Source organism: Chenopodium album, chromosome 12, assembly GCF_948465745.1.
Source record: "Chenopodium album chromosome 12, dcCheAlbu1.1, whole genome shotgun sequence".
Classification (NCBI taxonomy): domain Eukaryota; kingdom Viridiplantae; phylum Streptophyta; class Magnoliopsida; order Caryophyllales; family Amaranthaceae; genus Chenopodium; species Chenopodium album.
In genome coordinates, this window is record NC_137845.1 from 10439105 (window position 1) to 10509356 (window position 70252).

General features: G+C 35.7%; 7 protein-coding genes, 1 long non-coding RNA gene and 2 pseudogenes across 10 annotated transcripts in view; 5 read left to right on the plus strand and 5 right to left on the minus strand.

Moving 5' to 3' along the window:
• The window catches only part of LOC145570299 (putative xyloglucan glycosyltransferase 6), a 7424-nt gene extending 6380 nt beyond the window's left edge, over positions 1–1044 (plus strand). Inside the window, exon 5 of the mRNA XM_081629336.1 lies at positions 1–1044. This exon is cut by the window's left edge and continues 298 nt beyond it. Within this exon, the coding sequence (XP_081485462.1) occupies positions 1–341 (341 nt within the window). The 3' untranslated portion in view covers positions 342–1044.
• Positions 1045–3258: 2214 nt separating this feature from the next.
• Positions 3259–7522, minus strand: LOC145570300 (peptidyl-prolyl cis-trans isomerase FKBP62-like). The gene is made up of 13 exons (XM_081629337.1): positions 7197–7522; positions 7007–7093; positions 5832–6092; positions 5667–5741; positions 5502–5582; positions 5205–5399; positions 5029–5121; positions 4765–4940; positions 4556–4678; positions 4320–4466; positions 4107–4234; positions 3564–3670; positions 3259–3476 (listed from the first exon to the last, which is right to left on the minus strand). Exons 1-12 carry the CDS (start codon positions 7378–7380, stop codon positions 3571–3573), a joined length of 1650 nt encoding a protein of 549 aa, XP_081485463.1. The 5' UTR covers positions 7381–7522; the 3' UTR covers positions 3259–3476; positions 3564–3570.
• A 1423-nt stretch (positions 7523–8945) lies between these two features.
• Positions 8946–12273, minus strand: LOC145571934 (peptidyl-prolyl cis-trans isomerase FKBP15-1-like). Its single transcript, XM_081630952.1, has 6 exons — positions 12110–12273; positions 11953–12008; positions 11132–11194; positions 10870–10960; positions 9574–9678; positions 8946–9232 (listed from the first exon to the last, which is right to left on the minus strand). The coding sequence occupies exons 1-6, from the start codon at positions 12156–12158 to the stop codon at positions 9123–9125; spliced, it is 474 nt and encodes a 157-aa protein (XP_081487078.1). The 5' UTR covers positions 12159–12273; the 3' UTR covers positions 8946–9122.
• Positions 12274–13571: 1298 nt separating this feature from the next.
• On the plus strand, positions 13572–16927 carry LOC145570828 (receptor-like kinase TMK4 pseudogene; annotated as a pseudogene).
• A 1793-nt stretch (positions 16928–18720) lies between these two features.
• Positions 18721–20708, minus strand: LOC145571935 (pentatricopeptide repeat-containing protein At3g25210, mitochondrial-like). Its single transcript, XM_081630953.1, has one exon. It carries the CDS (start codon positions 20609–20611, stop codon positions 19508–19510), a length of 1104 nt encoding a protein of 367 aa, XP_081487079.1. The 5' UTR covers positions 20612–20708; the 3' UTR covers positions 18721–19507.
• A 3891-nt stretch (positions 20709–24599) lies between these two features.
• Positions 24600–27453, plus strand: LOC145570301 (putative glucan endo-1,3-beta-glucosidase A6). Its single transcript, XM_081629338.1, has 3 exons — positions 24600–24827; positions 25604–26908; positions 27007–27453. Exons 1-3 carry the CDS (start codon positions 24779–24781, stop codon positions 27045–27047), a joined length of 1395 nt encoding a protein of 464 aa, XP_081485464.1. The 5' UTR covers positions 24600–24778; the 3' UTR covers positions 27048–27453.
• Positions 27454–31303: 3850 nt separating this feature from the next.
• LOC145571936 (uncharacterized) lies at positions 31304–34837 on the minus strand. Its single transcript, XR_014096654.1, has 4 exons — positions 34616–34837; positions 34393–34499; positions 32641–32706; positions 31304–31736 (listed from the first exon to the last, which is right to left on the minus strand). It is a non-coding gene; the product is annotated as an uncharacterized LOC145571936 (long non-coding RNA).
• An 11128-nt stretch (positions 34838–45965) lies between these two features.
• On the minus strand, positions 45966–47841 carry LOC145570830 (uncharacterized). The gene is made up of 4 exons (XM_081629959.1): positions 47692–47841; positions 47355–47359; positions 47024–47241; positions 45966–46945 (listed from the first exon to the last, which is right to left on the minus strand). Exons 1-4 carry the CDS (start codon positions 47839–47841, stop codon positions 45966–45968), a joined length of 1353 nt encoding a protein of 450 aa, XP_081486085.1.
• Positions 47842–48786: 945 nt separating this feature from the next.
• LOC145571937 (uncharacterized) lies at positions 48787–59462 on the plus strand. 2 transcript variants are annotated; one of them, XM_081630955.1, is made up of 20 exons: positions 48787–49106; positions 50553–50723; positions 51139–51161; positions 51706–51881; positions 53226–53288; positions 53393–53512; positions 53596–53638; positions 53871–53941; positions 54404–54499; positions 54791–54845; positions 55567–55666; positions 55836–56004; positions 56546–56705; positions 56787–56824; positions 56929–56965; positions 57066–57158; positions 57263–57288; positions 57764–58620; positions 58738–58781; positions 58862–59462. In XM_081630955.1, exons 2-20 carry the CDS (start codon positions 50682–50684, stop codon positions 58872–58874), a joined length of 2226 nt encoding a protein of 741 aa, XP_081487081.1. In that variant the 5' UTR covers positions 48787–49106; positions 50553–50681; the 3' UTR covers positions 58875–59462. The 2 variants fall into 2 exon arrangements, with proteins under 2 accessions (XP_081487081.1, XP_081487080.1); XM_081630954.1 differs by having other exon boundaries at positions 57764–58616; positions 58862–59461.
• Positions 59463–68822: 9360 nt separating this feature from the next.
• LOC145571938 (DEAD-box ATP-dependent RNA helicase 41-like) overlaps positions 68823–70252 on the plus strand; it is a 3364-nt pseudogene continuing 1934 nt past the window's right edge. Inside the window, exons 1-2 of the transcript XR_014096655.1 lie at positions 68823–69215; positions 69615–70252. The exon at positions 69615–70252 is cut by the window's right edge and continues 1934 nt beyond it. The product of XR_014096655.1 is annotated as a DEAD-box ATP-dependent RNA helicase 41-like (transcript). The remainder of the gene's footprint in view (positions 69216–69614) is intronic.

Here is a 70252-nt window from a genome sequence, read left to right on the forward strand (position 1 = left end):
ATGAGTGGGTAGTAACCAAGAAATCAGGAAGATCATCTGAAACTGATCTCCTCGGTTTATCTGAAAAGGAATCTGAAGTTTCGGTAAACACATCCATGTTACCAAGGTCCGCATCAGACTCGGGCCTTGAAGAGTTGAACAAGCTGAACATGAGCAAGAAAAATGGGAAAAGCAAAAGAAATCGGTTGTACAGGAAAGAACTTACCCTAGCATTCATTTTGTTGACTGCCTCAGTTAGAAGCTTGTTATCAGCACAAGGAATTCACTTTTATTTCCTTTTATTCCAAGGAATAACTTTCCTGATTGTCGGTCTCGATTTGATCGGAGAGCAGGTGAGTTGAAGCCTTCTGTTACAATGCCTGGGCAGTAACAACCTGTTAAGGAATTCTTAGCCAAAGAATCTGATCCATGCAAAAACAATGCCAAGATCTCCTTTACTAGGAGTGCGAATAATGAATGCTTCTGTGACCGCAAGTAATTTGGCAAACAGTTCAGCTATTTATTCAATTGGCATTGCGTTACAGCCTATATCTGTATCTATTCACTCGTGGAGACGTTCATATTTACAGTTGCCAGATTACACAAATTTTAGTATCACATAGACTGGGTCTTCGGCGCAGACCCTTGTAGTGGGGGAAGCTCGGTGTGCTTTGGATTGTTTGTGGTGAACTTATACTTTTACTGTGAATTACCGGAAGGTGACTCCGGTGAATATGTTGATTTGTCAAACCATTCTTTTATAGTAGTCATATATTGTCCTAGATCAGTTATAATTTGCTCTTTATGTCTGTTTAGGCTGTCAGGACCTGTTGTATTCTTGCTCTTATTTAGATACAAAATAGGAAGCCCGGATAAAAATATTTATCAATAGCATTTTTGTTGTATTCTACCTCATAGAAGGTTTATTACTAAAATTATCTCTTGTATCCTGTCTCGTCTCGAGACATTATGGGATTTTATTGTACGAGACAAGACATAACATGAGTGTACTCCCCACAATCGAGACATTTTGTTTGTTTTAATTTATACAAGTATTTAGCTGTGTATTGTGGTGTCTGTTTTCTTTGTTTTTTAATTCTCTATGATTCAATCTGATATTTTAATGAAAATAAACTACCATATCTTTAGGCCAAATGACACATTGATATTTTTCACGATTGAAGTACAAAATATTACAGATCTGTATATTGAGAGCTTGTTCTGTACACCCGGGGTTTCGCGATTGAATTACAAAATATTACAAATTGGTGTACATTGAGAGCTTGTTCTGTACACCCGGGGGTACTATATACCCGGGGTTATTGTTATTTGCTCATCAATTTTTGCTGTTTTAATAAATGAGCAAATGACTCCGGGTGTACGGTACACCGGAGTGTATATAACAAATTCGAGTGTACATCAAAATCCCAAAAATATGTCTTAGGGTGGATTAAGTATTCTTAATTTTGTTAGCTTATTGTGCTTTATATGTTATTAGATTCAAGTAATTTTAAAAAACAATATTTAACATTTAAAAAAAAATTTAGTATGTTCAATTAACTATGATCTAAACCCTGTCAATTCGATCCAATTTAAAAATTTCAATCCTATTCGATCTAATATTTTTTTAAATAAAAATAATCCTTCTTGATAATTTGGTTTAGATCAGATAAGATTTTAGTTTCTTTAACGAATAATAGACTCCCTACTTCCAAGTTCCAACAGTTATAACATTTGCTTCTTTCGCCATTATTAGCAATTTTAGTCTGGCCTGCTACGAGGGACTTTCTTACGTATTTTTACAAACTCATAAGTAAAAATGTACACAATGCATGGGCCTTGCCCCTCGTGCCCACCGAAAAAAATGTACACTATGCAGCATATTGCATATACAACACCGTTAATACAGGAGCACAGTAAGTAAGCAAAAATCGCAGCACCTGCTGATAAATATTTTACCAGAAATCCTTTCAAATCTAATTTACAGGTTTACAAGTGCACAATAAGCAAATCGCAGCACCTGCTGGAGGAAGCCCCTGTTTATCAAATTGATAAACTTCAAACGTTTATCAAAGGCAAATTAGTAAATAAGTTGCCTAGGTTTTCGCAAAATTTTGTTTTTATATTATTTCTTTTCTCACTGATTAGTTGGCACAAAACGGAGCAACGTTACTATCTTCTCACTCCAAACAGAAGAGAGAGAAAAAAGACCCAGCTTCTCCCTTCAACAATGGAGGAAGGTCGGAAGACGATGGTGAAGTTAATTGCCCACAAAGATGAGTGAGAATGGACAACCAATTTTATCACCATATTTTCCTCCACACACACATATACCCTCCAACCCTCCATTAAAGTTACTTAGGAACTACCATTTCTACCACCATATTTACGTCGGCTTCGCCGCGAATTAAAAGAAAAGCCTAAGATAAAAGGGAGAATTAAAGGGAATGGTAAATCCTTAAGGGTAGAATTTTCCGTCCTCTTTCATCTTCCATTGAAGCTGCTCACATGTGTTTGAAATTATTTTAGTTTTGGGGAAGAAGATGAAGATGCAGAATAGGAAGGGTTAAAAATTTTTTAATTTTTGGGGAAGGAGATGAAGATGCAGAATAGGAAGGGTTAAATTTTTTAAAATTTTTTGCTGGTGAAGAAGATGAGCTATGCTCAGCAATTGTAAAATATGACTAACGACAAGGCTAACGTCGTTAGCTGAGTTTGTCTAACTAAAAGTATAATATGGCAAAATTGTCCCTACTATTCATGAGCAAATAGTCCAATATACCATTTGATAAACATCGCATGTTTCTCATAATGATATACTTGAATTAGCTCGCACCTGCTGTTGTACATTTTACCAGAAATCCTCTCAAATCTAATTTACAGGTTTACAAATTAACTTCTTAGGTTACGAACTTACGATGGAAACATCATGGGGCATCATATACCCTATTTCAAGTTCTCAACATATACTTCATATGTTTATAGAGTAATAAATATTAGGTTTATTTTTTATCCCCGCCTGCTGATTAGATTTTAACCGTGAACATATCCTAAAAATACCTAAACAAACCATTGACTGGATTGCTCTTTCTCCAGAAGCATTGTAATAACCCAGAGATTCAGAAGGTTACCTTAAACTAACTACCAACTAGTCTGCTACTTTCAGAGCATCTATAAACTTGCACGAAGATGGAAAGCATACAGAACATCTACAAGTACATGTAATGTTCTAGTTTATTTTTTTTTTTCCCCATTGTCAAGCAAGTTCTTTTCCACACATTAAAGCATAAAAGAGGCCAAATGAATCAGTTCTTACGAGGCAAATGCCCCCAAAATTATCTCAATTCAAAAGTTCTATAGTGTTTTACAACTAAAAAAAAAGTATTTGATAAACCACAAGTCCCTCAAATGTTATTTGAATAATCGCCACATTAGCTGTGCTCCTTATGCCTTGCAGTTCCCTCCTATCATCAATCCAGCCTCTTTTAAGCACCTTCCTGCAGTTATTTAATAAATCAGGACTAATTCGCTAGAAAACATAACCGAGTTACAAAGTAAAGTCATTTGGCTTCAAATAAACTTACATTGGAATCAAACAAACTTTGAGAACATTTTTCCATAAAGTTGGGCATCCTTCTTGTTGTATTCTCTAATCTTTTCCTTCAACTTCTTGTATTCTAGTTTCACCTCCCTGCGTTGGTACAAAAGCAAAAAAATAGATTGGTATATTGCTGCACGACAAAAGCAACAGCCAAAAACAAATCCAGCTCCCTCGTCATGAACACTGACCATAAGTTGCAGAACTACATTCAATACATACCCTAAAATATAGGACCACCCAAGAGTATTGACCTTAATAATACAAAATGACAATACTGGAACTTACTAATGTAGTTAGAGTAATCAATAGGAGTAAATACATGCATTAATCCTTATTATAATTAAAACAGAGCAGCCACCAGAAATTAGCAAATTTTATGTACTTCCTTGAAAAAAGGGACTACTATAATTTAGATAGCTCATTGACTGGCCACTAATAACATCTATGAATCTGTTTTTCAATAGCCATACTTGTAAATACTTTTCATAAAGTAAAATCATCACCCAAATTTGATATTTCAAAATACCTGTTGTCAGGGTCAATTTCCAGCGCCTTCTTAACATCCAACTCAGCTAACTCAAGATCTGCTAATTGTATATATGCCTGTGCTCTTCTGTAGAGCGCTTTGACATTCATGCTGTCTATATCCAACACCTATAGTTTACACACAAAGACAGTTGAAGGTAAAGAGCGAAATCTCAAACTAGGTCAGAGTTAAACAATTGTATGGCAGGCATACCTTGGTGCAAAGTTTCTCTGCTTGCTTATAGTCTTTCAACTTCAGCTTACAGGCTGCATTGTTCAAATTGCAAGACACCTTCAAGACCTTGGTCAGCTTCTTCTCATCATCACTGAAGGCATTGTCATACTCGATAAATTTGACAGCCTGGATAACACAAAACATATAATTTTAAGTTTCTAGCACACAAAAAATGATTTATAGTATATTAGCGTTCTTTGCTTCCGGGAGCTTACCTTTTCATATCTCTTTGATGCCCTAACATATTTGCCAGCCTTGAATAATGCATTTCCTTCTTCCTTCTTCTTGCCTGCTGCCTCAATTTTTTCTTCAGAATTCATGTCCCATGACTCTTTGTCCTGAAGTGCCAATTTCATATGGTTGGATAAATAGTTCAAAATAGTCATGTTTACATTAAAATTTGAGGATAATAGAGCCAACCAACCTTTTCAAATGAAACTAATTCTACTTCATAAAACACCGTAGAGTTGGGAGGAACCACAGCCAAGTCCTGCTTTGATTCCACGGAGCCAAAGGCATATTCTGGGGCAATTGTTAATAAAGCCACTTCTTCTTTCTTCATTGTCAATACTGCTTTATCAAGCCCCTCTATAACTTGTTCTGCTCAGACATCAATCAGTCAAGAGTCAGCATCTATAGATGTAAAATGTAAAGAACCAGAATATGAAAACTAAACAGCGAGATTTACCTTCATCTGTCTTAAATTCAAAAAGCTCATCTCCATCTTCATGACCCTTTTTAACAAAAAGAGTGCCATCTTGTAGTTTTCCAAGTAGTTTCACTACAGAAAAATAATTTCAGGGTCAAACAATAGTATTCCAAGTAACTACCTCCATTAGAAGAATAGAGTATCCCCAAACTTACATTTTACAACAGCTCCTTCATTAGGGCGGTCGTATCCTTCTCCTTCCTTCAGTATCTTTTTTACAACCTTCTTGTCATCAGTAACATTAGACACAGTCTTCCATGACACAAGCTCAAGGGCAATCTGAAGAGTGGAATTTGGAGGAACAGCAGCTTCATCACCAGAAGCTGGCTTGCCTTTCTCTCCAAATCCATCTGCAATAAAAGAAGACAATCAGAACAAAAGAAAATAAAATAAAATAAAATAAAAAAAATAAAAAGTCTGAGAAATAACCTTCTCATTGAGAAAAAGCTTACATTGCGGCATTACTGTTAGAAGCACCTTCTCCCCTTTCTTCATAGTCTTCACAGCTTTTGACAATGCAGGACAGAAATGACCTATTCGGACAATAAAACACCATCAATATCCACATATTGAGGAAAGTTCTAATTAATGCGGTACAAATTGAGAAATAGACACACCTTCACTGACAGTGAACTCCACAACATCAGACTTCCCAACCAATGTTCCATCTTCAAGGCGAGCTTCGAATTTCACTGTGTAAGTAGGAACAGAGAGCTAAATTAGTAATCTAAGAGGCAACTCCAACAAAAATAATAAAACATCAGCTAAAATGAGTAGCATACCAAACACCTCATCAGCATCCTTTGGATTTTCCCACTTATCTCCTTGAGCCAGGACCTTCTTAAAGATACCACCATCCTTACATATATCCTTCACACTAACCCATGACAACAACTCAACATCAAATTGCAGGGTAGCGTTTGGCGGGATAGTAGGAGGTGAACCACTTTCACCATAAGCCAGCGCAGGAGGAATAGTCCAAAGAGCATTTTCACCCTTCTTCATAGTTGAAATACCAACATCCCACCCTTTAATGACTTGACCTGTCGCAATCATATACATTAATGTCAAAAATAGAGCCTACTTACGAGAAAACTGCCAACTTTACAGGGCATACTATTGACAGCAATTCCTATAAACAGCTTTATGCCCTGTTGGTTTAGACTAGAAGATGTTTTTCCATGGAAAACAATTAGGAGAAAGGTGGAAGGAGATGAAAGGGATGTCAAGAGTGAGAAGGAAAAAACGGCATTTCTTCCTCTCAAAAGTAACATGTTTTCCACTATTACGATAACTATTTTAAGCATTTACAAACCAAACAAAAAAAATTTAAAAATTATACTTTCAATACATTTTCCGCCAAAAACATACAAAGCTTTAACTCTTTAAGAGTTCAATCTTCACAGTTTTTTAAGCTAAACTATCCTAAACTTATCTAAAATAATTCGAACCCATTCTCTATGAATAAATCCAATAGAACTAACCATGCGCAGGTAAATTAAACGAAGTACAAATTTATGAGTATAGTTTCTTTTGTATGTTCTTCCTTCTACTACTAACAAGTTAACAACCAGTCATAAATTTGGCACTTAAAGCAAAAATGTAATGCATCTCCAATTTTAGTCAGCTATAAATTCAACCACTAACAAGGTCACTACTGCTAACACAATAAAATCTCAACAAAATTCAATTTCTGCTACAATTACAAAACTCAAATAACCATAGCATTGTCAATACACATAACATGATAACAACATACAATTCCATTAAAACTAAAAACATAAGTTCAAGAATTTCATAATACAGTGATAAATGAAAATTGCAAAACAAGATTATCATTACATAAACCTCAACTTGATGATTTTAAACACTACATTCAATTCATATTTCCAGATTTTCAAACTAATAACATCAATTCAATTTTCACATCAATAATCATACAAAGATAAAATCAAACCTTGGCCAAGAGTGAATTTGAAAGGAGTCCCTCGGTCACGACTCGAATCGAATTTCGTTCCATCCAACAATGTTCCAGTATAATGCACTGCAATTTATCAAAAATCAATCAAGAAATCTGGAAAAAACACAGAAAAATCAAAAACATCAAATCAATGGAAAAATCGAAGAAAATTGAGAATCAAAAATACCTTCGACTTCATCGCCAGGTTCAGGAGTATCCCAACCGTCACCTTCCTTAAGAAGCTTCTTCTTCAATCCTTCATTTCCGATCTTAATTTCTTCACCAACTTTCAAATTGGGAGATTCATCTTCGAAGTCCATTGGAGCGCCGTCCATCATCTCTTCCGTTCCAGGCATGTCGAAATCATCCATTGTTGCAGAAGAGAGAGAAAGATTGGTTTAGAGCTGAAGAATGTAGAGAGAGAAAATCTGGAGGTTTCAAAAATGGTGGATACTAGAGATAGGTGAGAGAAGAAGGAGAAAGGGTTTATAAGTGAGAGTAGCTATTGAGGTTCTTCTAGATAGTTCTAAATCACAAGAGAAACGGAAAAAGCGGAAATTAAAAAATGTGAAAATGAGGGCAAAAAAAGAGAGAAAGAGGTTGAGTGGTTTTCGACTTTCGAAGGATGGGCTAGGGAGCTGTAGGGAGTCCAAGATTGTTCTAGATAGGTTGAACATTTCTTAGAGGTGAGTAAAAAAAAACTGTTATATACACAAGTATAGTACATCCACGAGTGTTTTATACTCATTTGATAAATTTTTTCAATTTTTTTTTTTTGAGAGGAAGATAAATTTTTTCATTTAATCATCAAATAAAGAGTAAAAAATAATCTTAGGTTAGTTGGATGTACGGTACACCCGCGAGTGTATAACAATTCTAAAAATACCAAACCCAACCCAATCCAAAATCAATTCGAAAATATTTGACTCAAATTTTGACTGACACATAATAGCTTGACTCAAGTTTAAAAATAGATCTAACTCGACTTCACCGAATCCGATCTAGACACCCGAATTAACACCTCTAAATTTACAAGTATTTCCTCTCCTTTTATCTTTTTTTTTTAATAGACTTTTTATCTAAGGGTTTGTTAACATTTACTGAACTGGGCTAAACTGAATTGATTGGAGCTAAACTGAACTGAGCTGAAATGAATATCTTATGAGAGAAGGAAATTAGGAGCTGAACTTAACTTAACTGATTGGAGCTGAACTGAACGAAACTGGAAAGCTAAAGTGAACAGGCCCTAAGTGTTGCATGTTGATCAATTATTAAAGTTGTGCATCGACATGTATACCAGTCAAAATATTGCAATATTATGAAACGACGTCTCCTCTAATGCATTGGTCAACTAAACTAGCTCGACGTGCTCACAAGTCACACCTTTTCATTGGGGATGGTTCTAAACTTCCAATATGATGTCAAATGGTTTGGGGCTATGGGCAATCAATTTGTTAGTCTAATTGCTCTAAGCCTCTAGCATAAATTCAATTTATCTGTGTCTTGCAATCCTCGTAATGATGGTTTGCCTTACTCTTAAGCAATCCCAATTGACTTTAGGATGATGAAACATGTTGGATTTGTAATTTTGTGGTTGGTTTACTCCATCATGAACTTATGCTTAGTCCAATGAAAATTTCGGGATACGGAGTAGAATTCAGTATTTTGATATCAGTTTCCAATTCAATAATGATATTGATGAGTGTAATTGTGTGTCCATTTCGGGCATTTATCCAACCAATGCACATCCCTATCTCAAAGGGTATACTCACCCAAACCACCTTTTACTCCTTAAAGTAAGGGTGTAATTGTGCAATTCAACAATGGAGAAATGATTAAAGAGTATAATTGAGCTTATCTTAAGTGCATTAACTTGAATATATAACTAAGCAAAATAGATGGAAGACAAGGTTATTTTCCCATTTCTAATACGACGTACTCAGTAAAAGTGAAATTTTTATGATCTCTCAATTCAACAAGGTTTAACAAGATGGACCTCCTGCTCAAATGATAAGAAAAGGACGTCAACAAAAAGCTACAAACTATTCTGCGCAACTCAATACCGTTGTATGTCTACTTTGCGCACAAAATTTAAGCTACTGCTCTTCCCAGTCTATAGTTCCTCATCATCAAAGTCTTCAATATCATCAATGTCTTCAGCTCCATTAGATGGTGCCCCATTCACGGAAACAAGCTCAGTGTCGAAGATAAGAGTTGCTCCACCTGCAAAACATAAAGGGAATTTAGGAATTGCAAAACAGAACATCACACAATAATTAAGAATCTTAAAAGAAATGATATTTACAAGTAATATTTGGAAGTAATTTTCCAATACAACAGCTAAGTGTAAAAACTGAGGATTTTACATTGACAAAAGAACTTTTTTAACATTCATAATGCAACCTAATTCTAATGAGTACATATTCAGATGTAATACAGTATAGTGAATTAAGATGCAGAATTAAAGCAGTATTTATTGGTTATCTGACGAAACTACAAAGAAACTAGAGAAAAAGTAGAAAACAAAAGTTCCGCCATGATTGAAATAAGTCAAATAAGTGTACCTGGAATAGTTGGGGGAGATCCTTGCTCCCCATAACCGAGCTTTGCAGGTATTTTCAATTTCCTTTTCTCGCCCACACACATCCCCAACAGTCCCTGGTCCCAACCTGCATTAACATAATTGTTAATACCAGCTTAATCTTTGGTTCATAAAGAGTCAATATAAAGGACGATGATTGAGTCCATATTTGATCCCAAATCTTAGGTCACCTTCAAAGAGTAAGAATTTACATCTTAGTTTGACTGCAATCAAAATAAAATTTAGCAACAAGTTTTACATTTTACTTTAGATGTCCTCAACAAACCCAACTAGTCATGAAACATAATAGTTGAAATTCGAAAAGATATTAATGAAATACATATTTGTTCCAACGTCCGAGTGAATACAATAATTGAAGTTTAGCAACATTAACGACAAAGACATAGCACATGCACAGAGAAATAGGCAACAAATTGACAAAAATAAGGTGATAATATTTGAGTTCAAAATTTCTACAGTGACTGACCTATTTTACTTCTTATGAATGAGATTCAATCAATAAGAGGTTAGAATGGAATTGAAAGAGATGATTAGGTGAATAAGCATTCATTGACCAAGAAGAAACAATAGTATGGATACATAATATACGGAGGACAACCAACATGATACGACAAGAGTATCATGGTGTGTGGTACCATAAGGAATTAATTCCTTAGTCCTTGCCCATCCCTTTTTTCAAAAAATTGGTACAGAGAATAAAGAAACAATGAGGTACAAAATGTTTTGACTTGATGATATTAGCTTCTAGTAGCATCATACTGATACTGATAAGTGCAACTATGCAAGCACGTTAAAAGCACACTTCCTTTCAAGTTTTACCTTGAATTCCTCATTTCAAATAAAGGTTACCTGGACACATGGATGTTTCAATTTAGGTCACATGAATACTTTTGAAAATTGGAATAAGTTAACATCTAAACAATCACCCAAGTTAATGCCTTGATGGTGTATTGACTGTATCGGTTACATACAAAGATTATCAATAATTGTATATTTGCTCAAACCCAAACAAGTAAGAAGTGAATCTTTCATAGAAGATGTCAGGGATATGAACAAAAACTCAGGCTATGTAAATTGTAGAGGGAAAGGCAGGTAGGTGAGCAGGAGCAACATCTTACATATAAACATAATTTAAAACTGTAAATTGCTTCTATCAGTAAAAATCACATTTTTTGGAATACTACAAATCTAAAATCACGTTTGTTGTACTAAACAGTTAGAAACAAAACTGACATAAAATTAGCAAGTTTCAGGGTACCTTTGATCACTTGGCCACTACCAAGTTGAAACTCAATAGGGTCACCCCTTTCAAAGCTGGAATCAAAAACAGTTCCATCTGTTAGTTGTCCCTGCCAAATGAGGTAACAAATAATAGATAGTGTCAGTACACCATTCTTGAAGTTGTTTGTAGCTATCTCTATAAAGATTGTTGTAGTAATCTTCACAAGCTACATTGGGCAGCAAATGTGATGAACTAATCAAAACTTTACAAATTTAAAATAAGCAAGAAGAAGACTAACCCGATAGTGGACCTTGACTTTATCACCTTTGTGAGCCTTGGTCTCACAAGATACTGGCTTATACTGTAATAATCAAAGAAGACGGTAAGTTCCTACCAATCTACCATATATACGAAATAACTATATAAGAGCACATATGCAAGAATAAGAGTATTAGACCATATGGGGCACCTGAACACCAACGGATGGTGTTTCCGATGCATATGTTGTTCGAGCCTATGAGCTAAACTGCTAAAGTTAATGACAACTAATTCAAATAAAACAAAACAAATACGTACTACGTAGTAAAATCCAGAATCTCAAAATATAAATGCTCTAAATATATACAAAAGTTGAAAAGTAACAGATTTGTAAACCAACAAAACACATTGAACATAGCTTACCAGTCATACAACTACACAGTAAAACTGAATTTTTTCACTGAAAACCTTGTGATTAAAACCTTATTGAAGAAAATGGTACTAAAATTTTAATTAAGCATAGGATATTAATTTTAATCCATAAATGCAGGAATAACTTGGCTAAGGCTCTTCTCTTCTCAACTCTGAAATAAATTATTCAGACACTATCAGTTTTAATTATTAAATTCAATAAAAATCAGTCATATAGTTAAAATCAATACTGTATAAATCAGTTCATCTTAGCAATAATCAATACATATCATTTCATTTCAATCAATTCAAAAGAAGTAACGAAATCAGCATCATATTCCCAATTAAAAATAACAAACCCATCAACAAAATAATTACATAGCTTCAATTAAAGATCAGAAAATACATAGTTGAATGCATCATATCAGAAATAAGAAAGAAAGGTTATACCTTGACACCGATCTGTAATTCTTTGACATCATCTGACTTTTTAGCATAAGCTGTACCTGTACATTAATGGGTTTGTTTAGAATGTCAGATCCAAAAAAAATGGAAGTTGAAATTAGAGTAGAAGACAGGGGAAAAACGAAAATACGAAAATAGTTACCTAATGCGATCAGCGCAAGAAAAAGTAAGATCCAAAATGCTCTCGCCATTGTTTCTTGATTTACTGTAACTCTTTCCCACCTCACTTCCTTTATCGATTTATACCCGTTTGTCGATGTGTCAAGATGTGAATTTTAAAAGGTTGTATGGGTCAATAGTCATTAATTTGATTCGGGTTGGGTCAATAACTTATTGGTTAACTTTCAAATTTATTCATATTATATATGGAACAATAATTAGTCATAAATCATAATTAATTTTCTGTTGGGTTGCTTCTGTTCAAGTCATAGTTAGTTTTGTCAACTTTTGTTCAAGTCATAGTTAGTTTTCCCAAATCTACTTTTCATGTTTATTTTTCTGGTTTTAAGGAAAATGAACCCTTATCAAACCTCAATTCTTATGAATTTTTTTTTTTTTTTTTTTTATCTGGTATTTATAGGCCAGACACTTAGAAGTGAAGGAGAAAGGTAAGGGATCCTTAGCTTTAAGTACCGCAATTGAGAGAATTTGACCTTGTGACCTTAAGGTTACAAGGTGAATTTCTCACCAACTACACCAAGCCTTGCTTGATATACCTTTGAAAATTTGGTTATACTAGTAATGCAGGTATAACCTTTGTCAATTACTAGTACTCCTTATTATATAGACTGTACTAATATTTATATAAGAAGTTTCAACGATAGAACAAATAACCCATATATATAGCAACACAAGGTAACAATGTTGTGATAACATTGGCTTTACAAGTTTTTTTCTTTTACTATAACTCATATGTTGAAAATAGTTATGGTGAATGAAGTTCATATTATTGGTTGCTAGAGGAATAATTAGATTTATCGATTTAGGGGTTTACTTAAAATCTTAGGGGAGAGGAGGAAAGGAAATAATCCATAAAATATAACCAAATAGGAGTAGAAAATTAAATAATCAATGAATTGACAATCAATTAATAGAAAACAATATCAACCAAATTAGTTTAGTATTACCAAAAGTAAAAAATTTGTTGAATATGCGGTGTATTAATTCTATATTTTGATTAATCACAATTGTCATGATAAGAACATTTCTCTCAATTAGCTAGGATTGTTATTATTACATAGGGAAGATTTAATCTTCTTAAGCTCCTTACATTTTTTTGTCCTGCCAAATTCCAAAGTTTTTGGATCAAACAGATCAAGTCAAAAACTAACATAATTTAAATTTGTTACGTGGGTTATAATCTAGTAGTTGTAGTAATATAACAAAAAAAATTCCTCTATATGCATGTAAAATTGCAAATTAATAAGCTACATTAAAACAACTACACATAGATATAAAACATATTATTACCTTTCTTCTAACAACCATAAACCATTCATTATTACCCCTCAAATTAAGCTCCTATCACAAAAATTCCCTTCTCTCTCCTCTCTTTCTCTCTTCACCTCCTTCATTCATTCATCCTATCCTCTGGAGAGAGAGCCATGGAAGAAGATGACAACAAACACCACACCACCACCACCATGGCGGTTATCGCTGTCGTCTTCTTCCTCTTTCTCTCCACCCTTTCCCTTGCCACCGCTGACGACGCAGCCATAATGAAGAAACTATCAAGCACCTTAGACCCAACCCCTCCTAACTGGTCAAGCGATAACCCATGCAAATGGCAAGGCGTAAGTTGTGATTCCTCCAATCGTGTCACCTCCATTAGCCTCGCCTCTAGGTCCATATCCGGTACCATACCCTCAGAAATCAACCAACTCTCTAGCCTACAATCTCTTTCTCTCCAAAACAACCACCTTACAGGCACCATCCCGCCCCTCGCCAACATGACACAGCTTCAAGAGGTTTTCCTTGATGGTAACTCATTCTCTATCCTACCTTCCAACTTCCTTGTCGGCCTACCAAACCTCCAAACATTAAGCATCAATGACAACCCTTTACCTACCTGGAGCATCCCCAAGGGGCTATCTGAGTCGTCCTCTTTGCAAGAGTTCCGCGCCTCTAATACAAACTTGGTTGGATCCATTCCTGACATGTTTGCGGCCTTGCCTAGCTTAAAAGACCTAAGACTCTCCTACAACAACCTCACCGGTTCCTTGCCTGACTCCTTCGCGGGGTCAGGCATTCAATATGTATGGATAAACAACCAAAAACAAGGACTCTCCGGAGTCCTTGACGTGTTAGGAAAAATGCCAAGTTTAGCACAACTATGGGTTCAACAAAATGCCTTCTTTGGTCCTATACCCGACCTTTCGAATTGCACCTCATTGTTCGATCTTCAACTAAGGGATAACCAATTAACCGGAGTTGTTCCACCTTCTTTGAGCAAACTACCTCATTTGGTGAACGTTTCTATGCAAAACAACAAGCTTCAAGGTCCAATGACGGCTTTCGGAAGAGGTGTTCAAGTCTCCCTAGGGTTCACTAACAGCTTTTGTAAGGATACACCAGGCCCTTGTGACCCTCAAGTCACTGCATTGCTTGATATTGTGGGCTCCTTGGGTTACCCTAGCGATTTATCCGATTCGTGGAAAGGAAATGATGCTTGTAAGAACTGGGCTCATATAACTTGTGACTCTAAAGGGAATGTTGTTGTTGTGAACTTTGCTAAGCAGAATTGGGGTGGGTTAATCTCGCCGTCGTTTGCTAATCTAACTTCACTAACCTCCATCATTTTGAATGGTAATGACCTTGTTGGAACAATACCAAGTGTTTTAACAAACCTTAAAATGTTGCAAAGGTTTGATGTTTCTAACAACAACTTAACAGGAAAGGTACCTAACTTTTCTCAAACAGTTGAGGTTTTAACTAATGGGAATCCTTTCTTAGGGACTAATGTTGATACTACTAAATCATTGAAGTCACCTCCTGATATGACTAACTCTCCTTCTGGAACAAATGGTAGTCCTTCACATTCGTTGAAATCGCGTCTTTCTTCCTATGAGATCGCGGGGATTGTTGTTGCTGCTATGGTTTTGGTACTAGCTACAGGAGTTCTCTTGTACCCGCGTTTTAAGAGGTGGGTGTTTATGAAGGTGTATGGCTCAAATAAGTACAATTTTTACAAGGGGAGGAAGAGTAAGGTGGAAGCTTTGAAGACGAGTCCAAATGGAAAATATTCTAAAGGAAGTCCAATTGATAAAAGTGGTATGCTAAGTAACGGGCAAATTTTGTTTGATCATGGTGATAACATCCCAATTGAAGTCCTTCGTGAGGTGACCGATAATTTCAGTGATAGTAACATTCTAGGCCGAGGAGGGTTTGGGATAGTTTACAAGGGAGTTCTTCAAGATGGGACTGGGATTGCGGTCAAGAGGATGGAATCTAACCTCCAAGGGTCTAAAGGGAAGAGCGAGTTTGAGGCAGAAATTACGGTTCTAACTAAGGTGAGACATAGGCATTTGGTGGCACTCTTAGGATATTGTGTCAATGGGAATGAGAGGATTGTGGTTTATGAGTATATGCCTCAAGGAACATTGGGACAACATCTTTTCGAGTATGATCAAGCAGGGCGATCCCCTCTCACGTGGAAACAAAGACTTGTGATCGCTTTGGATGTTGCTAGAGGTGTTGAATACCTTCATAGCTTGGCTCAACAAAGCTTTATTCATAGGGATTTAAAACCGTCGAATGTACTCCTTGGGGATAACATGAGAGCCAAGGTTTCGGACTTTGGATTGGTGAAATCTGCTTCCGATCAAGGAAAATACTCTTTGGAAACGCGTTTAGCAGGAACCTTTGGCTACCTTGCACCTGAATATGCAGGTAAGTAAGCTTATAAATCATATCCCCTCCCTCCCATTTAATTTCTTAGTTTGAGATTATCTATTTTCGGCTTAGGATGCATGTACCATTTTTTAATTTGTATACTTGATTAGTGTTGTGTAATTAGTTTCTCTCGTATGGTCTTTCACATTGTTTTAAAAAAAATCTATCTTTTAACTAATGTCTGTCAAAATCATTAGGATTGGAGTTTTAATTTGACTCTTAACATGAATGAAAGGGAAAAAAAAAAAAAAAAAAAAAAAAAAAAAAAAAAAAAACATAAAGTTTATTATGAATCTATCTTCCATTTGGCCTTCAAATTTTATTTCCAAAATATATATTTTTTTTCCTGTCATGGCTTCCTATGTATTCTGCCATATATATAACTTCTCCATTTTGTAATTATATAATAGTTATGCATGATTCTCATAGCATAACTATTTTATTAACAAATTTATTTGGCTTCTTTTTGTGATATTTTATAAATGATACTTTTTAGTTTTTACTTGGTTTTTCAACGATGTGTTCCCTTTGTTTAATTGTACAACATTTCAATGCAGCAACCGGAAGAGTAACAACCAAAGTCGATGTGTTTGCATTCGGAGTAGTCTTGATGGAGCTAATAACCGGTAGAAAAGCCTTAGACGAAAGCCTACCAGAAGAACAAGCACAATTATCAACCTGGTTCAGAAGAGTCCTCATTACCAAAGAAGGCATCAGAAAAGCCATAGACCCTAAACTAGAAACAGATGATGAAGAAATTTTCGAAAGCATTTGCAAGGTGGCTGAGCTATCGGGGCACTGCACGACTAGGGAGCCACAACAACGGCCTGACATGAGTCACGCAGTTAGTGTCCTATCGCCTCTGGTGGAGCAATGGAGGCCTGCAGAGTCGGAAGGTGACAATGATTATGTTGGCATAAATATCGATATGAGTCTTCCTCAAGCTCTTCAGAGATGGCAAGCTGGCGAGACAACGACTATGAATGGTTATAGTAGTGTAAATTGTCATTCTAGTGCTCCTACTACACCGCCAATGGGGGAAAGCTTTACCTACTTTGAAGGTCGATGATGAAAGATTCTACTGATTTATGTGATATTGTTATGTATATATTAGTGGCAAGCCCTTGGAAATGGTAGAGGTTGGTGAAGAGTGATGTCCTCATCTCATTGATGAGCCACAATTGTCGAATTTCAGCCTCTCGAGGGCTTTTTTATGCTTCAGATGTACATAGAGGTGTTATGAAAACATCGAATTGAAGATAATGAGTAATGTGTTTCAAACAAAAACATTTGAGATTGGCTCTTTTGTCCGTCTAACCCATCTTTAATATGGGTTTGGGTATCACTATTTGAGGTTATCGCTTAGGATAGTTAGGAATCATGTGGTGAGAAATAACTCTTTTATTCTTGGTTTACAAGGGGTCTTCCTCTATAAGTACTCAATTAAATTTAGTACTTTATATCATATCAGCAGGGGAAAAAAAAAGGCGATTGTTTTCTTAGGACATGTTTGTAACTTCATATGATTTGGAGTCTTCTTGATTCCAATAGGCAATTTATGTATTACAGTGTGTGTTTTTAGTTCAAGATTATTGTCACTAGTAATTTTTTTTTTTTTTTTCCTTTTCTTTTTTGAGGGTTCTCTTTAATTTAAAAACTAGCAATTCCTAAGTAATACTACTACATATCAAGTAAGGAGTATTGATTTTCAAAGGACTAAGAAAACTGAAAGGCCAAAACAGATTAAATCTGGCTCAATAATTTTGGGGTAAGAAAGCTAATGTAGTAAACTAGTAAATTTACCTGTGTAAAAAACATATTCAATAAATTTAGGTCTGAGATATCACAATAAAGTTCGGATTCAAATTGTACAGATAGGATATCTTATTCCTCAAATAAGATTGGATTGTTTTTCTTTGATCAGATCTAGTTCAGATAAAATTTGAACTGCATCATATAAGTAAAACTAACCCAAACTAAATAAATAACTAACTCAGTACAATGCTGTAGCAATTAAGTGGTGATATGGTCTACATTCTATCTCATTCCTGAATAGACGATGAAAAGTCTAATGAGTCAATAATCCTTTGAGTCTGTGACTACCCAACTCTTGGAGTACCTACCTATTCAGTTCTCAAACTCTTCAAATCTTCGTTTTTCCAGGAATTAGTTTCTTCTTCAATGACAAGATTTGCCTATAAAATACATTTACGAAATATGAACCAGTAATATTCTACTTTGAGACGCCAGATCCTCCAAAGCAGAAGGTATAATCCTAATCTATCTCTTTCATTAATCAATAGTTCAATACTCTATAGTCTGTAGTTGTATTCTTGAGACTAATGTTTCTATATATTTCCCCCCTCTGTTACTTGTAGTACCTTACGAAGTATGAACCAGTAATGTGCCGGTAAGCTTAATTAGCAGCCTCCTACAATTCTGGAATAGCACAAGGAGCATGGAAGAATTTTAAAACATGCAGGCCTTGCGGGAAAAAGGGGACATACCTCTTGATGAAGTTCACCTTGTCAGCAGTGTTGCTGGGGATGAGATTATCATCGCACCTGCCTTCTACACTGGTTGGCAAGAACAATGAGACAACTTTGGATTTCAATTATCTTGCAGTCCCTGTTTATGCTACCCTTCAGATTGGAGATGTGATTGCTCACTTAAGAATAGTAACATTTCAAACAACCAAACATTGTAGTATTGCACTGTTTACACATTTCTGCATGAATTTTTACAAGTAGTCCTGTTCAAATTTCCATGCTTCTGGTTATAGATGCTTCTATAATTTAGGTCGCATCACAAATGAAGTACTTGCCAATTGTTAATTACAAATTAAAACAATAAAGGGTACAGATAAAAATCACTTGGATATCAATACATGCTTTATTAACATCAAACCAGAACAATGATAATGTGTTCAATACTAATTAAAGAAAATACATTTGGTGATATAATCCAGATAATAAAATTAAGGTTCATAACAGTAAAGAAAACTTACAGAAGATGATATTTACAATATACGAAAACTTTGAAGCTCGAAGCATAGCTAGAAGTAACTATCTTTTCTATACATTGAGAGCTTACAAGAAGCTGTAATTGAGGGCTTGCTCTAGAGTGCCATGTCCGTATAACATTTGTAAGATTCGAATCCCATGGACATTGCACTGAAGACTGTGATGAGTAGGTCACTTAGACGGCTACAAACTAATCCAAGAAACCAACATAGAAACGATAATATATCCATCTATGGCTCACTGAACCAAGAGAGACTTCCATTTGCACTTACAAAGCTAGCAGACAATATCTGTGACTTGTGATTTCTCATATTCTGTAACCATAAAGAATGTTCCAAAAGCTTCCTGTATGAGTCTAATTTCTCAGCTAAAAGAAGGCAGGAAGCCGGAAACAGGTCGCTCACGCAATTGGATTAAGACTCAACAATCCAGAGTTCCAGACCATCATAGCACCTTCAACTCAACTCCAAACTTTGCATATGGCCAATCTTTGAATTGTTTCCATCGTCCTGACATGACACTCAACTGATCCGAAATTATGTGAAAATTTCAATCAATACCATGCTAATTCTGTATTGATGAGCACAATACAGAACACAAGAAGCAAGCACAAACACCAGCCCCTACTACCGATCCACAAAATGCAAGGAATCCACCAACTCATTATAAGTCCTCTCCCCCATTGCAACATCCTTCTTCCTAAACTCCTCAAGAAGCTCTAAAGCCTCAATACCCTTTCCATCCCTACACATCTCCTCCAACAATGTCCTATACGTCAACAAATCCGGTTTCAAAGAATTCCCCAACATATCACGCAAAACCTCAACCGCATCCTCAAATTTCCTCTCCAATGCCAAACTACACACTAACACCATATACGCCCCACTCGAGGGCACCAACCCTTTGTCCCTCATCTCCTTAAAAAACCCAAACCCTTGCCACACCCTCCCCTTCTCACAACACCCCTTAAACAAATAACCATAACTAAACGCATTGGGCTGACACCCATACAACCCCATCTCACGAAACACTCGTACCGCCTCATCAACCTGCAAACACTTAGCATACGCCTTGATAATCATATTCAACACATACGTATCCGGCACCACACCAAGCGCCTTCATCTGCTTACTCAAAGACCTCACAGCATTCAAATAAACATAACTAACATTCAACTTATTAAACTTCTTAAGCAAAACATTAAACAACATAGCATAAGTCTCCAAATTAGGCTTACAATCAATACTATCAGCCTTCATCATCTTCTTATAAACATCAAAAGCACGATTAAACAAACAACGATGAGAACAACAGAAACGAATCAAGGAATTGTAAAGGGGTAAACTAACAGGGCAAGCACCGGCGAGAACTTCCTCGAGGAGGGCTTCGGCGTGGCGGTGGCGGCGGCCGGCGACGGCGAGGTGGATCATGGTGAGGTACGTGGAGGAGTCGTGGGTGTAGCCGCGTTGGTGAGAGGTCCAACGGAAGATGTCGAAGGCTAAATCGGGGTCGGATTGGGAGTTTAAGGCTTGGTTAACGTCGGAAGGGGTGAACCCGGGTTTGAGGAAGTTGACCCATGTTTGGAATTGTTTTTCTGAGGGGGTTTGGGATTTGGGGAAGTGGGGTTTGGGTTGGGGTGGTGGTGGGGTTGTGGAGAGATGGCGGAGGGGAGGAGAGAGAAAATGGCGGAGGTTGGTGGTGATGGTGCGGCGGAGGATGGTGGTTGTCATGGTGGTTGGAGGAGAGAGAAAGTGTAGGAAATGATGGATGAGTCAGAGTGTGATATGGAGGAGAGAGAGATGTAGGAATGGGCCGAGTAGATTTGGAATGGAGTTTGGGCTTGGACACATTTGGACGAGCCATGTTGGTTCATTGTTTTACATTACGTCACGTGGTGACAATTTTATTTTCCCGATATTTCAGTATAATAAGTTTATGTAGGGATGGTGATCTAGTCCGAATTTGACCATAATCCGATTCAATCCGAAGAAAAAATTCGAGCTGAATCCAACTTAGGTTAAAAAAATCCGACTCCGAATCATACTTTTATATGTACTTGTATTTTTTTTTTATTAAACTATCTATGGATATATTAGGGCAGACAATCAGGTCGGGTCGGGTTCAGGTCGACCTATTTAGATAAACGGGTCAACACTCCCAAATTCGAATCTGACCTGTTTACATAAACAGGTCAGAAATTCTAACCCGACCCAACCTGTTTATAAACGGGTTGACCTAAATCCGACATGCTTAACCTGAATTTTTTTAAAGCTTATTTATGAGTCTTAAAAGTAAAAATCAAACAAAATCTTTACAATCAAATACTTAGGCCCTGTTCTCTTCACCTTACAAAAATAATATTAAGTAAAAATAATTTCAGTTCATTAAAAATAAGTTCAGTTCAGTAAAATTAATTTCAGTTCAATAAAAATAATTTCAGTTCAGTAAAAATAAGTTCAGTTCAGTAAAATTCAGTTTTCTTAAAGAAGAATTATAATAAAAAATCAGTAAAAATAATTTCTGTTCAGCAAAAATAATTTCAGTTCAGTAAAATTAAGGTGAAGAAAATGGGGCCTTATACTACTTCATATAAACTTTTAGTATTACAATTTTCAACAAAAGTTAACATTTGCAAAAATCAGTAATCAATATTCTCTGGCTTTTCTTAGTTCCATTGATTCTTCTTTTCATGGGTATTTAACGAATTGAAGAAGAGAAGTTAAAAATAAACCCTCACCTCATCTACTACCTGACTACCTCAATTAGTGTATTTTGAACCCTCCCTAAAGAGTGGAAAAAAAAAAAAAAGTTAGGGGAAAGTGACATTGAGTGAGCCGCCATAGAGGAGATCAGTAGAGAGAGTGAGCCTAGTGGTTGTAGAAATGTAGTATCAATTTGGTTTAGGGTTTAGATTATACTTATATGACTATGTATTGCATTGGGCTTTGTCCAAAAAATTGAACTTGCTAATGGGCTAAACGAGTCATGATTAGGTTGACCCAACCTGTATCCGACCCAAATTAGTTCAACGGGTTAGACAGGTTATTTTCGGGTTGGAATTTTCAACCTGAACCCGACCCGTTTATTTTCAGGTCGGGTTCAGGTTAAACCCAATTACATGAGTAACTTTTCTATGTCTGTGAGTTTGTATTGATGCATGTGTGTTTAGTGCAATTTACATTGAATGTTGTAACATTATTTTTGGTAATTTTTTTCTCTCTATATTTTCTTTCGAGGTAGAGCACTTGCCCTATTTTATCTCTACGGAGTACTTCGTATTTACCTTGAAAATTTGTGAGAAAATAGTTTGTAATTCATACTCCCTCCTTCCTTTTATGACATGTCTATTTTTCATTTTGCACGAAAATTAAGAAATTTAAAGATTTCTTAAAACTAATAATTAAATATGCATGTGGGGTTAGAGAGACATAAAGAGAAAGAAAAAGTAGTTGGGAATTAGGAGAGAGAAGGTATTGGGAATTGATTAAAACTAATTATTAGAAGAGAGAAAGTATTGAGAATTGATGTTAAAGTTTAAAAAAAAAAATGACAAATCATCAAAAAGAGAATAATATTGTAAAAAAGTACAACCTATAAATAAAAACATGCACTTAATTTTAATGAACCAAAAAAAAAAATACAGACATGTAATAAAAGGACGGAAAGAGTAACAATTAAAATAAAACATAGCCTGGAGAAATCAAGATCTCTAAGATAAAAGAATCAGTTATCTCATTATGCTTTGGTGCAACCTACCAAGAAAACAAAAAAAAAAAAAGTGCTACTGAATAGTTCAACTGCCGGGTATTATAGCCGTTGAGACCCGGCGGCCGGCACCCCATTAGTCCATTACAACATAATTAATAAGCCATTAAATATTAGATAAGCAAAAAAGAATATTAGATGTTTGCACCCGTTGTAGATTTTTAGCTTAGATTACATTAATCTCTTATTTTATGCTAAGACAAGTTTTAGGAAAAAGATGGTAAAGTGTTAACATCTAGCTTTTATGCTTTTTCCTTTCAACTTTTTTGGTTTTATTTTTTTTTAATTTTTTCTTATGTAAACATCAAGTTTTAGCCTTTTAGGCTTTCTTCTTTGCAATTGCAAAGTAACGTTCTTTTAATTTAATTTGGACCCACCAATAGTATACCCTCTTTGTTTTACTCCTATGGTTTTATAGCAGAAATTTCCCTTGATATAATAGCATCAAAGAAGCAACTTCATCTAAAGATAGTAGGGTGTAATGTTTAAGGTGTGTTTCCCACCAATGATGTCGTTTTCTAAACCAAGTCGTTGAGGAGAGCTAAGTCGTTGTACTAGTCATTAATGACTTGACTCTCTTCCCCAATGCACAAGTCTCCCATCCCTAGTGTTTAGGACATCGATACCCTCAACCGGCCAAATCGGTTAATTCAATAGTACGAGTGCCCTGTTTATATACATATATGGAGTAATAAATTAATTGATATTAGCGACTAATTTTTTTTTTTTTTTTTTTTTTTTTGACAAATGATAAAGTACTCCGTATTTGTTTTAGCTGAAGTGGATATGAGAATGACTTTGGTGGTTAATGGACTGATATATACAACAAATGTCATGTCTATCAAGAATAAATGGACAGAAAATTAGGTAGTACTCCGTAGATTCAAAATCATAAATGTCTCATATAATGTATATGTTCACCCTACATGTCTTGATGTCTACATGATCTAATTTTGTATCCTCTAATTGGATGATGGATTTACGAATCGGAGTATGTTCTATTAGATGGTATGAATGTTGGATTTGAGTGTGGCAACACAGGGGGATGTCTGCACCCACCTCGCTCGTTTCCTGTATTTGATTTAGTGATTTGCACTCCTTTTTATCCTTAAAATTTGAAGAATATGGGTTTTTATCTTTTTATTTATTTATTTATTTATTTTTACTATGTAACAATATTCAAGTTGTATCAAGTGCATTGCATTTCTCTCATTGTGTTGAATTAGAATGTATTACAAAGTTTCTGATTGAGTTGTAGGTGGATGATAATTTTTGATATCTTGAGGTGTCATTTCTACTATTTCTTGGCAATTAACCCATCATTTGGATTAGACTAATTAAAGAATACATTGTTCTACAAGATATAAAGTGAAAAATGTCATGAGTAAAGATAGAATATGATGTTTTGTGTTTTGCTCACTTTGTTGCAAACATGACATGTAATTCATCAACATACAAGTTGTATCGTTGACATTTTCTCCGAGCTTACTATTTTGGCTAAGGATCAATTTATCAAAACCTTATTTACACACCCAAATTATCTTTATCAATCCTTTTTTTTTTTTTTTTTTTTTTTTTTTTTTTTTTGATTCAAATGAGGCAGAGCCAAAGATAATTTATCAATCCTTTGTTACACTTTATTTCATTTATCTTCACTAATCTTAGAAAATAATGTGTCAACATATCAAAAACATTATCATACGTCAAGATGATTCCCCCCTTCAATAAAAAACACCAATTTTAACGATAATTCCCATAAAAACCACAAATCAAATATCGCAATTAATAAAAAACAGATGATGCGAAAAGAGATAACACTTTCGAGTATTGACGACATCAATTTAAGCGGTCCAGCTAGGATTCTCCAAGAAGCTTCAAATAAATATAGTGACTACACGAGATTATATTTCATAGTACTAGGCCTACAAGCAATTAACAATCAACATAATTATCAAACCCTTAATAATAAGTTTATTTTAAGGCTGCTTCCCTTTTCTTTATATTTAGGCCCCATTTTCTTCAGCTCTTGTCTACTCTTTCACTTTCCACTTTCTCTCTCCTCTTTTTCCTCCCATTTTTATAGTACAGAAGCTATCTACAAATCAACTGTAGAAGAGCTTCAACCATTAACAATGAAGCTCTTTAATCTCTGCTTCTTTTCTTTGCTACTTTCTATTTCAAGTAAGTTTTCTCTTCATTTTTTATTGTAATGTTTCTGTTTCAGCATTAAATTGGTTGGAATTTATGTGTTTTGTTGAAGCATTTGTTTCTATATTTTTTTATGATAGTAATTTATAAAATGGTAAATGTGTACAGATTATGTAAGTGAGATTTTTGTTTGTCATTTTGTTCTGAATGTTGCTGGCATTATGTTTGATCTGAAATTACATTTTTTTTTTTTTTGGATTTTTCTGTTGTATTTTACTCAGTTTTTAAGATCTAAAAGTTATGGGGTTTTTGTTATAATGTGTTTCCATGTTTATATTTTGGTAGAAAATGAACCAACTGGGTGTTTTTCCTTATGACTTTCATGCTCATTTTGTCCGTTTCCAAGTTTTGAACTTTTCTGGGTTTTATTTTGCCTGTATTGTGTTTGTTTATTAGCTCAATCTTATCTTAGTTACTATGGTTTTGTGTTTGGTTGAATTAACTAGTTTAATTCCCGTGCAATGCGATATATATATATATATATATATATATATATATATATATATATATATATATATATATATATATATATATATATATATATATATATATATATATATATATAATGTTTGGTTTGAATCTTGTGTTGTATAAAAAAAATTCAGGATTTATAGATTTCCAATGATGAGAAAGTAAGAAAGTGTGACAGCATTTATAGATAGAAGATGATTAAATTTGCAACTATTTACTGATAATAATTGGATATTTCATTCAATCTATCAATTAAGACCAATTTGAATTAATTTCAGGTGCTGCAACATTTTCTCCAAAGGTTGGTGTGAATTATGGTACATTAGGCAATAACTTACCAAAACCAACCAAATCAGTTGAACTTATCAAAAGCCTTAAAGCTGGGAGGGTCAAACTTTATAGCCCAGACCCAGAAATTCTTACTGCCCTTGGTGGTACGAACCTTCAAGTCTCAATCATGGTTCCGAATGAGATCATTTCGAATATTTCGACCAACCAAAAAATGGCTAATGATTGGATTAAGACCAATTTGGTTGCTTATCCTCATACCTTGATTAGGTATGTTCTTGTTGGGAATGAAATTCTTAGTTTTATGACCGAGGCTGATAAAAAGACTTGGCATGATCTAGTCCCGGCTATGCGGAAAATCCAATATGCCCTCAAGGTGAATGGCATCCGCAAAGTCAAAGTTGGGACAACCTTGGCAATGGATGTCCTTGAATCGTCGTACCCACCCTCAAATGGCACCTTTAGGTCTGATATTGCTGATACTGTGATGAAGCCAATGTTGCAGTTTCTCAGCAATACTAAGTCATTTCTCTTTATAGACTGCTACCCGTATTTTGCTTGGTCACAGAGCTATAAAACTATCAGCCTAGATTATGCATTGTTTAATGGTGGTGTAACCTACAAAGACCCTGGCAGTGGGTTGACATATACCAATTTGCTTGATCAAATGCTTGATTCTGTTCATTTTGCAATGAAGAAGCTTGGGTACCCGGATATTAGAATCTGGATTGCTGAAACAGGTTGGCCGAATGGTGGTGATATTGACCAAATTGGAGCTAATGTCTACAATGCTGCTACTTACAATAGAAATTTGGTTCAAAAGTTGAATGCTAAACCCTTGGTTGGAACTCCTGCTATGCCTGGTGCCGTTTTGCCTACCTTCGTATTTGCTTTGTTTAACGAGAACCAAAAGGGTGGTCCAGGTACTGAGCGTCATTGGGGACAATTTTACCCAAATGGGTCAACTGTTTATCCAATTGATTTGACTGGGAAGACCCCTGTTTCATCTTATCCGCCTTTGCCAAAACCGGATAACAATGAGCCATATAAGGGGAAGATATGGTGTGTAGTGGCCAGCGACGCTAACATTACTCAACTAGCAGATGCAGTAACATATGCCTGTGGTCAAGGAAAAGGAACTTGTGCTGCTATCCAGCCCAAGGGAAACTGTTACAATCCGAATTCATTAGTTTCTCATGCTAGCTATGCATTCAGCTCATATTTCTCACAAATGAAGAGTCAAGGTGGTACTTGTTATTTCAATGGGCTTGCTGTGCAGACTGCCAAGGATCCTAGTAAGTACTTTGCTTAATCTTTCGAGTACTAATCTTTCACAAATTTTCGTTGTTTTGTTAGTCTAACATGCTGCTTAAACTTATGATCGTCCTTTCAGGTTCCGGTAAATGCAAGTATCCGAGTGTTACCCTTCCTTGAAGGTGTGGTGGTGAATCAAGTTGGAAGCAGAACAAGAATTCAGTGCCTCTATTAACGGCGAATAATCTTATAGTAGTATTAGATTAACTTAATTCTTGGGGCAGTGATTTGGGTGCCGATATGCTTCTGATGATTGAACTTTAGGAAACTATACCAACCAGTTGATTGAAGCTCCTCTTGGAATTTTAGTGCACATCAAAATCACTTCCCATGTTTTGGTACCATTCTTTTTCTAAGATGCCTTTTCGGCTTTTTGTATCAAGTTGTGGTGCTTGTATCTATCACAGGCACATCTTCTTGAGGAATGGCTGTAATATTTCAATTATTAGCAATTGACTAATTATTTTGTTGATCTTAGGCATGGTTTAGTATAATAATTTTGGCACTAGTACTTTTCTTTTTGTCATTATCATTCTTCATATTCTATGTTAGTAATGTGATCAATTTGTTGATTTTTCTTAGTTTTGGTTGTTGAGCAATCAATTGTTTTCTTTTGGTTGCTTGCTGAATTATTTTGATGTCTTTAGGATATACAAGTATGTTTTTAGTGGAATGTAATGGAAAATACGTAGTAGTTGCATTGAGAAAATAGCATTCGACAATAGCAAGCAGCAACGTTTGCATATTTTTGTTTTGTAGTCTTTGATTACATTAGCCAAGAAAAATTCAGACTAAAATAGACCTACTTGATTTTGTTTATTTCCACCATTGTTATTTAATTACAGCATTGGGATTTTCACACTTGCCAGTTGCCAATGTACTGTACATTTTATACCTTTAACATCTCTAATCATTTTTAATTAAAAACAAAGTTGATGTTTTAAAAGCTTAAAATGAGACGAATCCTTCAAAATTGAATATATTTTTCTAGCGTATAATCACAAAAGACAATTAAAGAGTATGTGTGAATTATGTAATTTTCCTATGCAATAAACAAAAAGAAAGAAGCTTATAAACATATTGATAGTGGAGAATTGGTGATCCAATAATGTACATATTAAAAAGTGCACAAAAGGCATTAAAATAGGAACATACGGAGAAAAAATAATTATAATAATTATAGTCGTACTTGGAATCAATATTATACTTCCTAATAAAATTAAAAGTTAATATATACTGTGAATAAATTCATAAGGAAAAATAAAAAAATAAAAAAATAAAAAAATCTAGTGAAATTTTATTTGATTCGTCAATGTATTTATGGTGTCACCTTTCAAATTTTTTTTTAACAAAACAACTCAAATGTAGCATGATGAAGTGAATTCAATGATAAAGGATTATCAATCAGAAATAAACACAGTGAGAACAACAAAACAAAAACAATGATAATAATACAGTGATAACAAATACTTACTACATAAAATATAGAGTTGAAACTAAATGATACCTACCCCTCTGTTTTTACTTATTTTTTATTTTATTTTATAATGTATTAGTTTGACTTGCATATTTGTCAAGATCTATTTATTAGTAAAAATTGTAACAAAATTATATTATGAAAATAGACATTGTAACAAATCTAATGATATATTGTATATAATAACATTTATTTATTTTATAATAGTAAAATAATTAAGTCAAATATGACATGTGAATAGTGCAAAAGTCAAATTGATACATTTAAAAAAAACGGAAGGAGTATATAGAATTAATGGAGCTAAAAGTGTATTGAAAAAAAATTACAGTGAAGAATAGAGTCTTTTTTCATACATAGAGCTAGGCATGGATGGTTTGGGCAATGTGGAGTTCATGTGTGTGTGCCTACATGCTTCGTGTTCAAGAGGGTTGTGCTCGAAATGGTTAAAAAAAAAATCATGTCATGTTGTGCCGATCATTAGTAGCATGCCATGTTATGTCATGCCAGAGGACCACTTTAGTACTTCATAACATTTTTATTATTTTGGTAAATAAAAAAAAAATTATCAGAAACGATTTATAGATCAGCCTGTCATGCTTGTGTTAAATTTTCATTAGTTGTACTCATGATAGGCTTGGGGCTAGTAAAACAATTTTCACGCCATGTTTGATTGACCCGTGCATATAAGATATTAAGAATGAGTAGTGAAAAGCATGATAATTTCCATTAAGATATGAGAAGCCTTTATATAGGCGTACAGTAGTAGTAAGTTACAATAGCTAAGTATTTAGAGAAGATATACACTAAGCTTATGATAAACTAAGACTATTAACAATAAGATATACACAAGAGATTACAAATAAGCCAAGTTAATCTTGGCATAGTCAGTTATAGAAGATCTTTATCTTCGACACGCCCCCGCAAGATGGACGGTCTTTGGACAAGTCCAATCTTGGAAAATAGATCATGAAAGCGAGTATGTGCCAGTGGCTTTGTTAAGGCGCCAGCGAGTTGGTCTCGACCATTGATATGTTGAACTCGAAGCATACCTCGTTGAACTTGTTCTCTAACAAAATGGAAAGTCAATGCCAAGTGTTTCATACGAGAGTGAAAAACTGGATTGGTTGCATAGTGTGTAGCTCCAAGATTATCACAATAGGTGCTAGGAGTTGAGGTAGGCTGCACATTAAGTTCAAAAAACAAGGATCTTAGCCATAAAATTTCAGCAGTTGTTGTTGCTACCGCTCTAAATTCGGCTTCGGTGGATGACTTTGCGATGCTAGTTTGCTTCTTTGAGCTCCAAGACAAGGGATTTCTTCCTAAGTAGACAAGATACCCCGTAGTAGATATATAATTATCTCTGTCCCCTGCCCAATCAGCATCACAATAGGCATGAAGTTGATTAGGAGAGTCATGGTGTAAAATTAAGCCATAAGTTGAGGTGCCATTAAGATACCGTAGCAAGTGCTTGAGAGCAGTATAGTGAATATCAGCGGGACGATGCATAAATTGAGAGAGACGACTGACCGTGTAAGCTACATCCGGCCTTGTGAGGGAAAGATATTGTAAGGCACCCACTAGAGCTCTATATTCAGTTGGGTTCTCTAATGGAACACCATCATTTAAAGTAAGAGGAGGATAAGTTATCAATGGTGAGGGAACAGACTTAGCATCCAGCATGTTTGCACGATCAAGGATATCATTAATATATTTATTTTGACTTAGAAACAAGCCAAGTTTGTGAGGGAGAACTTCAACACCAAGGAAATAAGATAAGTTACCCAGGTCCTTCAAGGAAAATCAGCTTGCCAAACTAGTGAGAAAGGATTGAAGAGTGGAAGTAGTTTGTCCCATGACGATGATATCATCAACATAAACAAGAAGATAAAATGTCACATTACTCTGATTATAGATAAATAAAGAGGAGTCAGACACCGAATTCTGAAAGCCATAAGACAATAAGTAAGCCCGAAGCTCTTGGTACCATGCTCTTGGGGCTTGTTTTAGACCATATATGGCTTTCTTTAATTTACACACATGATTTGGATAGGCCTTTTCAATGAACCCCGGTGGTTGAGCCATGTAAACATCTTCAGATAGATGGCCTTGTAAAAATGCATTGTTGATGTCGAGTTGCTGAATCGACCAACCATTTGTAATAGCAAGAGAGAGCATGAGCCTAACCGTAGTAGGCTTGATAACCGGACTAAAGGTCTCAGAGTAGTTGATTCCCGGCCTTTGGTGAAACCCTTTTGCCACTAGACGGGCTTTATATCTTTCAAGCGAGCCATCTGCATTATATTTCAATCGATATACCCATTTACAACCAACTATATTCTAAGACGGATGTGGTGGTACAAGTTCCCAAGTGCTATTTCGAGTGAGGGCACACTAGTAAAAACTAACCTCAAGTAACACCCAAAAAGTGTTACATAAAGTGTTAAAAGTGTTATTATAGACAATAGGTAACAGTTTATTGGGTGATACTTCCGCCCATGTTACCTAAGGTCTTATGTAACACTTTGAGTAACGTATGGTAACACTTTTGAAAGTGTTACCATAAACCCTCTTATGTATCACTTATAATATCATTAGTATCATTTTTAAAGTGTTACTTTTTATTTCTTATGTAACACTTACTTATCTTTAGTAACATTTTTCAATCATATAGTATCACTTTTTCAACATTATGTATCACTTTTTCAAACTAATGTAACACTATGTTGATTATTAGGTAACATTTTTCAATCTTCTTTTGACATTTAATAGCACTTTATTTGACATTATGTATCACTTTTTACAAACTAATGTAACACCATCTTAATGAATAGGTAACATTTATTATTATTATTATTATTATTATGTACAACAACAAAAAATTTGAAATTAACACATGTAATAGACAATAATTTGAATTGAAATAATTGATTTCATAGTTCTTACAAAAAACATCCATAAACACCAATTTTTTATATTCGCTAAACAATCTAATAATCAAAATAAAAAGAAAGTGAACTTCAGTCTCTTTTAGACCTCTAATCTCTAAAAAACAGTCAGCGCGGTTGCACCAAACAGCAGTAACAATAGCACATAGCAGCAGCTAGCTAGCTAGAAAAAACAGTGGAAATACTTGTGCTAACTGCAGCCATAGTTGCAGGTGCGGCACTTGTCACAGTGGAAAATCTATTTTGCTGAGTTTCAACAGCTATACTGGGATAAGAGACCATTATCGTGTCCACGAACTGGGATTGAACAGCTGAACTAGACTCTACACGAACAATTTCTTCTGTGTTTGCAGCTAGCACTTCCTTCCTCCTGATTTTCTCCAGATCCTGCAGAGTACAGGAGCAAAATATCTGATTAATTCATAGTTAAAGGACATCATAATGGCATATGACACTCATTATGTTGGTAGTATTTTTTTTTTTTATAGTATCAGCAGCAGATGTCTTTCTTTGATTGCAGCAACAATTTTACATCTTGAAGAACTCTCCTACTGTCCTACACATACCTACAGATATATAGATATATAAAATATGATAGATATGCTCTCATCAATCAACATCATCCCTGATGCAGCAAGCGCCACTTTGATTACATAGATGATCAGATATCATCAACCATTCAGCATTATCCATATTTCAAAGCAAAGAACATAATTCATGGGCTCATTAAATTTACGCAAGGAAGTACCATCAAAATGTACCCAACAGATGAATAATGCACATATAGTAAGATACACAAGGTCCTGATCTGATCTAAAGTGTCAAAATGTAGCGTATTCACAACTTTTATAACATGAGAAGCAGGCCCAAATTTAGGTATCAGGTTATCCAAGAGTACTGAACCAGCTTATAAAATTTACAAAGGCAGAAAGGTTTATATAATTAAATATGGTCTCAGCCACTTAGAAAGACAAATACATATCAGTCAACACAAAGCAATCTTATTCTGATATAACTGAGCAAAACAACAATTGTGAATTGTCATTACCATCGGACAAATAAAGACTGATATAATTGAGCAAACCAAGATTGTAAACTCTCATTACCATCAGATCAATAAAGTAGGGGGTTATCACGCAATTCTAAACTCAACAGATATGTAAAAAGCTTCTAGACTACGTACATCCCGGCCTGATGGTTTTATTCTTGCCAATACTAAAGTCTGATCAGCTATAATCACGCAATGCAAAGATAAAAGTGCACTGAAATTGTGCCAATGGTAGAAATTTACCTTAGTGAATTGAAGCCGGCACAACTCGCCTGCTGCCCGAGCACCTTGAAACCACTCAGCTCAAAACTGCCAAATGTAAAATGTCACTATATAAAATATCAGACCTTGAAAATTTGACTTGCAAAATAGAGGTCAGAGTAAATTCTGTTACATTACACTTAACCACTAACTTACAAAAATCATAACATAACAAGTTCAAATAGAAAAAAAAAAAAAAAAAAAAAAAAAAAAAAAAAAAAAGCACTTAAATAATAGTTCAGATTGCCCCTCGGCACTTAAATGAACATGCCAGAAAATGGTAATTGTTTCCTATCAATGCAGGTAAGAAAGGAGCTGATCTGAATGAGTACAACCCTAGTGGCCAATATTAGAAACCTGAAGGATGACAGAAAGTCAATGCTGGAGAGTAAGCCTTTGGGCATTACACAATCAGGTGACACTTTTTAGCTTATTATTGAATTGCATTGTTTTATTACTTTCTTAATATATGGCCGAAATTTCTAATCATGATTGTAAGGTGTGTAGTAGCTAGTATTGTGGGATATTAATTAGCTTGTTTAATACCTAAATTGTCACAGTGGTGTGTGGTGGATTATTTTGGTGCTCAAGAACAGGCCAGCCTCGCTCAATTCAAAAGTTTTGTTTATTAGTCTTTTTCTTGGTGACTAACTAATTAAATTAGGACATCTTTGAATATTATTTCTTCATAAACTTAGTTCATTGATCATCAATAATGCTTGTTTTGTTTGTTGAAAATTTTTCCTTAGTTTTGTTCTGTTCTTATTCGCTTAGTTTTTGTGTTTGGTCAGTTTGATTTGAGTAAGTATGGACAAGAGAGTTGTGGCTATCACTCAATGTACAGATGTACTATCATAATTTTTGCTAATGCTTGTAAATCGAGACTTGACCCAACCTGAGTCCACCCAATTTAAAAGGACCTATATTAAAGGGTTAATAGGAAAGGTTTTATCGGATATTTTGAACTGGGATCCTAAAGACAATGATTTGGATTTCTTCATAAGATTCAGCTGTCTTATCTGTATACTTTTCCCTGTGATATCTGCCTCTCAGTAACTTAAATTTTCTTCATGAGTCCATGGAACTCTGGAAGAGAAAGGCCACTTCCACCAAGACATTCCTATAGTTTAAAAGCTGGAAAAGTCTTATTGAAATTTAGTTCGTACTTTATCAGAATATATATTTCTAACAAGTACAAGAAAATTATGTTATCACATCTGTAGCAGATTGTAAAAGTAATTTCAAATAGTAGACACATTGATAAGAATACCAATCTGAAACACCAATGTTGGCTACAATCTGATTCACCTCTTCCCTAGTTCTACTTCATTCAAATGCTAGCTATAGCTAGGGTGGGGATTTAAGCTTGCAGCTGCTGCCTCGCCAAGGCTGCTGAGTTCATCTAGTTCACATATATTTAGGAATTAAATCAACTATTTCTGTTAAAATTAACAACTTCACATCATTCTTAATGAATATTTGATGCTTTCTAGGAAAAGCAGTAAAATTTAAGATCAATAATACGATACATATGACATCGTTTTAACAAGAAAAGTTCATTAATATACAAAAACAAAATGCATAAAATCGTGAATAACAATAGATGTAAATTTCAATTTTAATTAAAACCAAAAATATAAACCCTATAAACTAGATTGTAATAATATAATTCATATGAAAATTAATGATCACATAACCAAAAACGTTGAAAATCCACCAAAATTAACAGAATACCTGATTGCAAGCGCGAATTAGATGAAATCAGAGATGACTAATTCAACTGGTTTTGTGATTTTGTGTCGACTGAAACCCCAGATGGCGAATTTGTGACGAATGAAACCCTAGATGACAAATTGAACGAAAAATACTGATTTTGTGATGAATTTCGCGAGGCAACAACGAATTGATGAAATGTATAACCAAAGATATAATGAAGTAATGAACACCGTAGTAGTACCGTATGCTGTTATTCCTTCGCTCTCGATTCATTTGATGATGTTGCTTGTGATTCAGATGATGGTATTGATCGATGATGATGATGATGATGATGATGATTCAGAGGATGACGCTGCTGATGATGAAGGCGACTCCATTGATTGTATAATCTAAACTCATTCAGAGAGAGAAGGGGTATTTGAGCAAAAATGAGAGGAGGAGATAGATTCTAATGAGATGTTAAAAAAAATGAAAAATAAAGGGTACCGCTCATTTTTTTCTACAATAAAAATAAAAAGGATTGAGCATAAATTAAGCGTTACAACTAAGTGATACCTAAAATCAAAGTGTTACCGTAAAGTGTTACATAATATTAATGTGTTACAAAAAATGTTACTTAATACGACAATGTTACAAAAGAGTTACGTAAAAATTAAATAATCCTTAATTTTTAAAGTGTTACCAATGGGAGTTATCTAAGCCCAATTTTGTACTAGTGGCAGCATGTTCCTCACTCATGGCAGTGCGCCATTGGGGATCTTTGAGGGCTTGAGTGATGTTGCGGGGTTCACACTGTTGGGATTGTGTGGTGACAACATGAGCAAATTTGGGATTTGGCTTGACAATGTTGTTTTGGAGTCTGAGTAGTCATGGTCCTAGTTGGATGACTAGGAGGAGGAGGTGGGGAAGGTGGGGTGATTGGAGGTAGAGTATGAGGTGTGACAGATGGTATATGGGTGGTTGGTGTTGTGACTAGTACCTCTATAGTGTACCACTCTTCAACAGTGGGAAGAGGTTTTGCTATGGGAAAGGCAATAGCATATGGACACTCATAATCAATAAATTTCACATGTTGAGAAGTGTATAGTCTCATGGTAGGCAAGTGTAAGCAATAGTAAGCACTTTGGGTGGAGGAATAACCAACAAACACGCAAGGAAGGGAACGATTATCAAGTTTGTGGGAGGCATAAGGCCGCAATTAGGGGTAACAAAGACACCCAAAATTTTGTAATTTACTATAATTGGGTGGTTTACCAAACAACCTAAAGTAAGGTGAATCATTGTTTAGAGTTGGAGTTGGGAGGCGATTAATGAAATAGGTGGCAGTGGTAAAGGCATGGGACCAAAAGGTGAGTGGGAGTTTGGCATGTGTGAGGAGGGAAAGACTAAATTCAACAATGTGTTTATGCCGACATCGTTCGGCATATCCATTGTGCTCAGGAGTATCTGGAGGTGTAGTGAGATGAGAAATGTCATTTATGGTTAAGGTTGGACGTAATTTTAATTATTCACCCCCATTATCAGAAAATAATTGGATAATAGGTTTATTAAAAAATTTCTCAACAAGAGCACGAAATCGAACAAATACATGATGAGTATCAGATTTGTCCTTTAGAGGATATAGCCATGTATACTTTGTATAGTGATCCACAAAAAGTACATAGTACTTATAGCCATCGTAAGAGGGAATTGGTGAACTCCAAACATCACTAAATATTAAATCAAGTGGAGCATTAGAGGTAAGGGTGGAATTGGAAAAAGGTAATTTGTGACTTTTATTAATATTGCAAGCATTACAATCAGAAATGGAATAATCCTTAATTGAAAGGGAAAACTTGGAATTTAAAGTCCCAACACTACTAGAAAACAGGAAAATAGTGACGAACTGGTTCCAACGGACACAGAAATCCGTCGAAAAAGTCGAAATTTCCGATGAATTCAACAATTTCGTCAGAATTCCATCGGAAAATTTCGACGGAATATAAATCCGTTGGAATATATGTACTTTTCGACGGATAAATATTCTGTCGGAAATTTCTAACGGATTTTTCCGTCGGAATAATATTTAAAAAAAAAAACTGAAACCCTAACCCTATACTTATTTCCGCCGCTTCTATCTATTTCTCCTTCTCCTTCTCCATCTCTCTGACTTTCCTTTTCTCTCTCCTCTTCTGCATTCTTCTTCTCTTCCTCTCCTCTTTCATCTTCTCTTTCCTCTTCTTCTCTCTCCTCTTCGGTCTCCTTCTCCTCTTCCTCTCCTCTTTCTTCCTCTCTTTCTCTCCTCTTCATTCCCCTCTTTCAACCACCTCATATCTCCCACCACCGCCGCCAACATCGGCATCAACAACTACACCAACAGTCCAAGACCGACATTAACATCAACAACAATTTCGATCTAGAGTTTCGCCCTTTCTCTCTTTTCTCATGATGAAAACAAAGGTTTCCAGGTCAAATTCATTTGGCCTCCTAAACCCAATTTCAAGGTTTTGTGTGGTCGAATTGAGGTATGTATCTCTCTCTCTTTTTTTTTATCGGTTTTTTTTTAATATATATGGTTGTGTTGGGTGGTGGCTGTTGGAGTTAATAATTTTTGTTTTGTGTGGTCGACGGTTTTTTTTAATAATTTTTTTTCTTTATTTTTTTTGTTATTTTTTGGCTTGTGATTGGTTGTTTCGTCGGCGGCGGTGGTGGTTTTTGGTGGGTGGTGGGGTGGTTTGTTTAGGATGGGTGGTTTAGCTGAATTTGTTAGGGTAAGGGGGTGGATCTGGTTCGCTTACGTAGGTAAGGGTTCTGGTGGAGGTTTTGGTGGTTGGGTAGTGGGTGGTGGTACGGGTTAGGGGGGCTGGTGGTGTGGGGTGGTGGATCAACTTTTTTTTTTTGTTTTTTTAACAATTTTCCGACGGAATTTCCGTCGCAATTTTCCGGCGGATTACAGTCCGTCGGAAATTTCCGATGGATTTTCCCGGGCCTAAAAATCGCTGCCGACGAATTGAATTCCATTGGAATTTCCGTCGGAATAGTGTTTCCGGCGAAAAAGATTGTTTTTCCTACAACATGTTTTGTGACAACTAGTTCGGACGGAATTTCCATCGGAAACCTCGGAAAATAGGATGTTTTCGACGGAAGAATTCCGTCGTTATTTGCCTGTTTTCTAGTAGTGTAAGAACCTTAATTAAAGGATGCCCAAGCCTATGGTGCCAATAATGAATGGGCTTTGTGAAACTTGTGAAGACTCGAGGAAGACCTGGGTTCCACTCATAGACTCCAGCTTTAGTTGGACCCTGTAGGAGGGTGGTTCCCTTCGAAAGCTCCTTAACACGAAGCATAAAGGGTAAGAACTCAATACTAGTATTGTTATCTTTGTAAAATTGGGATATGGATAGGATATTTCTAGATGTGTGAGGGACATGTAAGACATTATTGAACAATAAACTTTTAGAAGAAAGGGAGATAGAAAATGCACCGGTGTTAGAGATAGGAAGGGCAGACCCATCTCCAATAATTAATTCCTCCGTGCCGTCATAAGGAGCATGTAGAGATAAATTGTTGAGATCATTAGTGACATGGTGGGATGCTCCACTGTCAAGAAGCCAAACATTTGATTGTGGCATTGAACCCATTGCTACATTGGCTTGAGGATGTTGTTGATGACCAATATTGAAAGCCCTTGCCTGAGTTGGTGTTGGGATTTCAATTGAGGGAAATTGTGACTTGAATATAGAGCATTGATTGAGAGCATGGCCAGACATGTGACACCATTGACACTTGCCAAGAAAGGGACGTTGTGGGCGAGGTCCTTGTGATTGTTGCATGGTGGAGGGCATAGGATTTGGCAATAAGCCTGGAGTAGGATTCCATTGCTGCTTGCCCTTGTATTGTGGACGACATTGAGCAGCTAAGGCAGTTGCAAGGAAGGAGGTGGAAGCTACATTTAATGTATTCTTGGCAGCAAGTTCATGAGTGATTTATTTCTCATGAAGCTCTTCAAAAGAAATAGTAGTGTCTCGTGCATTCATAGCATCAATGATGGGCTTGTAAGTCTCATAATCAAGACCCTGCAGAATTTTGTCAATAATATCCTCTTGGTCCATTGGTTTATCCACAGTAGCTAAACGATCAGTACATTGTTTAATAGCTTGCATGTAATTGGTAATTGAAAGAGTACCCTCAGTTATATGGGCAAGATGATCCTTGATCTGCTTCAAGTGTCCACGAGACGAGTTCGCATAGGTTGAAGCTAAAATTTCCCATGCATCTTGAGAAGATGTTGACTGAGACACCAATGGAACAAGATCTTGAGATAAAGAACCGACAAGAGCACCAAAGACAAGGCGATCTTGACGGAACCATAAAAGTGCCTCCGGGTTAAGGACAGACACGCCATCTTTGGTGATGGAAGCAGGTGGAGAAGGATAAGTTCCATCAACGAAACTTAAAGAGATCATAGCCGAGAAGATGCACTTGCATTTGTGTCTTCCATGCTATGTAATTTGTACCCGTGAGTTTGATAGTATTATGTAATTGAAGAATAGTGAAAGGCTTAGTAGGGTCATCATTATTAGGGATAATAGAATTACTCATGTTGAGAGTAGAAAAGTGAATATTAGGAGTGATAAAAAAAATTAGAGGATCAAAAGCTCGGATACCATATAAGATATTAAGAATGAGTAGTGGAAAGCTTGATAATTTCCATTAAGATATGAGAAGCCTTTATACAAGCGTACAGTAGTAGTAGGTTACAATGGCTAAGTATCTAGAGAAGATATACACTAAGTGTTTAGGCAAATCTCAATAAGGGCATATGAGAATCTGCTAGGTTTGAGGGGTGATAACAATCATACTACCAAAAGCATATAAAATAGCAGTAAAGCAATAATAAAGCAATAGATAAGCAATGAACAAACAATAAGTAAACAAGATGAACTCTATTATGAAAAGAGAATAAGTTTAGAGATACAATACTGAATAAGGACTAGCCTCCTTCTTCAGTAGGGACGAAGCTCCGTAGGTAAACGCAGAGTAATTCTCTTATATTTAGAGTATATGTGCGTACATGCATGCTCAAAATGTCTAATTATGCTTATTTATACCTAGGGATCTCTAGGGTTTACAAAGATATTCGGAATATATTCAAAATGAGGAAGATCTTCTTGATTTATCTTCTTCCCTGTTCTGTAGGTGTATCTTTGGCAAGTATCTCCTTGATTGATATCCTTGATGCTGCTTTCCTTGTTTATTCCAATCAAGCCGTTTTGCTCATTCTTGCTGAGTTATTGCTTCTTGGACTGGTGCCCTAAATGTAATGGGTCGTATTACAATACGGGCCCAACAATTGCCCCTAATTTTTATTTCCAAGTATTTGGAAGTGAAAATTACCTAAAGAAAGCTCTAGAAAATATTTTGAATTTCAGAAATTGTTCCAACGGTTAGCAAAATAGAAAGTGGTGGCGGTTTTAAGGCAACTTCCTCGATAACTGTGAAGGGCGGTTTATTTCCGTCTTTGGTATTTATTGGGTGTGCAGGCTATTGTCTAATCACTTCAATTGCTTTGCCCCAATTTCAATTTCATCAGGTATTTTCTCTCTCTTCTCTATTTGCTCTGTTTTACACTTTGTACTTTTCTCTTGTTTTTGCGATGGATGATCATGTGAGAGTGGTGTTTGCTGGGGTGGATGAGGGTGTGAAAAGGCCAAACTTGGTGGCGCATAACGTCTTTCCTGTCAAGGATACCTATCCCTCCACCATTACGAAGGAGGAAGTTCAGAATATTGCTGCAATTGCGCGTTTTCCTGATGGGGTTGTGGTGAAAATTCCATCACCTAGGGAAAGGGCTGACTGGACTGCCCCTGGTTGGGTGTGTTTCTTTGAGTACCCTTTTGTAATTGGGCATACTTTTCCTTTTTCTGCTCTTGTTCGCCAATTTCTTTCTAGAGTTAGGGTTTCGCCTTGTCAATTGTTGCCCCAGACTTGGAGGGTATTGAGAATTCTGGATTTGCTGAGTATAAAATTGGGTATAGAACTTGATGTGAGGGATTTGTGTTACCCTTATACTATTAGGACCAGTGGTAAAGGTCGAGTTGGTCTTCGCCTGAAGGATGGCGTTGGTCCTTTGGTGACTGACTTGGAGAAGGCGTTTGACAAGAAGTGGTATCACAAGTTCTTCTTTATGAGGATTGATTCGTTGGGTGATGATTGTGATTTTTTTATTGACACTGTTGAGGCTGAAGGTATTCTGTTTTCTTATTCTTTTATGTTCTTCCTTCCTTCTTTGTTGATTTGGGCTTATTTGCTTGTTGGTTGCAGTGAGTAAATTGAAGCAGCGCTCTCAGTCTCCATCCTTGATAGACAAGTTGTATGAGTTGAGTGCAGACGAGAGATCTTTCATCAAGTTGACACAACCTGAAGCAGTTATTCAAATTAAGTCCTTGGACGAATCTGATTCTGAACAGAAAGTTGCCCCAACCATGTCTCAAGGTTTGTTTTCTTTCTTTCTTGTGAGTTTCGATGTTTTGCTGTACTTATAATTTTGTGAATGTGTGGTTGATGCCGGTTTGCTTGTTTAGTTTGTGGGTTTTTAATTTTGAATCGGTTGTATCCTTGTTGAATATACTTGTATACAATTGTTAATCTATTTGATTCAATTAGCGTCCTTGCTGTATATACTTGTTGTGATCCTTGTTGTATATATTTGCTGTGATCCTTGTTGTATACATTTGCTGTGTTCCTAGTTGTATTACTTTTTGAACCAGCTATGTTCCTTGTAGATACATCAAGGTCACTAAGGTCTCATGATCTTCTTAGCTCATCTTCCATATTGGGTCGTCTTAAGTCTCGCTCGTCCCCCCAGACTTCTGAGGCTGTTCTCATCAAGATGGTTGCTCCCAAGAGTGTCCCTCCTCCGCCTCCGTCTCGTGCCAGTCTCAAGAGGAAGTTGGAGGTGCCTATTGATGTTGACGCTGCTGAGTTTTCTTTTGACTCTCTTGCTCCGCATGTAGATACCCTATTGTTTCCTTCTTTCAAGGATCGCCAGTTTTCGATGACTTTTGCTGACCTTTCACAAGAGGCGGCCGTACAGTCTTTCCAGGTATAGTATACTCCATTTTTTTTTTTAATAAAATCAACCTTATTGAAATATGCTCCTTACACTTCATCTTTGTTGTGCAGAGCCTGCAGTCTTGCCTTGGTGTCTTAGGCAAGGTGTCAGAATTTTCTCGGGTGTATGAGGCTATGAAGAAGGAGCGTGATGCTCTGTCTGACAAGTACAAGGCTGCTACTGAGGCTTTGAAGGCTGAACGGACTAAGCATCGGGACTGCATTTCTGAGCGGGATGGGCTGAAAGGTACCTTGAAGGAAGCTGCTAACGAGGCCATTGATGCTGCTACGTACTACTACGGGAAGGCACGTCTTGAGATGATGGAGGAGTTTCAGCAAAGAAAGTATGAGGCTTGGGACTATGATGGTGATAAGGCTTCTTTCGAGAAGGCGTTTCCTGAGGGGACTGCTGCTCCTGACTCACTACTGCTGAGCTTTGCTGATGAGGAAGTGAACTCTCCTCATAATGAAGAAGTCAAGGATGCCCCAGAGGTGATGAAGCCTGTTACTGAAGAAGTAGCTCCTGCTGACAACATGGGGGAGAATTAGTTTAACTGGTGCTGTGTCATCTTTTTTAAAAAAAATGTAAAACTTTTGAATGTTGTTTCTGTTTACTGCCTAAGAGCAGTTTGGATAATTTGTTTTTATTTTGTGCTACACTTCTGTAGCTGGATGCTTTGTTTAATTTTGTTGCAATACAACTAAGTATTTCTGTCTTTCTTGCTGTGTGGTTGACTTTTCTGTATAGTGTGTTGTGATTGTAGTTGTATCACGAATGTATTACAGTTGTATTACAGTTGTGATGCTACTTACATGTGTTTGTATGCCTTGTAAGGATAGTAGGTCTGTTCTTTTCAGGAATGACTTGTCTTTGTTCTGTAGTGAAGGGACTTGTTACATTCTTGCTCAGTAATGTCAGTCGTGTTCTTTGCAAAACAGAAGAAGGTGAGGGGTGGCCGTGGGTTTCCCCAACGGCCACGGCCCTCCGATGCCAAAGTCAGTACTCGTAATGATCATAAAGCAAATTGACAAAGGATAGAGATAGATGAGTACCTTTTGTGCTGATTTTGGATGTTGGAGATTTTTGTGTTTTTGTGTTTTTCTCTTTTTTTTTGTATTTTTGCTTGTTTTCCTGTTTTTTTGTTTTTCCTTTTTGTAAATTAAAAGACAAAATAGAAATAATAACTGCGTACCTTTCTTCAGAAATATATAACTTTAAATGTGCTGCGTTCCAGCTTCGCTGCACTTCTTTTCCTTCTGCATTCCTGAGTCTGTATGCTCCATTACCCATTACCTTAGTGATTTCATAGGGTCCTTCCCAGTTGGGTGCTAACTTTCCTGCATTGACTTCCCTGGTGTTTTCGTATACCTTCCTGAGAACCCAATCTCCTAGCTTGAAGACTTTGATTCTGACATTCTTGTTGAAGGATCTTGCTACTTCCTGATGATATGCTGTCATTCTCATTTGCGCGTCTTCCCTGAGTTCCTCCACTGTGTCTAAGTTGTGAATTAGTTCTGCTTGGTTTCTTTCTTCTGTCATTAGCCTGTACCTTGCTGTAGGTACTTCTAACTCTGTTGGGATTACAGCTTCACATCCGTAAACCAGTGAGAAAGGGGTATGACCTGTAGCGCCTTTAGGAGTTGTCCTGTCTGCCCACAATATGTTGGGTAGTTCGTCTGCCCATTTTCCCTTGGCTCCTTCCAGCCTTTTCTTCATGTTGCCTATAAGGACTTTGTTGCTCGATTCTGCTTGTCCGTTTGCTTGTGGTTACCTTGGTGTTGATAAGAGAGATGTTCCATTCCTTACAGAACTTGGTGGTTTTGTTGCTGATGAATTGGGACCCATTGTCTGTAATGATCTCTGCTGGTACTCCGAACCTGCTTAGAATGTTCCTCTTTATAAATGAGACGACGTGCTTATCCTTGATTTCCTTGTATGCTTCTGCTTCAATCCATTTGGAAAAGTAGTCTGTCATTGCTAAGAGGTACACTCTCTGTCCTGATGACGGGGGTAGCTTTACTATATCCATTCCCCACTTCATAAATGGCCAAGGTGTCAATGTTGGGTGTAATTCCTCTGATGGCTTGTGTGTCAAGGGCGCATGTTTTTGGCATGCTAGGCATTTCTTGGCGAACTCTGCTGCATCCTTCCTCATACTGGGCCAGTAGTATCCCATTCTAAGTGCTCTGTTGGCTAGATTCCTTCCTCCGGAGTGATTTCCGCACTCTCCACTGTGTAGGGATTGTAAGACTTGCTGAGCTTCTTTTCCTTCCAGGCATCTTAAGAAAGGTCCTGCTGCAGATTTCTTGAAGAGTACATTGCTGATCAGGCAGTACTTGGAGGCTTTCTGAGCGAATGCTTGAGCTGTTACTTTCCTTGTTGGTTTCGTGTTGTCCAGGAGGTATTCTTTCAGAGGCGTTGTCCAACTGTTGTCTTCTTCTTCTGTAGGGCCTGTTTGAATTTCGTAGACACTCATGGTTGACTCTTTCTCTATGGCTGGTGAAAGTACGTGTACTAGTGGGATTGTCCCAAATTCCTCTGGATTGATGTTTGACCCCAAATTTGCCAGTACGTCTGCTTCGGTGTTCAGGTTTCGGGGTACTTGTTCTATCTTGAACTCCTTGAATTCTTTGATGAGCTTCTTTGTGACTTCTAGGTAGGCAATCATTCTAGTGTCTTTTGCTGCATACTGCCCGTTGACTTGGTTTACCATGAGTAGAGAATCAGAAATTACTTCCAGGTGTTGTATCTTCATATCCCTTGCAACGGTTAGCCCTGTGATTAGTGCTTCATATTCAGCTTCATTATTGGTAGCCTTGAAGTTACACCTTATTGCCTGTGTTATCTTGTCTCCTTGGGGTGATGTTAGTACTACTCCTAAGCCTACTCCTCGCATGTTTGCTGCACCATCTGTATGGAGTGTCCATTTCTGCGCAGCTTTTGGTTCCTGTAGAGCTAGTACTTCCTTCTATGCTTCTTCTTCAAGGGTAGGGCTGAAGTCTGCCACGAAGTCTGCCAAGGCTTGAGATTTGACCGCCGTCCTGGGTTCGTACTGTATGTCGTACCTGCTTAGATGTAGGGCCTATTTCTCCATCCTTCCTGACATTTCTGGCTTTCTCATGATAGCTCTAATGGGGTAGTTGGTTCGTACTTGTATGGAATGACTCTCGAAGTATGGACGTAACTTTACTGAAGCAGTGAACAAGGCTAAAATGATTTTCTCCAGCGATGCATATCTTGTTTCCGCACTGAGCAGGGTCTTGCTTACGTAGTAGATTGGAAATTGTTCCTTCTCTTCCTCTCTTGTGAGAACTGCGCTGACCGTCCCTTCAGATACTGCAAGGTATAGCTGGAGTGGCTCTCCTTCTTTGGGCTTGGAGAGAATCAACGGGTTGGCTAGGTATTCTTTCAGCTTCTAGAATGCTTCATCGTGTTCCTGTTCCCACTTGAACTCCTTGTTCTTTTTCAGTACCTCGTAGAAAGCTCTGTTCTTTTCTGAAGACTTTGAAATGAACCTGTTCAGTGCCGCGATTTTCCCTGTTAGGCTCTGTACATCCTTCTTGGATTTTGGTCGCTCTAGGTCTAGGATGGCTTTGACTTGTTCCGGACTGGCTTCTATTCCCCTTTGTGTAACCACGTATCCCAGGAACTTTCCTGATTGTACTCCAAATGTGCACTTTGTGGGATTTAGCTTCATGCCGTATTGCTTCAGGATGGTGAATGCTTCTCTAAGGTCTCTGACGTGATCTTCTGCCTTCTTGGATTTAACTACCATATCATCTATGTACACTTCCATTGTGTTTCCAATTTGTTCTTCAAACATCTTGTTTACCAACCTTTGGTACGTTGCCCCTGCATTCTTCAATCCGAAAGGCATCACCTTGTAGCAGAATATTCCTTGGCTGGTGATGAAGGCTGTCTTCTCTTGATCATCCTTGTGCATGAGGATCTGGTTGTAACCACTGTAGGCGTCCATGAAGGATAGCAACTCGTGTCCTGCTGTGGCATCTACCATGGCATCGATATGAGGTAAAGGGAATGGGTCTTTTGGGCAGGCCTTGTTGATGTCTGTGAAGTCTATGCAGATTCGCCATTTCCCATTTTTCTTCCTTACTACCACCACATTGGCAAGCCATTCTGGGTACTTTACCTCTCTGATCTTTCATGTCTTCAGTAGGTTTTGGATTTCTTCGTTGATGATCTTGTTCCTTTCTGGCGCGAATTTTCTTCTTTTTTGCTTCACTGGTGTATGCATTGGATCTACGTTTAACTTGTGGGTGATAACTTCTGGGGAAATGCCTTTCATGTCTTCATGGGTCCAAGCAAACACATCTTTCTCTTCTTCCAGAAAGTCGTAAATTTGTTGTCTGAGTTCTGCTTTCAGCTCTGATCCTATTCTGACTTTCTGATCTGGATGTATGGGGTTCAACTGGACTTCTGTAGCTTCTTGCTCTTCTAATATACTCAACTTCTCTTGGCCCAGCTGACCCTTTGATTGCTATGCTGAACTCTTTTCTGCAGATGTTGCCTTCAGTGCTATCTTGTAACATTCTTTAGCTTCCCTAGGATCTCCTCTGATTTCTTGAATTCCCCATCTAGTAGGAAACTTAATGACTTGATGGTACGTAGAAGGGATGGCTTTCATTTCGTGTATCCAGGGTCTTCCCAGAATCATATTGTATGAGGATAGAGTGTCGATCACTAAGAACTTGACTTGCAGGTTGATCCCTTTTGCGTATGTTGCCAATGTAATCTCCCCACTTGTCTTCTTGGTTTCCCCGCTGAATCCTACTAGCATTGTTGATTTGTTGACGATATTCTTCTCATCTATGTTCATATGCTTCAAGGTATCTAACATGATGATATTTGCAGAGCTTCCATTGTCAACTAGGATTCGCTTGATCATGCAATTTCCAACTGGGAGTGAGATCACTAGACCGTCATGATGACCTTCTACTGCATCGCTTTCCTCAAACATGATAGGGATGTCTATCTTTGATTTTTCCCTCTTATCTGGTTGCTCTTTGTTGCTTTCTTTTGCATGCCGCTTTGCTGCTGAATATGTTAGGCCGCATAATTCTGACCCTCCTGATATGAAACAGATGGTTTTGACAATTGGAGGTGGGGGTGGAGGACCTCCTTGCTTGGACTCTCTGTCCTTCCCTGAAGCTTTAGATCTTTCTGACAAGAGTTCTTTGAGGTAGCCCTTCTTTAACAAGTATGCAACTTCCTTTCTGAGCGCGACACATTCGTCAGTAGTGTGACCGATATCTGAATGGAAATCACACCACCTGGATGGATCCTTCTTCTCCCCAGGCCTGTCACTCCTTCTGGGCCATTGAACAGTATCTCCCATCTTGTTTAAGGTCCTTATTACTCCTGCAGGATTGACATTGAAGCAATACTCGTGCAACTTGGGTGGGAGCTCAGGATCTTCCCTCCAATCAGAAAACTCTCCTTCGACAGCATTGACTGATCCTTCATCAAAGCGGGAACGCTAATATGGCTTGAATCGATGATCTCTCTTGGGGAAGTTGTTATTCCTTCTTGACGGACGATCTTCATCCTTTCTGAGCTCTGGAGTCTTCCTTGTATATGCATCTTCCTCGAATCTGACTTGAGCCATTGCCTTAGCTTGTACATCTTCAAAGGTTGTGCATGGATATTTGGTTAATTCCTTGCAGAGTTCACTGTGATCTAGCAATCCTCTCCTGAACGCTTCAATGGTTGTAGGAGCATCGCATTTGTGTATTCCAATCTTTTCCCTGTTGAACCTGTTAAGATAATCCCTCAAGGATTCACCATGTCTTTGCACAACACGGTATAAATCCGATGACTGCTTCTCTATTTTCCTGCTGCTGGCGAACTGGACTTTGAATAGGTTTACCATTCCTGCAAAAGATCGAATTGTCCCATTATCTAAATTAATGAACCAAGTTAAATCTGGACATGATAATGTGGCTCCAAAGCCTTTGCACATGATGGCCTCTCTGATGTCTCTAGGGATTGAGCTGGTCATCATCTTCTGCTTGTAGAGGGATACATGCTCATCAGGGTCTGTCGTTCCATCGTGTGCTGAACCTCTTTGGCACTTCTACCATGGCGATCTCTTCTGGGAAAGGAGACTCTATATAGCCATCTGACGCTTCTTCCTCCATGGGCTTTGGCATTCCAGGGATCTTGGCGATCTTGGCTTCGATTGCTTTGAGGTACTCTTTGACTACCTTCTCTATCTTTCCCTCCTCAGATCCTTCTTGACCATTCTGCTTAGGGGTTCCTGCATTCAAAGAGTCTAGGTCTAGGGTTGTTTCCCTAGTGTTAGATCCTTTTTCCCCATTAGGGGTATGAAAGGTACTTGACATATCAAGCTGCATGGCTATACTTTCAGTGTTCTTTCTGGTGTTAATGGTTTTGGAAGCGACTGATTGTATTTGGCTACGGAGGGCTTCATTTTGCTTGGTGAGACTGGTAAGCTTGGCTTCAGTTTGAACCTTTTGGGCCAACAGTGTTTCGATTTGGCTTTTTTGTTGGTCTAAGGTCTGACGGAATGCGTTCATTCCCTCATTGATTTCGGCCATGGTAAAGGGTACTTGGTGCCCAGACATGGTGTTTGTATTGGTTTTTTGGCGAATTGGTAGGTTAATTGATTATCAGCCCCACAGTGGGCGCCAAATTGTTTAGGCAAATCTTAACAAGGGCATATGAGAATCTGCTAGGTTTGAGGGGTGATAACAATCATACTACCAAAAGCATATAAAATAGCAGTAAAGCAATAATAAAGCAATAGATAAGCAATGAACAAACAATAAGTAAACAAGATGAACTATATTATGAAAAGAGAATAAGTTTAGAGATACAATACTGAATAAGGACTAGCCTCCTTCTTCAGTAGGGACGAAGCTCCGTAGGTAAACGCAGAGTAATTCTCTTATATTTAGAGTATATGTGCGTACATGCATGCTCAAAATGTCTAATTATGCTTATTTATACCTATGGATCTCTAGGGTTTACAAAGATATTCGGAATATATTCAAAATGAGGAAGATCTTCTTGATTTATCTTCTTCCCTGTTCTGTAGGTGTATCTTTGGCAAGTATCTCCTTGATTGATATCCTTGATGCTGCTTTCCTTGTTTATTCCAATCAAGCCGTTTTGCTCATTCTTGCTGAGTTATTGCTTCTTGGACTGGTGCCCTAAATGTAATGGGTCGTATTACAATACGGGCCCAACACTAAGCTTATGATAAAGTAAGACTATTAACAATAAGATGTACACAAGAGATTACAACTAAGCTAAGTTAATCTTGGGATAGTCAGTTATAGAAGATCTTTATCTTCAACGGTGCAGTCATGGTAGCCTGAGTTATACTAGGACAATTTTATGGAGAAACAGAAATTAAATGAGAATGAATTACGACTATTACTCCCTTCTTTTTTATGCGTGTCATTAATCTTCAATCTCCATACTTCTTTTTTTCTCCCGCCTTTGGAGAGCTTCACTTTTTCGTTTTACGCCACACTTTCTCTCTCTCCTCCATTGAAGCGCACTCTAAATTCTCCATTAAAGCGGCTTCTGAGTTTCATTTCCTCCATTGAAGCAGATTCTGAGCTTTCAATCCTCCTTTGAACCAACTTCTGAGGTAAGATATTATTTTTCCTTCTCTTTTGATCATCGAATATCAATTTCACAACTTTTCTATTGATCATCGAATATCTAGGGTTTTGTTTAACATTATCCTTAATTTAATTGCCAGTACAATCAGTTTATGGTTCTTCAAAGGTTAATGGTTGAAATGTTGCTTTAATTACTGAAGTTGTGAAAAATTATAACTAGCAATTTTGTTGTTAGAATTTGCTATGTGCAATTTACGCTGATATTCTTAAGTGAGAAGTATTTTTTGTGATTCTTTGAGCCTAATTTGATGATTGAGTGAAATTTGGTTGCTAATGTGTTGCCATTTTCACCGAGTCCATGGCCTGAGCAATTTTGAGGTTATTGGAGCCCAAGCCGAGCTTGGATTTTGAGGTTCGTTACGCTTTGAGCTCAAACCAAGCCTACTTTAATCCTATCGAGCTCTGTCCGAGCCTATTTCTGTTTGAATTGGCGATGGCTCGAAGGTTTAGCACCCCGTTATTAAGCTCCTCTTAGAAAATTTGATGATTTACAAGTCCTCAATACCATTAACAATTTCAATTATTCAGCCTAATTTTCTAGGTTTTAGTTTGATCCAAATGTATTAGGAAGTTGCAAATTTGAAATAGAGGAGGGGGATTTAAATTTATGACCTATTGTATAAATGTATATAGACCCCTCAATTTTTGCCTCTTTGTAGGCTTTAGTTTATATATGTTAGGATGGAAAACTATGACACTAGGCCTTTTCTCGCTGGCAAGGGTGGCCGTCCCTCCTGCCTGAATCAAGGACAGACTTGGCCTAGATTTAAGTTGGTCCTTCTTCCTTGTACTATCCCATGGAAAGTATGGGTGGTTGCGATGTCACTTTGATCAGCTTGAGTACTTTGAAGTTGGTTTTTTGGTTTAATTTTTTTAACGAAGGATTTTTTGTAATATTTATTGTCTTTGTTTTGAATTCATATGTTTGTATTTCGTTGGTACCATATCTAATTTTGGGACAAGCATCATTTGAGGGATATCAAGAGTTACCGAAGTAATCAAACAAAACTGAAAAGAAAAGCAGGAGGACCCTTAGACTAGGTACGCAAGCAATGCTTGAGCTTATATGTTTGAGCTCAAGCCTTTCATAACTGAGGCTCAATCATCTCAGGCTTCTCAGCTAGACCCCTTATCCAATGAGAGGAGATTGTTGAGGGAGGGGAGAAGGTGAAGGTTTTTGTTTTTCGTTGATTTAATTGAGTTCACCCCCCCCCCCCCCCCCCCCCCCCCCCTCTTTACCCCACAGCTTTTAAGATCATTTAAACTGTTTTAGCTCCTTTATCTCAGCTAGATAAAATATTTTCTTTGTTATTAATGTCTAGTGACACTTGGTGTGTGTTGTTATCATTAGTTACATGTCTTTGCCAAATGCCATGGGATGTATTTTGACAAACTTTTTATTTTAACTGTAGGAAATATTTCTTTATTGGGATCCTTTATTTCTCATACATTCCCCGAACATTGAAGGAGGATAATCTCTGATTTTCTATTGTACTTGTAATCTTATCAAAAGTGGTGGTGTACCTTTGGTCTAGACAGAGATGTTGCAGTGGATGGGAGGATCAAGACGGAAGGTTACGACTGTAAGTCCACTTTTAGCTTCAAAATATTTGGTGCTAGCTCAGATAGACTGATCATGCTTCCCTGAAGTTATTCTTGTTTATCTATAATCTAAAGCTAAACAGAGTTTTCTTCTGAGTTTTGAGTATCTTGCCCTACTGAATTCAAAAACATGGCAAAACATTGTTCTGTAGATTGTGTTGAATGATACAAAACTTCATCCTATTTACAAAGTCAGATAACAATGTGTCATTATATAGTCTAGCTCTGTCTTTTTGTGGTCTTTTCTGATATTGGGCTTCCTACTTTTTTGCATGTTTGATAACAAAGTGTCATTATATAATCTAGCTCTGTGTTTTTGTGGTCTTTTCTGATATGGGGCTCCCTACTTTTTTGCATGTTTTTCTTGTCACTTGGAATGGATTGAGCTATATGCAGTCTAGGAAGTCAACACAAAAGAGGTAGGTAAACCCTTCTTCTCTTTCAATTCTTATGCCTAGATGTTATGGTCTCTGGTATCCTTCTTATTTTTAGAATCTATGATACTTTCTCTCCATGCCCTGCATTCAGTTAAAGACTTGGAGCACTAGATAATAAATTTGTTTCGGTTTGAAATCTTCAGATAGAGTTCTTGTAAAAAATAGAGTTCTTGTAAAAATATTGTTAATTTGATGATGATCATGCGATTCATGCCCTCCCATTAGTCCCATGCCAAGGAAAAGGACAAAAAAAATAAAATTTATGTTTCAGATTACAATACCATTCTGTTTAGTATCTTCAAAATGGATATCCGCTGGCCTGTAACCACCAAAGTCAATGGAGAGAGAGATTTTGTATATCTGGTAGCGTATCCAGACTGGCTGTATCTTTTTTACATATTCTGATTCTGATATAACAAGTAACTTTCATACTTTTCATTTGTTGTTGAGTCAAGAGTTGGTATAAAATGAGTGCTGAAACATGCAGATTCTCAGGATTTGTTTATGAATTGCTCTGACTTTGCAGGCAAAGACAATACTTTGAGCAAAGGAAACGACAGCAGCAAGAGACTACATATATAGAGAATAATGTCGATAGTTTAGACACATGTGATCATCAAAAGAGAAATCGGTCACTGGATATATTGAGTCTTCACAATGTTTCAAAAGTTACAGAAGAATGCAAGCCCTTATATGGCACTGGTGAGAAAAATCTACTTTTTTTGTATATATTTGTTATAGTGTCAATTCTTTAGTTGATGAACTTGATGCCAGCTTGTCAGTCAAAGCCATATTGTTCCATATTGCTAACTGTTATCAAAAGTTATATTGAGGAAAGACCTGTAAGACATAATATAATACTTTAGCTCCTATAATGATTTGTGTTTGCATGTCTTATAACAAAAGTAGCAGATATTACAGATTGCAACTCCCTCAGCTTCAAAATAGAGAGCATCTTTATTTGCCTACTTTCAATTTCAAATTACAAGCTATTCTACTATATTAATTTAACATTAATTGTCATGTCATAATTTTTTTTTTTATTTATTTATTTTTTAAACTTTATCAAGTATTACAAATCCATTGTATATATGAGTTTCCATTAGAACTGCATTATAACTAATGTTAGTTGATTTCTTGACATATGCAATATTGGTTAAAATGCCTTATATTTGGAGATGGAGAAATTTTTTATCAACATATCTATTAGTTGCAAGTGTGCCTCCCATGTTAATCTAATGATACGTTCTTTTCTCTTTGACTTACCTTCTCTATAATGTCTTTTGTGAGATTTGAATTGTTGTGTGTGTGTGTGTCTCCTAAGTCTATAAATGAATGCCCTGCTAGGCTTCATTAGCTCCATAACTTTTGCAGTATGTAAGGGGTGCATGGAAGTCAAGAAGCTCATGTCATGATTTGAGGGATAGAGAAAAAAAAAAAAAAAAAGGGAAACTTTGCAAAAAATTATCGAACTTTCAAAGAAGGAAAAGGTTGCATTATTTATGGAGCGAAAGAAATTATTTTAAGTAGGGGAGCATAGTCTTTTCAATTTATATTGTACTCCTTATAAGTTTTTTTTCTTTTTTCTTTTTTTCCTGTTGGTCTAAATGAGCCACATGGGAAATACGAATTACAAATGGGGGAGGGAGGATTCAAACATGTTACCTAGCATACACAAGCTCTTAATCTTTGCCACTAGGGCAAGACATCACTGTTAGTATGTCATGTAAAATTAAGCTTTTTTCTGAACTTTGTTTATTGTAACTTAGCTTATTTTTTCAGAAATAAAATAAAATAAGATGAAATAATATGAAGCAAACAGACCCTTAAGAATACAATATTGATTGATTACAAATTATATGGAGGTTCTATATTCTACTTATAACCATGCTAAATTTCAGTGACACAATGGCTTCATATTGTGATTAGATTATAAATTCCACATTTGCATTGTGTGCAATTGTGTAGATTCTTCTTATCTATAGTATGAACAAATGCACCATGCTTGAGCTCTTCCTTAATATTTGTCTTGTGATACTGTGGCAGAGAATTTGTCAAGTCTTACCAAAAAAGCCACCCGTGAAAGCTTTGCTGAAGATGTGAATTCAAGTAAGTATCTATACATGCTGAACAGGTCTCATTTCTTACATTTATGTCTTAATGTTTTCAGCATCATGTCATATAATTCCTTAATTTCAATTTTATATGATCAGGTCTCATTGGGAAGTCTAGAGGCCATGAGTTTCCAGCAAGCTATCACATTTCCACGAGTTCTCCAATGATGAACTCCAGAGAACTCACTGCTATGGAGTGCACTCTGCCTACTGGAACAAGTATGTATTCGTACTTTGCAACCTGGGTCCATAATAGTTATAGTCATTGAAACTGGAGAGTAAAAGATAATATGTTGAACCAGGGGTCCCCTCTCCAAATCAAATGGAAAGAGTGTCCTCAAAAAGGTCAGTAGTTCATACCTACAAATAATTCATCAAGAAAGTGTTCAGGTGTCTATGCATCTTGATTATTGTATTTTGCAAGTAATGACATTTTCTATCTTACCTGACAAAGTTTTTTTTTCTTAAACTATGTTTTTGTTTATTAATTTGTGAAATTCCTCAATCCTCTTATGGGGCTTTCTGATTGACAAGAGTAACTTTGATTTATTGAAATGATATTTGTTGGCAATTCCAGCGCTAGGGAAAACAGTACTTCAAATGTCCAAAAGGTTCAGTCAGAATATGTGAAAAGTGCCTCATCAATTCGTAAGTTATTGAACAATTTGAGCTGAAACATTTCATGTCATCTATTTTTTAAGTCTTAATGGCCTATTTGATAGGTAGTAAAGGTAATGAATGTATATGTAACTTGGCAAGGAAAGTCTCATGAGTCATGATAATGGATCTCCATCCCGTATAATGTGTTTTCCTTCATAAGTTTTCATTACCGCTCAATAGCACCTCTACGAGTGGTAATGGATGGCAATGAATTTTGTGAAGAAAAAGAGATATTTGTGGGTGGAAAGCACGCATTATCATGGACTTTTTCTTTTCTTACGAAATTACATTTAAAATTATTACCATGGTCACCATTATTAGTACTACCTACCGAATGGAGTCAAAGGTTCTTTTTTCTAAGAAGATACTATTTCTCATATAGATTCATTGCTGCTGTTTACTCCACAATATGTCTTATCACCCTGTCTTTTGTTGTTTTGAACATACTAGAACCATCCATTTTTGATATTATTGGCGATGATGGAGCAGTTGGCATTTCAGAAGGAGAACCTGCACAGGAAGCTCATGTTGCTTTCTCCATTGAAGGTGCTGTAGTTTGATGCTGCAATAGTCTTCTGGTCTGACATGTCAATTTGTCTTCTGGTTTAGTCACTTTTGAAAGGAAATTGAATATTATTGTCTGAAAAGATAATGAGGATGACTGTGTGAGTGTCACAAATAGTTTAAAAATAAGAGTTTAAAAAGCTTAATTAAAAGAATAAGTAGCTAAAATTTTGGTTGGTTCTATCATTAACAAGGTCACATATTGTTTGTGTCCAATGTTATAGTTGTTTTGTTTTTTTTTTTTTTTTTTTTTTTTTTTTTTTTTTTTGTCAGGTTTAGGTAAAGTGGGAACAGAAACACCTTTGCAGTCGCCACAACGTCCTGGAAGGTATTAGTTTGTTTTATATTAACTTTTTGGTAGGTTGGGGGTGCTAGCAAAGTATCTTTAAGAGTTAGGAATATAGATATCATAGAAGTTTCTTGGAGGAGTAAGGCATTCATAAAGGAATGTTGGAGAAGTAATATGAATTATATTGCTCAGGTTATCAAGTCCAGTATTGGTTGCTTTAGGATAGCTTGAGGTTCATAGTTGTGAGTTTGTGACTCTCTTTTCTGTATTATCTGTCCACTTAACTATCTAGTCTTATACCATATTATATGCTACTTAAAACATCCATGCACGGTAACTAGTTAGTTTCAAATACCAGCACAATGTTAACTTGTGATCATTAAATACCAATGTAATTAGTGATAAAGTTTTGTATATGTGCATATCTGCCCAAATGTTTTAGTAGGAAGAGAGTAACATTTTATAGTTGTTAATTATATTATTATTATGAGCTATTGTTTGTTTTGTTTGCTTTTCTGTATCACTTAAAGCTTAAGTTATATCCAATATACTGCCTCTTGCCACCTCTGTTTGCAACTGAGTGAAATGAGTCAAGTGACAATCCATATAGCCAGGGTAGCTGCATTTGTTACCACTATACTTATCTATTCAGTCTCATACTCTTATGTAGTTATGTATATGAAATTAATTTTACCTGATCACTATTTCTGGACTAGCAATGTTGGACTATCACTGAATATGATTTTTTTGATGAATACAGTAAAGTGAATGATGAACAGACCACATTTACCAAGGCTGCTAAAAATATCTACTCATGCAAAAACTTCAATATGGTGCTGGATAACCTTGATATGGAAGTGGTGAGAACATCAATATGCACTATTTGCCGTAGACCTCGTTAGACTGTTGCTAGAGTTCATGGTTGTCTGTTGTCTTTTATTATTATTTAGAAATGCCCTTGGTTATTAAAGGCAGAGAGTCACTGTTGTCACATTCTTGATGATTTAAATGCTGGAATGCTTGATGCAGGATGTTGAAAAACCATCTTGTCACAAACGCTTATTTGGAGATGAACTGTATCCAATTGACAGTATTGAGCATGAACTATCGACATTCAAAAATGGCATGCAACTTGATGGTAGGCAATGCAAGATAAACTCCTTTTATGATGAAGATAGACATGATATTTTCTGGAACGGTATGTCATACAAATATCATTTGTTTTCTTACTGAAACATTCAAGTCTAATGTTAATGTGCATCTTTTTTCCAATCTAGTTTTGTCATGCAACGAGGCGAGAATTAATGTTCTATGAAAACTTGACTTTCCAGAATCCATTGTACTAATGCAGAGGTTAAAATCAGTTTTTAAAATCCAAACTATTCTTCTATCCTATTTCTGAAAGTTTCAACATTCAATATGGGTTTTGACCGACCACCACCAACCCCCCCCCCCCCCCCCCCCCCCCCCCCCCCCCCCCCCCGTGCCCGGGGGTATTCCTTTATTAAACATGACAAGGTTGTAGGGAGGTTCATTTTTTAATTTGAATATTTTATGCTTGTTAGTGCCATGGCTGGAGGTGTATACACTACTCTGTGCTCATGCTTAATTTCTTGCAAGTGTGTTCGATTAATATCCTTTGTTAGTTTACTTTCATATATTGTGAACTTTTGAAGATGAACCTGCCTGATTTTTCCTTCTGTTATTTTTTTCCCTGTTTTTCTTTTTCGTTTTACCAGATAGCTCTCCCTGCTTAGACGGCTGTAATAAGATTGATGAGATATGTGGAGTGAACTGGAAGAACTATGATACTAATCATGCTACTAATAACACCTTTACCTGGAGAACTGATTTATCAGATATGAAGTTTGAAAGGTGTTATTCACAATCACCTCCGAGGTACCTTTGTGTCTGACGTGTCATTGTTTTAGCTCTTTTGATGGACATACTTTCTTTAATCATTGTGGTAATTTTATGCAGGTTCCAGGAGAAGATACTTGATAGATCTGACTTTTTAGGTGCTGTTAACTTGTGATTAGTTTACTCTACATTTAGATGACGCAGCTTCATTGAGCAGTGCTTATTGATGACCACTTCTTGTTTGTTTTTTTACTCATCATAGATGGAGATTGCTGTTTTCCAGAATCTGATGAACCCAAGTATGCTTTATTGCTCTGGATCGTGACAATGAGAAAACAAGAAAGTAGCACGGTCAGGAGATTATCATGCTTACTCATTTTGTTTGGATTTGTGTTATAGATACTCTTCGTTTGTGTGCAATTATCATCCACAAGGCCGCTTTTCTCCGTTGAAGAAATTGAAAGATACAAAGGATTGCCTGACCTCGTTTAGGTGGGAGTTATTTTCTGTAAATTTGATGATTACTTTTTTTTGCCTGACCTCGTATAGCTGATGGTACTATGCTCTGTCCTTCCTGTTTTATGATCATGGTGCAGTGGAGAATCTTGCTCTTCCACTGCAGGTATTACCCTCAAGATAAATGGTTTGCATTTCTTACCTGCACTCTATTAAAAGAATTTTCATTTCGTTTGAATTTTAAAGGTGAAAGTTGTAAGTACTTGCTACGGCTTAGCCGTCTTTCTCCCAGTTTTGGGATATCCTAAAATCATGTTCGTTTTCTTTTGTATTGCTTTTGTTTTTCAGTTCATTTTAGACTGCTTTCCAGCAAGATTTTCATTTTTTCTTTTAAAAAATATTGGAATGGAAGGTTTTTAGTAACACAATAACACCATTCTCCCTCAATTTGGAATAGTTTGAAATGAGATTTGATTGATCAGTTTTCCTGATTTTTTTTTATAATTGATTGTTCTGAAAAAAAGGGACTTTGGCTGTCTAAACTTGAGATCTATATTGGGTGTTATTTTCATAATGCAGATAAATTTTACTCTTCACATACTGTACTGATAAAGTACTTACATTCTTTCTAAAATTGTCAGTGGGAGGTGAGAGCACTTCTGATATGCCATCTGCAAGACACATAAGAAGATATGGAAAGGAATTAAAGGATCTGGACATGTCATGTAAGTCGAACAACTTTAATGAAGATATTTGGAACATTATGCCCACTACAATGAGAGAAGGAAAGGAATGCCACTCGTCAAGGAAACAAATGAGATCAGGTTCTTCACACTTGAAGTCTGCCTTATTTTCACGGTGTCTTGTCAATGAACGTGAAGATAATCCCCTGTTTGAAGAAGAGTTCCCATTGCCCAAAATGAAAACAAATCCTGGGTCTTTCTTCACATCATTTGAGAAAAACCAACATCGGGGAGGAGATTCATTCAGTCCTGATGAAGGAGTTGAATTTCATAGATCTAAATGTTACTTGGATCGTTCAGCAAAAGATAATCCTGAAAACTTTTCATCAGAAAAAGATTTCCACCAACCATTACGTTCAAGGCAATCCTATGGTACATCTTTCATCTCGAAAGCTGATTATGGAGAAAGCTCGCGGGGTGTGCAAGACTTTGAAGTACATGTTCAGTCTTCAAATTCTTCTGAAGTTTTTGGAGACATTGAATCTGCATTTCCTGCTCCAGAGTTATCAGTGCAGGAAAGTGTGACTGAGGAAAGGAGGGAAAGGCCTCAGAGCCAGACACCATGGCATGAAAACCTAAACCCAGTTTCCACGGAGGACAGAAGTATGACACCAGAAAGCAGGTTGCCTACTCAAGAAACTACTTTACAAGACTACAATGGGTCTCAGCATACGTCAAACAATGATTTCTCTCAAGAAGTAATCGCTGATGCAGATAATGTGCAGAGCTCTCCCAGGACTCCCACTAAAGAGTCAGTTGAGATGCTCTCATTTAATTTCTTTCTGTAGTGCCTATTTCTATTTATCTGACTATAATTAAACTTATTGAATCCAGCACTGAACTCTGATCTAACTGTTTCTGTGTGCTATCAGATCACGAGGCAGTGTTCCAGTTCTGTGTCAACAGAAGGTCCAAGGTAAGGATGTCCTTTTATTCTTCAGATTTCAAGAACCCGTAGTACTTTCATGTCTGATACAGTGTTTCTTTAATTCACAGTTTTTGTAGATGATATTGGCTGTTTTGCGGGCAAAGCTGTGGATGATGACAGTCTAAAAGGAGCTAAATAAAAGACCAAGATGATTGATCCATGTTTCCAGCTCATGACAGTTGAAAGGTGTGTCTTAAAATTTTTCAGTATACCAAAGAAACAAACTGCTGTTTGGAATGCCATGAGGATGTTCTAATGTGTTTACAGTCGTATATAATTTTTTTTTTCTTTGACAAAGGTGCATGTACATTGATAGATATCTAGGGTCCTTTCTTCCCTGTCAGATATGTTGATAAGTAGTACTTCTATAATGATAACAATGTGACATTGCTCTTTGTGCGAAGGTATTGATTCCGATGGGTGCAGAACTAAATGCTTTGTTTTCAGCTTCCTGGCATATAGTTTTATTCAGCAAAGATGTGGGAATTGCATAGTTTAGTCTTGCCAAATATGGCAAAGATGGGACCCAGCTTTGAGCCTTTGTTGCATACAATGATACAATTGACTGTTTAAGTCAAACTTAGTGCATGTTTGGCAGGGCCGTCTTATACATTTTGGAGGCCATGTTCTAATCTTGAATATTGGGCCCTAATAAAAACAATAGAATACTCAAATTATTATCATTATTATTATTATATCTGCCAAATGAATGAAGTACCAAAAAAACTCAATAATTTTGACCCTTAAAATTTTGCCATTGATCTCAACCTTTAAAAAATCAGAGAAAAGAAAAAAAAAATGTATGCAATTTGTTCACTTACTTGGTAAATTGGAGTGATGGCTTTCTTTTTCCAAACAATCCAAAAACATAGAAAAATATTTCAGTTCATAGTAATTCAAGGATTAAAAAATTTAAAGATATAAGTGTTTTTTTTTTAAAAAAAATAAGGAAATAAGAAAAAATTCTTCAAATTTGTAGCAAATTGATTAAGAATAATTAGATGAGAGTACGTCTTTATTGGTAATTTTGGCTATAAGAAGGAAATATTTTTTACGAGTACAATTAAGGAGGTTAGAATACAAAAGGTTTGTAATTAAAATCTATATTGGAAAGAGAAAAAGTAATCGAGCACATTTTAGGTAAATTCAACAGATATTTAAAGCATTGATTTATAGGGTAATTTATTACTGCAGCTTTGAATAAGAAAGTCAGAAAGCTAAAGCAAATATGAAAATTTGGGCTTTTGGTTTATGAGGCCCTTATCTATCTGGGGCCCTGGCTGAGGACCAGGATGCACAGGGCCTTAGCTAGCTCTGATATTTGGTGGGAGTGTTTTTTTATTGCAAACGGATTCAAATAAACTATTACCGTTATCAAGTGTTTGGTTGGAAGGTTTGGAAAACAATTACTATTACCTAAGGGTAATGGTTTCCACCCATTTGTTACCTCTCTAAAATCTAAGGTAACAATTACCCTTACTCTCCTCAAATAATATTAAAGAAAGATAGGTTTAAGTGATTCCTTTACATGATTAAACCAAACAAATGGAAAGGTAAGAATTAATTGATTCATTTCCTCCCACTTATTTGTTTCCTTTCCACTTCATTTTCATTGGCCATACCAAATGCCCCCTTGAAGGGTTATTTAACTAGAATACTAGATTAATAAAGTAAAATAAATTCTTAGAATATGTTGTAGGGGATTTTTTTTTTTTTTTTAATAAGACCAAATCTGGATAAAAAAAAAATACACTTTAGATTACTTAGATTAGATTAGTCTAATATTCATTAGGTATTTTAAATTATATACTCGAAGACGTTGAAGATTTTTTTTTTTTTTTTTTTTTTTTTTTTTTTTTTTTTTTTGGGTAAAGTAGGAAAATAAACTTATGGATAATGCACTCATAATAAGAGAGCCTGGATTAGTTGCCTTTTCTATACAGCTGCAATTAAGCTGATAGCTTCAAACGTACCTTAATCCTATAATAGCAAACTGTTCTAAACTTCTAATTATGGGCATCAACAATGTTAGTGGATTTAAACCAAACAGAACACTCTGTATTTATCCCTTAAATTTAATCTTTATTTTAGGCCACCAGTCCATAAGAAACAGGGTTTGTTTATAAATAGAACAAATCATCAAATTTTCAAAGCAAAGTTTACATATAAATTAAACTGGAAAAGACTCATTATTTTATCAAATAAATATTTTAAACAAAATGAAGCCAACATTAGTTCTGTTTATGGGTTTGATTATCGGCATGGTGCTGATAACAAACAACCAATTGGTTGCAAATGCACAATCACAGATGTTCATGAGCAATGATGAATGTGACAGACCTGATCCTCCTTCACACTGCCTTGCTAACCCACAGCACAATTATGTTGATGAGCCTGCTATTGCTCATCGTCGTAGTGAAACTTGAATGTGGTTAAACATCCAGTTGATAACCTAAATTCGCAACTGTATTGTAATATTATTGTACGGATTATGCATGTATATATATCCGATAGTAATTGTACAAAAATAAACTTGCTGCCGGATTTGGAGCTATGCAAATCTCTTTGTTATTCTGTTACCCTTGTTTAAGGAAATCCTCAACCTAAGATATAATTAAAGATGTTAATTGGAATTTTGTTTCTCATTAGTGTTTATCAAGAAACAAATTATAGAAAACAACTTTATGCTATGAAATGTACGTTGTATTCCAGAAGGTTAGCTACATAATTGGTTTAGTAGGTCATATATCAGTACACAAATAGTCTTATACTAATACCTAAATACCAACAAAGTGTTGGCTAATTTGGTAGATTTCTTATTTTAGATCCTAAACGTATGAGTATTACTTGGGTAAGCTGGGTTAGAGATTCTCTTACCCTCCCCTCAACTCTTAACATTTCAAGTACACGGCTCGATGAGGGTAGAGGTCTGATTAGGATCTTTCTGGTCATTTAAAAAAAAAAAAAAAAAATCAATATGCAAATGACCAGTTAGCCTCACATATTGGAAATTTCTACCGTATTAATTGTATTGGTATATAGTTAACGAATTTAAACTATTTATTAACTCTAGGAGTTAAGAATATACAGTAAAGGTATGCCCTTAAGGAGTTAAGGCAGAGTATTTTTTTTTTTTTTTTTTTTTCTTCAAACTCTTTCATGGAGACAACTATAGTTAGGGTGTGAATAGTTAAAAAGTCCAAAACTCAGAACAATACTTTTATCATTTGGATAATGAAGAAATTTGATCCAAAGCATGCGGGCATACATACGGCATACACATTACGAAATTAAAATAGTTTGGACTACACAAGTTTTTGTAAATGGTAAATTGTAATTGGTAAATGGTAAGTGGTTAAGCTAGGATTACGCCTCCCAGCAGCTGGTATGCTCTTAATACAGATGGAGCCGCCAAGGGCTCTCCAGGACAGGCTGGTGGTGGAGTGGGAGTATTAAGGGACTGTGCAGGAGGTTTTGTCAAGGGTTTTGCAGCAAGGTTGGGAGTTTGTAGCTCATATAAAGCTGAACTCTTAGCTCTAGAATTTGGGTTACAGATGGCTATCAACAAAGGCATTACAAAGCTAGTGATTCAAATGGATAATCAAGCGTGTATTGAAGCTGTCAAGAATGCAAAACTGTCAAGTAGGCGAGTGTTGTAACATCTTGAACAAATGTCGTAGTTTATTGCAATTTTTTTTCTAGTTTTGTTGTTAATCATTGTTTTAGAGAAGGTAATAAGGTAGTCGATAAATTTGGCTAATTTAGGAGTCGTTTTTGAAGAAAGGGTGCTTTATTTTGATGATCATCCGATCGAAATAAATAACCTACTTTGGGAGGACATAGTTGGGGTGCGTGACTTCACCTAGATTCTTATTTTTTTTTTTTTTATTTATTTTTTTTTTTTAAACAGTTTATTAGGTTGTATCTTGTATGTAGCATAATATATTTATCTGTTTTTAAAAAATGTAAAAATGTAATGCATATTTGCAATTGTATGGTACTACAGTAATTCACATATTACTTCCCTCTATTTTTTATAACTCAACAATTTAAAGTACTTTTATGCGATTCCTATGATAACCTTAATTGATTATTATTGTGACTCATTTTATTATGTACCCTGTATTATTATTTTCTTGTATTACTCACTAAATCACTGTATATGTTTAAAGACAAACTTTTAAAAAAATCGGATGTACAATAAAATATTGTACATCCGTTATAAAGTTACCCTAAAATGAACAAAAGTTACCCCTGAAATGAATAAAAGTTACCCCCAACATGCATAAAAATAACCCTTCACAAATAAAAATTATCTACGCTTTATTAGTAAAAAATCATATTTTAAATGACTAAAAATCAATTATTAGTGATTGAATGTAATTAAATTACTTTTATAAAACTTTTCTTGTTGTCTATTTATATAAAAATTGTATTAGGTTTAAAGTTACCTAAAAATAGGCAAAAAGTTATCCTAAAATTAGCTAAAAGTTACCCTTATACTACTTGATTTATACTAATATTAGTGTAAAGCGGGTGTATACAAAAGTTTTACATGTTTAAATGCACAATATCAACCTTTATTATTATACTATCTCCGTAAATGTTATTCAATTTTGAAATATTTTATATCTCACAAATAATACCCTAAAGTTGCGCATAACATTTAACGGAGGTAGTATATGTATAGAGCCTTAGAGGTATCAAGAGAATATCTCTCGATATCAATATTATTATCAAATCCTTTCGTACATCTTTGGTATAATACGATATTATATTATGTGAGTGTATGCGATACGCTGTATTATAATTTGCAATCACTTATATTATTTTATTCAGGCGAATCAGATTGTATTAGGATTATTCACATATTTTTATTGATTTATTAGTATTTGATATTATATATTGTAATCACTTGTTATATTATTTGATATTATATTTATAAATTACTTATTATATTATTTGATTCTTAAGAATAAAAAAATTGTATTATATCAAAGATAAAAAGATTTGATAATAATATTATTGATATCAAGAGAAATTCTCTCAGTATTTCTAATATCTATCTCTTCTATATATATATATTAAAATTTAATGGGAAGACATGAGTCCGTTACGTGTCATCATGACTAGACAGATGATGTGTTGCCATGCCATTTTTTGAGTAATTCTTATAACCTCCAATTTAAGAGTATGTTTAAGGTGATTTATCACCACCATTATTCTCTTGATATAAGTAACTCTCATAACCCCCCATTAAGAGGATGTTTAAGGTATTCACCTCCCTTGATGTTTGAGATTCTTCTTCTATGTTCTTTTACATTCTCCATAAATAGAAAAAGCTCTTTTTTTTTCCTGATTTTTACACTTGAAAAATACATCAAGCACAATAGTTTAAACACATTATCTATTAGGCATAAGTTATTTGACTCAAACCTTCCACCCAAAAGTGTCTTTATGTGGAAGTGGTATGTTAACCTTAGGGTTCGTGCCGGCAAATACAATTGAGCATCTTGTTGCGCCGGAAATTTGTTTTCAAGTCGGTGATTTGCATTACGACGCACCGACATTGTTCCATTGTTTGTGAGATTATTTTTTTGATCTTACACATAAATATTTTTATACTTTTTTTTTTTTGTGACGAGAAGAAAAAGGATTTCATTAATGAAAGTTAGCCAAACGGCACTTACAAACAATTCCTAGGAAATCTAAAATTCCAATACTAGTACAAATCACCTTAGATATAGTTACATCGCAGATTCGATCAACAATCGCCTTAATAAAAAACTTCATCTGAAGCAATACAATCTGTGAGTTAGCTCTAATTCGACTTGAGATCCACGGATGAGTAATTATTTGGGTGAGAAACTTGTTTCGATCGACGGCTGCTAAATATTTTTATACTGTTTGTACTAGACAACTTTTTTATTTACAACAAATATAACTGATTTAATCTATATTTATATTTTATCACATAATTTTTATTATAAAATCTCATTAATAATAATATAAATATAATGACCCGGGCATTGCCCGGGCCAAAAACTAAACAACTAGTTATGATATCTAATACGAGTAACATACCAATGATACCATTACGGCTTTACACACATATATTAAAGTTTGATATAGAATTAGTGGGGGTTAATTATCTAATTTTATGCTATCGCTTTCTAAAGGCTGTCAACTTTAAGGATTGACGGATCATTATTTTTCTTATCCTATCTAATATGTCCAGTTTAGAATACTTCATTTTGCACCAATAAATTTAAAATAGAAATTCAACTTATGTTTGACCACCTAACACGTTGATGGATTAAAAACAACCAACTTATATACCTCTTATTACATTCTTTCATTGCACTAATATATAATGCTTATAAATAACAATTATGGTTCCATTATTTTCAAAAGATTAAACTGAATTAAATTCAAACTTATTATTTAAATCTCACTCTCTTATTTCATTACTACAAAAAGAAAATGAAGCCAATATTCGCGATGTATATATGTTTATTTATCAGCATGGTGCTATTAACAAATAGCCGATCTATTCCAAATTCAAAATTACTGACAGATAAAGTAAACTACATTAATATGGATCCATGCAAAAGAGCCAATCCACCTGTGGAGTGCCAGGCTAATCCAAAGGGCAGGTTGACTGATAGCCAGGCTAACCCTTATACTCGCGGTTGCTTAAAAGCTACTAGGTGCGCTAGGGGTGGCTAATCGATCGAGCTAGCTACACTACTCGCCATTAAATGACCCTAACTAGCTTAGGTTTCATGTAACAAAATCTCTGTTATTATAAAATGTTGTGTGTATTTTGAAATAATGGGATTTTAATTTAATGATTCAAAATATGCATGTGTGTACCTTGCATATTGTAATGTAGGAGATGTATGATGAATTCGTATGTACTAATGTACGTCCGCTTAAGCATGACAAATATTGATTTTAATTTTCAAATGTTTTAATGTATGGTTGTTTTTTGTGGTATAGCCACAGTGCAAAATTTAATTACACTTGTGTTTATTGAATGTTATGGACAAGTTAGTTGATTATTTCGATTATGAATGATTCGATTGTGTAGCATGGTTAGTATTTTTTCTTCTTCTCTAAATTAAGCTTCAAACTTGTACATGCAAGCCATTATAATAATCTAGAGAATTCCTGACATTTAAAGCAATTTAAAGATGGTTTGTGAAAATTCTAGTACACATTATAGCTTCAAGAGTGATTGAGGAAGTTCTAAAATCTTCTAGTCATTTCTTTCAACCTACATGTTCAACTATAAATATTAGTCATGGGCATTCAAACGAGAAACAAGAGAAGTCCTACTTGCACTATTATAGCCTTCGTCTTACATATTTGCTCCTAATACTTTAGGGTGATATTCTATTTTTCATATAGTTGATTATTTTGAGTGCTCCTTGTCTATATATATATATATATATGTATATATATGTATATATATATATATATTACTACTTTTTCATGTTTAATATTGTATGAGTCCCTGGCCTTTTACTATTTGTCATGGCTTTTACCTTTTCCAATTAATACTTTCCAATCTGTACCACTTTTATGTGCTTTCTTTAAGGATTTACTCCCTTAACAAATAATATAAATATTTATATAATGAACTTCCGATTAGAGGCAACCTAATTTCATTCAATAATATGAAGAATAAGTTTTGGACATACTTTTAGGGGCAATCCGTATTTTGAAACATTTTCTTATCTACTTAATTTATAATTATAAGTAGCAATTTCTTTCAATTTCATATTTTAATGATCCAATGGATACCTACTTTAAATGGGTACGATTTAAAATTGATGGAACATTGGTAGTAATTGTAGATTATTCTTTAAGTCATCAATTGATTTGTGTATAATTTGTTCCTTATTTTTTTTCTTTCACTACTACATAATTTAAAATGACTGACAAATCATTTTAAACAAGCCTAAGAAACCATACCTTTTATAGTTTCTTGTCTCTTAGCATAAGAAAGCACAATTTTGATCTGATTTCTTATTTGGTTTTTTAGTTCTATATTTTAGTATAGAAAATAAAAAAGATAAAAATTAGTTTTATTTGAATTATGGTTTCTTACTTCTTAGATAAAGTATTAAAGATAGTTCTTTTTTCTCTGTTTTCTTAGACTAATTTTTTTTTATATGTAATTTTTCATTAATATTTATTAATTGCAATATATAAATTAATGAGATGTACATTCAAATTTTCATGATGTCAACTTTAAATATCTTAGTATCACCTAAAATCGGGAGGGAAACTTTAATTTAACCACTTGAGTTATCCCTCTAAATAGTCATTATTTTTATTAAGATGCAATTATAAATATTGGATTTTTCAATCCTTCATTTTGCACCAATAAATTAAAAATAGCAAGTCCATAATGTTGGTGGTTAAAAATCAACCATTATTGTATACCTCTCATTACAATCGTTTGATGACCTAATCAAAAAAAACATATTTATAAATAGAGAATTTAATTGATAATGGTTCCATAAAATAGTCTTTAAAGATTAATTAAGTAGAGAAAATTCAAACTTATTTGAATCTCGCATTCTCACTCTCTAATTTTGTTACCAAAAGAGAAAATGAAGCCAATAATCGCGATGTACCTAGGTTTGATTATCAGCATGGTACTAATAACAAATAGCCAATCCCTTCCAAATACACAATTAGAGACTAATAATGCAAACTTCATTAATATAGATCCATGTAAAAGCGCAAATCCACCTCCGGACTGCCAGGCAGACCCAAACGCCAAGCTAACCGATAGCCAGGCTAACCTGTATATGCGTGGATGCTCGGCAATTAATGGGTGCAAAAGGGGCGACTGATCGATCGAGCTAGCCACATTATATTACTCGCCATTGAAAGGCGCTACCTAGCTAGCTATGCTTTCGTACAACAAAACCAATGAGATGATGAACGTAACGTACTGCTATTTGTGTTTTGAAATAATGAGATTTTGATGAATAAAATTAAAACATGCATGTGTATGACGACCTTGCGTGTGTACGTCCTCTTATGCATGAGATTTTAATTGAAATTAGAAAAAATTATAGTGTATCAATTTAATTTGTGGTATTTTCACTCTGCAAAACTAAATTACAATTGTATTCAGTTTTGATTTTTGAATGATATATAACGGTTTGGTCGATTTTCCCAATTATGAATGATTTGATTGTGTTTTACTTCCAGTATTTTTATTTAGTCACAACACATTCATTTATTGCACTATTTAGTGACTTATAATTTTTTTTCCAAAAAACATAGTCATGTGGAATTCATCTGCCATTCAGCCCTATCATTGATTCATTAGTAAAAATTTATTCGGGATTGTACGATTATCAATTTTTCAAATATGTTCAAAAGAATCAAATGAAAATCATTTTCATGTCTGCAATGAATTGTTATAACCATATCTCTAAAAAGGTTGTATATTTTAGCAATGTGTGCAAGGGATGTAGCATAGTGCAAGATTTATTCAACGATCGTTGTTTTGATTAAAGAAACCTTTACTATGTTCAATTTATGCATTTATTGAATTTAGATTTCATTTATAGATGTCGTATGACTTTTTATTAATAAATTGATTTAGTATTAAAAAAAAAAGTTAGATTAGACCAGATCAAATCATATTAGTTAAAAAAAAAAAATCACATTAGATGATATGAATTGAACATAGTTGTAGCATGGAGCAATTTTAAATAAAGGATCATTTAGAAAGAAAATGGAGCAAATAAAAAAGGATAAATACACAAACGAATTCTATTTGAAACCAAAACAAGAGTTTACCAGGTTAAATTTGGTTTAGTGGAAAGAAGAGCACCTTCTAACTATAAGGTTTGAGGTTTAATCGCCACAAATGATAATTTGGGGGGTGAGATTCCTTTAATTTCCCCCACTCTCCCTAATTGTCTAGCTTGCTAACCCGAGAAGAAAAGCCCTACCAAGTCGAAACCTCTCACAAGACAAGCCTTTTGAGAGGGGAGGTAAGTGAATTTGCACTCCAAATTATCTCTAGTGGGGTTTGATGCCATAACATTTTTTTTTTTTTTGGGTGAAGTGATGCCACCACTGATTGTGAGATGACAAAGTCGGATACGGATAAAATCGGATTTTGGAACACGCCCAATATTCACTTTACGGGTCGGGTCGTTTTCTAATTGATATTGAACCTTTGAACCCATCGATTTTACCTGCTTAACAAGCCGCCTTCCTCCTCCTCATACGGTGGTGGGCGGCGATTCTAAATCAGGAGTTGCCGAATTCGAATGAATGGGAAGTGAGAGAATTCTTGATTCGAATTTCCAGCTATGAATTTGACGGATCATCAATCGGAATGTACAAACCCTAATATTAGAAATGATGATGATGACGATTCAGGTAAATAATTTATTATGCATTATTCATGTTTCTCATAAGAATTATTCTTTCCTGTTTTGTGAATTTTTCGTGTAATTTGATTAATCTCCATTGATTAAATTAATAGTTTATTGATAATTACAATTTGTAGAGTAATTTAGACGAATATTCTGGAAATTTGACCTCAAAAATGAGTAAATTTGATAAATTTCTGGCAATGTGTAGAGTAATTTAGATGAATGTTCATAAAACTGAGTACTGTAAATTAGATGAATTCTGGTGATTCTTGGAGTAATTTTAATGAATTTTCTTGTAATTTGACCACAAAACTCAGTTAAGATTAAATTGTTGGTAATTTGTGGAGTAATTTAGATGAAATTTGTTGTAATTTGATCACAAATCTAATTGAAACTATTATAGATGAAGTGAAACTAAGATGTTGGGATCAAAGAGAAGCAGAACCAGGGGAACCTCGTTGTGTGATTTGTGGTAGGTATGGGGAGTACATTTGTGATGAGACAGATGATGATGTTTGCAGCTTGGAATGTAAGAAGAATCTTCTGGAAAGGATTGCCAAGGAAAAGTTGCCCTCCACTCTTCCTGTGCCGAATCCGATACGATTGCCTGTAACTGATGAGTGCATCTATGTTAAAGGTTCTGGTTCCGAAAATGGGTCGAGCTCTTGTGGTATGTCTGATAAACAGACTGCAGTGCTGAGAAAAAGACTTGATGTTTCTGTTAAGTGTGGATCTGTCCCTCCACCTGTTTTGTCATTTTCGTCGTGTGATGTTCCGGTGAAGTTACTTCAGAACATTGAATCTGTTGGGTATGAAGTCCCGACACCGGTACAAATGCAAGCGATACCTGCTGCATTGGATGGCAGTAGCCTTCTTGTTTCTGCCGAGACAGGTTCTGGGAAAACTGCTTCGTATTTGATTCCAATTATTGCTTGTTGTGTGAATTCTTCTTGTGATCGGTTGATTGAGAAGAAGCCGTTAGCAATGGTTCTTACTCCGACTAGGGAGCTGTGTGTGCAAGTTGAGGAAGAAGCAAAGCTG

Excerpts from the sequence above, each read along its gene's own strand:
- LOC145571937 (XM_081630954.1), top strand. The coding sequence starts at position 50,682 with ATGTTGCAGTGGATGGGAGGATCAAGACGGAAGGTTACGACT. Across the intron at positions 53,639-53,870 it reads GAAAGAGTGTCCTCAAAAAG|CGCTAGGGAAAACAGTACTT; the intron begins GTCAGTAGTTCA and ends TGGCAATTCCAG. Across the intron at positions 55,667-55,835 it reads ATAACCTTGATATGGAAGTG|GATGTTGAAAAACCATCTTG; the intron begins GTGAGAACATCA and ends TGCTTGATGCAG.
- LOC145570301 (XM_081629338.1), top strand. The coding sequence starts at position 24,779 with ATGAAGCTCTTTAATCTCTGCTTCTTTTCTTTGCTACTTTCTATTTCA. Across the intron at positions 24,828-25,603 it reads TTTGCTACTTTCTATTTCAA|GTGCTGCAACATTTTCTCCA; the intron begins GTAAGTTTTCTC and ends AATTAATTTCAG. Across the intron at positions 26,909-27,006 it reads GCAGACTGCCAAGGATCCTA|GTTCCGGTAAATGCAAGTAT; the intron begins GTAAGTACTTTG and ends TCGTCCTTTCAG.
- LOC145570830 (XM_081629959.1), bottom strand. The coding sequence starts at position 47,841 with ATGCAGCTTGATATGTCAAGTACCTTTCATACCCCTAATGGGGAAAAA. Across the intron at positions 46,946-47,023 it reads GCTCAGAAAGGATGAAGATC|GATCAGTCAATGCTGTCGAA; the intron begins GTCCGTCAAGAA and ends GCTTTGATGAAG.
- LOC145571935 (XM_081630953.1), bottom strand. The coding sequence starts at position 20,611 with ATGACAACCACCATCCTCCGCCGCACCATCACCACCAACCTCCGCCAT.
- LOC145570300 (XM_081629337.1), bottom strand. The coding sequence starts at position 7,380 with ATGGATGATTTCGACATGCCTGGAACGGAAGAGATGATGGACGGCGCT. Across the intron at positions 5,400-5,501 it reads TCTAACAGTAATGCCGCAAT|ATGGATTTGGAGAGAAAGGC; the intron begins GTAAGCTTTTTC and ends CTTTTATTGCAG. Across the intron at positions 4,467-4,555 it reads CATCAAAGAGATATGAAAAG|GCTGTCAAATTTATCGAGTA; the intron begins GTAAGCTCCCGG and ends TGTGTTATCCAG.
- LOC145571934 (XM_081630952.1), bottom strand. The coding sequence starts at position 12,158 with ATGGCGAGAGCATTTTGGATCTTACTTTTTCTTGCGCTGATCGCATTA. Across the intron at positions 11,195-11,952 it reads AATTACAGATCGGTGTCAAG|TATAAGCCAGTATCTTGTGA; the intron begins GTATAACCTTTC and ends TGATTATTACAG. Across the intron at positions 9,679-10,869 it reads TAGTGGCCAAGTGATCAAAG|GTTGGGACCAGGGACTGTTG; the intron begins GTACCCTGAAAC and ends ATGTTAATGCAG.